General features: G+C 39.7%; 1 protein-coding gene across 1 annotated transcript; it reads left to right on the top strand.

Moving 5' to 3' along the window:
* The first annotated feature begins 12,992 nt into the window (after positions 1-12,992).
* On the top strand, positions 12,993-49,200 carry LOC137282195 (RNA polymerase-associated protein LEO1-like). Its single transcript, XM_067813926.1, has 3 exons — positions 12,993-13,105; positions 14,238-15,108; positions 48,952-49,200. Exons 1-3 carry the CDS (start codon positions 12,993-12,995, stop codon positions 49,198-49,200), a joined length of 1,233 nt encoding a protein of 410 aa, XP_067670027.1.
* The last annotated feature ends 22,889 nt before the right edge of the window (positions 49,201-72,089 follow it).

Here is a 72,089-nt window from a genome sequence, read left to right as displayed (position 1 = left end):
CAGGGCAATCTGGATGTCAGATGATACTGTGGTGAGGTGTTGCGACGTGTAGTGGTAAGTCAGGGCAATGTGGATGTCAGATGATACTGTGGTGAGGTGTTGCGACGTGTAGTGGTAAGTCAGGGCAATGTGGATGTCAGATGATACTGTGGTGAGGTGTTGCGACGTGTAGTGGTAAGTCAGAGCAATGTGGATGTCAGATGATACTGTGGTGAGGTGTTGCGACGTGTAGTGGTAAGTCAGGGCAATGTGGATGTCAGATGATACTGTGGTGAGGTGTTGCGACGTGTAGTGGTAAGTCAGGGCAATCTGGATGTCAGATGATACTGTGGTGAGGTGTTGCGACGTGTAGTGGTAAGTCAGGGCAATCTGGATGTCAGATGATACTGTGGTGAGGTGTTGCGACGTGTAGTGGTAAGTCAGGGCAATCTGGATGTCAGATGATACTGTGGTGAGGTGTTGCGACGTGTAGTAGTGCTTGTCATGGGACAACATCGTGGAACTCTTCTCGAACATGACAACACCAGACCCAACACTGCCAGATCACTTCCAACGTTCTTTCTTCAACGTCATAATGTTGAATCTCGCTCACTCGACCTCAGCCCAGTAGAACATCTATGGGATCATCTCGTAAGTTAACAGTAGTTAATCATCGTTCGACTCCCCATGATCAATGGGCAAGAATTTCAGGAGGAAGTATTTCATAAGGACACGAGTACAAACGTGCATCGATGCACACGGAAGCCATTCAAGATACCAAGCGTTATACCTGTTGTTGTGACTCTCGGCTGTCTGTTTCTGAAAATCGAGATTGAACATCATCGGCAATAAGACGGTGTGTGTGTGACGGGGAGTGGGGTTAGTGGGTAGTGGGAGGAGCAGGAAGGTAGACCAGTAGGTAAAGCGTTCGCCCGCCGTGATACCGCTGGAATATTGCTAAAAGCGACGTAAAACTCACTCACTTAGTTCCTAAAATGCGTTATACATACAATTACCACGCTTGTTTTAGTGTTCGTCACAGCAACAATACTCACATGGCAAAGAGCAAAGTCATGAAGAACTCCTACGAAACACTTTATTACAGGCAAGGCACAGGCTTACGTTGACAAATAATCAGGTCGAACGGGGATTCGAACTACCCAAAAGAGGTTTGTGCTGTGCCCACAGAACGAAACCTTGTGCAACGACTGGGATACATATTGCCATTATATAATTATCATACACAAAAAGTGTGTAAATCATATTCAAATAAATAACCCTTTGGCTATGAGAAAGATCAGATATCAAGCGAGTGTAGTATGGCAGTCAATGTGAGACTGGAAAGCTTTCCTCTTTCACTGAGAGCACACATTCGTGATATCCACGTTATCCGTGTTTCAGAATGAATGTTTCGATCATGCCCAAAGGAAGCTGAAACCTCACTGAAAAAGCGACCTTCGTACAAAGACAGCTAAATGTTGATAAATACATCAGAAACGAAACTTGCTTCAGTCAGTTCATTTCACTGCTGATCAGTGAGCAAAGGCGCATCTGCATGGAAAGGTAAGTCTATCATTTGAACAGCATCAAACAACTGCATGTTTATATAACTTGCAAGTTATTGTTATTTCAAATCACAGTGAGGTTAGACATGATATAATCCCCCATTTATAGGTTGTTTTATTCATTTCAGGACACCAATGGATCTACACGTCACACTTAGTGTTGTTCTTTCGTTGCTGTTGACACAAGGTAATTTTTGTAGTTAGCTTTAATTAAACATACATGCATAAAGAGCACTTCACAGTGTTTACACTTTCCTGTCTGAAGTTACATAATATTTGACCCAGGCTCTAGTAATGTGTAAGAAAGTTGACTTTCGTGAGTGGGGCAACGGTCATCAAGCATTTCCTGACAACAAGCTATCTCTAATCGAGTCATGATTTTTTAACGTATCAAATTTCAAGCCGACGTCATAGTTTGTGCCACACTGTAGTCCGAATACGTATTTCCGTTGTTTGGATGCTAGGGACCTATTATCAAACATAGCATAATATATAGTACTATAATATGCCTATACATAAAACTGCATATCATTTCGAGATTAAGAAGTTGCTCAAAAACGTTACTGAAAAAAAGAGTGAATCAATGTTCAGCTTATTTCTTTGTCCTAAGTTGATACAATATACGAAATGGTATTTGTTGTCATGTTTTCAGCGGAACATTGCTTGGAGGGACAGAATTGTTGGAACTGCTCACGTACATATTGCAGTACAGAGTGCTTTCCTGGGTATTTCGGCCTCAAATGCAGCTTGACTTGCAGTAAGAATTGCCAGCACAGTAAATGTAGTCGAACAAAGATTGGCACCTTTAACTGCTCTGACGGTTGTGTACCTGGGTTCCACGGCTCTCAGTGCAACATTCCCTGCACAGATCCGAAGGGAAACTGCACAAAATGTCCTGGAGGATGTGATGGAACGTTCTGCCATCTGACATCATCTTGTGTTTCTGGATGCCAAGACCAATACTATGGGTCCAACTGCAAGAACTGTTCACCCAGATGTCGACACTGTAACAGGATAACAGGCAGATGTGATAAGTGTCATGATCCATATCATGGTCTGGACTGTGAATACTCATGTGAACATTGTTCAACAACTGACTGAGTACAAACATGTGCACCTGGGTTGTATGGAAGTACGTGTTCCAAAAGATGCAATAAAAACTGTTTAGTTTACCCTGCAAGCAATAACACTTTGACAAATAACAGTTCCTCTTCGTGCATATCTGAATGTGAAAGATATAGTGGTGAGTGTATCAACGGTTGTGTGGATGGCTGGTCCGGTCCAAACCGTCACTCTCGGGTTTACTGTAACACAAATTGTTTGGGTTGTAATGAAACAGGTGTTTGTGTTGGAGGATGCTCACCTGGTTACTTTGGAGAAGACTGCCAGCCTTGTTCTACGACCTGTTACAATAACACATGTCACCCTGAGAGTGGGTTTTGTGTGAGTGGGTGTATCAGGGGACAGCATGGACAATTCTGTAAACTCTCCTGTGCGAACTGTTTGGGTGGTGCCTGTCATGCTGGCAGTGGGAAATGCGCTGAAGGTAATGTTAGATCAATTAGGAGAGTTCGACATGTCTGCTGTTGAATTACATGACACCATAAGATGTCATTGAAGTGGAGGCTCTTCTGTAGAAAATGTTTCCGACTGGACTGACGAAAACACATGAAAGTAATGTAAATAATCAACAATGTGTGACCATATATAATGTCGTAATGTCATAACAGGCACTTTGCTGTCACGACTAGTACTGTAATGAATGTTTCACTATGGCGGCGAAAAACCATAGCTATATATAGCGTATTCTATCTGTTTTTCACAAGAACTGTCAGAAATGGCTTGGAAAACCTCGCAACAGTTAACAAACTTTGCTTGATATGTAAAAGTATTCTACAAGCTTCATGTTGTTTAAACAAGCTTTTCATAAGTCAGAATCGTAAAACTGACAATCGTTTAGCAGTGATTTCTTGCATCCTTGAAATTGGGTTTGTGGTCATTTGCTATTGTACAGTGTGACCACATGGTGACACTTTAGTACCATACCAACAGTAATACTGGCTCGGTGAACACGTTGTTTTCACGGATAAATCTATGTCATACCTCGGCAATAGTAAATTTGGCATGTTTCAGAGATCACTCGGAGCACCATGACTGTGATATCAGCAGTACTGTTCACATCGTGTATACTTCTGATCGCTGATGTAGTTGGTATCTACCTTTTCCGTCGTTGCCGGAAAAGATCCTCAACAAGAAGGTGAGTGTTTTGTTATCTCTATTTTGTTGAAACTCCGTGCTAATTATACTGAACACTATTTGTCACCTGACTATTCGTTGAATATTGATACGATCAATTCCAAGCAGCTTACGTTCAGAGATGTTGAAGTTGTCTGTCAGTCTGAGTCAGGTTGAAGATATCACATGTGGACAAACCGAACAGTTTGTACAACAGGTGAATGCGAATTATGAACGCAAGTTTGCACACCAACAGAATCAATGTAACCCAGTCTTACTGATCATAGATACCATGCAGAAGTAAAGAGATGTAGAACTTTGTTTTTAGAACTCTTGTGTATATTTCCAGGCTCGATCAGGGAGATGTGTCCAGACATACTGAGAGATCAAGGCCAGAGGAAACCTTGGAGTACTGTGCAGTACGTCGATACTGGGAAATAGATTACGATGAAGTATCTCGGCCGCGAGATCAGCAACAAGGGCGGGCAGAGATAGAAGATTACGATGAAGTATCTCAGCCGCCGTATCTCAGTAGTGATCCCGCACTTCCTCCTTTGACGAGCAGCATTCCTGGGGCGTCTAACACCGAAGACCATCCTGGTGATACATCAGTCCGCTCAGCAAGTTCTTCTCAGTCAGACACTCTCTCAGTGAGGGATATTTTTATCGGTGATCCAGAAATCGTTGTCAGATATATTTCACCAACTGAAGATGCCTAGTGTTTGACAATAGAACACACCAACACAATACTTAAAAGTACATTATATAGTCTGGTTCATAATTATTGAGAATTTTTCTTCTTACTTTGAGCTATCCTAACACCTCAACTGATTCACTGATACTTAAAACTAAGTAATGGTATAAGGGAGGTAACTCTTCTTGGCCTACTGAGTATAGTACAATTAGAGTTACCTCCCCTGAATTTGTAGCAGACGTCATTTTCCTCAGCACTGTCAACAATGTTGAAGATAAAAGAAGGTTGAATTTTGAGTTGTGTAATCAAGGAATTGATGATGTAAATACATTGGCAGAGAGAACAGGAACTCCTCTTTCTACTGTGTATAGGATTAGGAAGAATTTTAAAGAGGGAAAGGATTTTGGGCACCAGAAAGGAGCAGGGAGACCCAGAAAATTGGACTTCTCAGATCGCGTCCGGCTGGGAATTTTAGCGTCTAAAAAGCAAAGGGCAAGCATCTCCAACATCAGGTATGAAATGATAGAAAGGGGATCAACAGTTGTATCAAAATCTACAGTTAGAAGAAATTTGATTGATCTTGGATGGGAGAAAAAGACTGGAATTCCTTCTCCTCTCATGAAACAAGAACATAAAGACAGGCGTGTTGAGTCGTGTTTGGCACATGAAAACTTTGACTGGGAAAATGTGATTTTTACTGATGATAGCTCAATATGGGTATATCCCAATAATGTGAAAATATGGACAAAGTCTGCGTCAGCACCGTTGTATCAACGACCTAAATACAGCCCAAAGTTTCATGTATGGGGAGGGATATCCTTATTAGGAACGACCCCGCTGTGTGTGTTTGAGGGAAATCTGACAAGTCAACGCTACACTAACATATTAGATAATTTTCTCCTTCCAAGTGCACATGTGTTTTATGGAAATGACTGGATTTTGCAGCAAGATAATGATCCTAAACACACCGCAAAACATGCCAAGCAGTGGTTTCAGGAGAAAAATGTGACTGCATTACCATTTCCTGCATATAGTCCTGACTTAAATCCCATTGAGAACATTTGGGGGATGATGAAGGAATGTGTGAATCAAAAGGGGTTGACAAAAATTGAAGACATGAAGAGAGAAGTGGTCCGATACTGGGACAGCATAACTCACGAGACACTAACCTCTCTGATAGGAAGTATGCCTACCCGTCTTAGACTGTGCCGTGAAGCTCAAGGAGACTTGATAAAATATTAAATTGTTACCTACCCAACATGAAAAGGTCAGTTCACTTTCACAATACATTCAATTTTATCTGATTTGTTCTCGTTTAATAATATGAAATACTTTAGCTATTCTCAATAATTTTGAACCATACTGTATTGTACCATTCTTCGTGACGCCACAAGTTTCTAATTTAATTTGAATTACTTCAACAAGTTACCAGTTTAAAAGGTTCATTACCAATATGACATCAAATAAATGAATAGAAAACAGACTTTCATGTTTGTGAAAAGCAAATTAATGTGAAAAAATGCGTGAACAGACCACTCAGAAACATTGACTACGCCAGTGTATTCGCGGAAAGGGCAAGCAGGTCCTGTTGTACCTGTAATCCCCACCACTTAATGGTTCCTAGTTTCACCTTTCTGCGAGATAAGCAAAATGAGTTTGGTTCAACAGTAGACGAATTCGGAATAAAGACTGTAGACTCCCGTTTCTATTTGTGTAACATTTACCTTGTTGTGTTGGTTCCACATTGCCGTCTGAAGCAATTTTCTCTATGTGTATGTCGTCTGTGTTTACGTCAGTGATGTCCTTCTAGATGTAAATATTTCGTGTACTTCATTTTAAATAAGGACTATAGTCAAGCGCTTTATCGAACTAACTTTGAGACCTGCAGATCATGGCTTATGTAATGGATACTTTCTTAAAAGTGTAAATATTTGTCCGTTAGTGAGGTTTCTGGTGCTAATAAAATGTCTAGCATTTTTTCTGCTCGATTCATCGATATTTTCAGTGGGAAGCAAACATCTTCAATTTAAAGTGTGACCAAAGCTAACGTCATGGAATGTCTTTAAATGCTATGAAGCCACGGAATAACCATTTAGCACTTGTATCATTTAATAGTCCCCTCAACCATGAGCATGTGAGAATGTTTGAATACAAAAATCATCTCTTCCGCAAACTCTGTACTATAGGACTAACACTATTTCAGTGGAGTTGTAATACGATAATTGTTGCGCAGTGGAATTGTTAAACACATTTTGTAAGTACTGAATATGAAGAAAAAAAGAAATGTTCTCAACTAAACGGTAACCAAACAATGATATTGCCACTCCGACCACCAAACTAAAAAATGACACCTTTTTCCACTCCGTCCACCAAACTAAATATTGACACCTTTTATGACTGTCCACCAAACTAAGTTGACTAGATAAATTATCTGAATTTACACAACTGTTTCGAATTATGAATAATGCCCGAATATGGCAACTATTTGTCTTAATTCACAACAGTGCAGACTCACACTCTATTTTTTCGACCCCATCGCTTGCCGTCCAAAGCGCATCTACACGACCCTGCACATGCAAAAAACTCAAACTGCACGAGACGTGACGGTTGCGTTTTTATGCGATGTTCATGTTTCTTGAAAAGGTGTGTTTTGGCTATTGCTTTTCACATATCAAAATCATGAACTAATGTAACTGACATTCTCTTCAGAACAATAATTATTTATTTGTCTCTCGTGTAATAATTGTACATACCTGACATATTCTTTGTTTAAGATCTTCTTTCAATAATATTGTGACTTCATTTTCATTTGTATATATTGTGTTCCAAGAGAAACGATTTCATAAGAGGTGACCATTCACATCTGCAATCAACGTGGTAATTTCATATAATAATGTATGCTACACATGACTGCTACTGCTACTGTGTAAGTTACTTGCTAAATAAAGACAGATTGAACTGAGTAATGCTAAAAACGCTTAGCTTTGTTCTCTAAGTTCGATTGCACTGATAATTGTAAATATATGATGGAACGTACAAGAACATTCAAGTGACAGTGCACATGTCTCAGTGCAAATATATCCGTCAGCGTCTTTACAGTCTACATGACTTCATTGAGTCCCGCGAAGAAGACAAGGGACATCCTCTGGTGTTCTCTTTCCACACGATGGATTCCGTGGAACGATGTCATCAACACACTCCTGAAGATGGCACGTGATGACACCGATGAGACGATAGATGGTAACTGGCGGTCAGTTCTTTGAAATGATTCAAATCATAAACCTGTATCACCAGGAGATCGATTTCTCCTTGGTACATTTTCCTGTTTTGTATATGCACGTTATGCTGAGATTCTTTAAAATTTGCTGAATTGTTATCAAGTATTAGAAGCCTCGCTGGAGATAAGGAAACATATACTCAGATTCCCATTGGCTACTCATCAAGTTGGGGATGTCCTCTGCCCATGAATCATATGAGTGACTAAGGTCAAATATGACGGCAATGTTTCGGCCACACAGCGATGAGGAACATTTGGTTTATGAGAACCTATCAGAAATATCTGTCACAAAGACAGTAAATCATACGCATGTTATCACAATTTGACCATAAAATTAAACATTCCAAATGATAAAACATTCAACTCAAAGATCAATGTTATATGTAATACCGTTAAAATACGAGCTATAGGCCACCATTCACCAAAGCCAGACCACCTTACTGGGGATTATGATGAGGTACAGTACTTTGGGTTCTTGCATGAATCATGTGCAATGATTCAGAAAAAGAAATAAATTGTTTGCTATGTGTTTCAAATATATCGGTCAATGCCTTTACAGTCTAGTCTGTCAGGAGAGTCTTCGCTTCAGCCTTAAAAATGAGCCATTATATATCATGTATTTTCAAAAGCCTCTATTGGGAATCCATATGTAAATACAGAAGGATGAGAATCATATCTCGCTCTCAACTGATGATATTCATGTTTATAAACTGATTAATGTCTAATCTTAGTAAAGGGTCCTGTTTGGTCTGATTAACAGCCAAGGAGGAGTAGGTAACATTTGAAATGACTTGTGTGGTTTTGAGCTCTATACAGAGTGTCGGAACTAGTTTAGTATTTTTCTGAAATAGTGCCTCATGTTACGAATTATAAACTGACTCCTAAGGGGAGTTTAAAGGATTCGAACATAATCTAATGATATACTGTAGAGATAACTGATACAGAGCAATTGAGAGAAGGTTCATCAACTTCCACGTACAGACTGTCACTTAGGGAGATCCTGAAAGAAGCTCCTATATCAAGTCTCAGTATTGGATGTAATATTTTCAAATTACTTTTCCGTTTTCCACAATACATGGTGAGGCCATAATCCAGTTTCGAATTACTTGTATAAACGAAGGAGGGTAGACTTATCCCCTCTCCACTCAACTTTAAGATGAATCACAGGACTCTAAATGGTTGAACGGGAAGAGGCTGGCGAATGTTAAGCTTGGAATTTACTACTGTTATAGACATGATTACACAATGCCATTTAGAAAATGGTCACATGTAACATACGTTATATTTGGAATTATGCATTCTTAGTAAAGTACAAATTCTAATACCTTTTTGTCTTGTGTCCCATCCGGGATTCGAAGCCACACCCTCAGAGTCAGGCACCTAATCGCCAGCATAAAAGTCAGTTTCAATATCTTTAAATCATCAATATCCCTAGAAAACGTAATGAGTGTCAAGTTCCGCTGACAAAGAACCTTTACTTACAAAACGTGAGAATTTGGACACATCCTTAACCACAGTTCAATGGTTAACTAGTGGATCTATACACTCCTCTAGATCAACATTGGAGACGAAGCGTATATTCCCACGCCGATATGAAATGTGATAACTTCCCAAACATTATCATGGATCAGCTCACAGAGGATGAACTAATCTAAGGTTGTAAAGTTTATAAATAGAAGCAACAAAACCCTTTCTCTGAGTCGATTTGTGGTTCACGATGTTGTTAATGAACACTCGAGTCTAGACCAGACATTCCAGTGATTGTCACCGTGCTATACGATGACAGTACATGTGTTTATGAATCCCGCTGCGTCTTGGTAAAAGACCTCCAAAGTCTAAGGTTCAGGATGGTAAATCAGAAGAAGGGATTTGGCCATTTGATGGTTATCGAACAATATTAGTTCAATACCCGAAGTGCAAGTTAAAAATCCTGCCTTTGTTTTCATTTTGCCAACGCATGCAGACATACCGATTCATATGCATAAAGAAACATACCCACAAGATCAGCAACAAGGAGGAGAGCGGAATTGGTTCCCACTGGAATGCCTACCTCTTGTCGAAATGGTTTAACCTCAAATTGTACTAAGTTGTTATCAATGATAAATTCTAGCGTTTTACCTGCTGTTTCTACATATTTGCTTTGAGTTTTGACAAATTGCTCTGAACCTCTCAGCATAGACATTTATGTGAATCTGTGTTAACCACTTTTATCCATAAATGAATCATAGATCAAGGGGTAAAGTTTGTAAAATAAACTGTAGGTTTAATATCCAGTACAAAGCAGCAATGACAATACCTTCATGTCTTAGATTTAATAACACTGCTGAATGATGTTGGCATCATTCAGTGTGCCTTCACTCTGCGATCTCGACGATGGCTCTGCCTTCATTCTGCCTTTCCCCCACCTCTTGTAATGAATCAACCATGACGGCGACCCCCCTCCGTTTGTTCAATACAGAAGCCACTGCAGTGGCGTTCTGAGCCATTCTCGTTCTGCCTTCTTGCTGCCTTCATGGGTCTGCATTCTCTATGCTTTCGTCGTGCCTCCTTTGAGTGTTCACTGGCATTCTGAAAATTGTTAGAAAGCTGAGGGAAGGCCGAGCGGTCACCGTCCAATGAAAATAGGGTGTTAGGAAATACTGTTTTCATACAGTCATAAAGTTATGTTATTTGAGGCATTGTCTGTGCGATTTACAAACTGTTCATGCAGGACAGCCAGGCTTTGGATATCACCTGGCTGGGAATGAAGTAAAGGAAACAGCAAGAGAGTTATTTCCAAATGTTATCTGGTATTTTGACTAATACATGACAGTTCCAAATGGAAGAAAAATCCGAATGAATGCAGATTTTCTGCTTCAGGAAGACTCATTAGTACAAGTTGACGAATAATCAGGACGAACTCTCATTCGAACGACCCACTGCCAACTGAACGAGATGAATCTGAAATCCAGCATACAGTAGACCGAGTTACACATGACCACCATACAATTATCGTACACGCAAATATTTTAAAACATTTACAGTGAAATTACTTGGCAGTGATAGGATAGGTCAGATATCTATCGATTACGTCATGCGAGGGACGATCAGAAACTCCGTAGAATCACCAAGAAAACGATACAAATGCAGCTATTTTTATGTGTTATTTTTCAACATATTATCTGTCAAGAACAGCGTTTTGTTTGACATTTTAAGTTGGTACCCTGAAAAAACGTAAAATCTATAAAAAAATACATCATAACCTGCAGAAATCAAGATATGCAAGGAACTTTTTGTGTGATTGACATTGATAGAAGTGATCTAGAATCACAGTTAGATGTTAAAGTTCACCAAAGAAGCAATTAGAAATTACGATCGCTCGTTTAAGTGCCATGTTGCCTAAAAGAGCTTTTTTTGGAGACACTACCCATTTGACGTAATTTTAACTTATTGCAATGTGTTCCTACTTTGTGCTAAGACAGACTTAGATACGACTTTGCTAAAGATTTCTCCAAAATAGAATGAAAGCTTTTCAAACACTGGGCATCGAAAATACTGTTAGTCTACGTGTGGAATATGTTTGAACTTCATTGCGAAAACATGTCCGTGATATCAACATCATCATTAAACCAACTTTGCATGTAAAATTCATGTTTCACACAGGAACATTTTGTTTCGATTATGCCCAAAGGAAGTTGAAACCTCACTGAAACAACGACCATCGTTCAGAGGGTGACAGATCGAGGCTGATAAATACAGCAGAAACTTGTTTCCTTTGTCAATTCATCTCAATGGTGATCGGAGAGCAAAGGCATATGTGTGTGGAAAGGTATATATCAACTACATATTTATATCACTAGCGATTTATTGTTATTTTAAATCAAGATGAGGTAAGACAGTATTTAATATTTAGGGTTTCTTCATTTATTACAGGACAACAATGGATCTACACGTCACACTTAGTGTTGTACTTTCGTTGCTTTCGACACAAGGTAATTTTTGTAGTTAGCTTTAATTAAACATACATGCATAAAGAGCATTTCACAGTGTTTACACTTTCCTGTCTGAAGTTACATAAGGTTTGACCCAGGCTCTGGCAATGTGCAAGAAAGTTGACTTTCGTGAGTGGGGTAACGGTCATCAAGCATTTCCTGACAACAAGCTGTCTGTAATCGAGTCATAATTTTCTTACGCATCAAATTTCAAGCCAACGTCATAGTTTGTGCCACACTGCAGTCCGAATACGTATTTCCGTTGTTTGGATGCTAAGGACCTATTATCAAACATAGCATAATATATAGTACTATAATATGTCTACCTGTTTGTATTTGTATTTCTTCGTCTTTCCACTGTAATTTAATACTGAACTTGACATTAGTTTTACCGTATTCATTCAGGGATGTTAAGTTTCGATTCCTACAGTTGTTTTTTGTGTTTGTAAATTATACATAAAACTACATATCATTTCGAGATCAAGAAGTTGCTCAAAAACGTTACTGAAAAAAAGAGTGAATCAATGTTCAGTTTGTTTCTTTGCCCTAAGTTGATACCATATGCTAAATGGTATTTGTCGTCATGTTTTCAGCGGAACATTGCTTGGAGGGACAGAATTGTTGGAACTGCTCACGTACATATTGCAGTACAGAGTGCTTTCCTGGGTATTTCGGCCTCAAATGCAGCTTGGCTTGCAGTAAGAATTGCCAACACAGTAAATGTAGTCGAACAAAGATTGGCACCTATAACTGCTCTGACGGCTGTGTACCTGGGTTCCACGGCTCTCAGTGCAACATTCCCTGCACAGATCCGAAGGGAAACTGCACAAAATGTCCTGGAGGATGTGATGGAATGTTCTGCCATCTGACATCATCTTGTGTTTCTGGATGCCAAGACCAATACTATGGGTCCAACTGTAAGAACTGTTCACCCAGATGTCGACACTGTAACAGGATAACAGGCAGCTGTGATAAGTGTCATGATCCATATCATGGTCTGGACTGTGAATACTCATGTGAACATTGTTCAACAACTGACTGTGTACAAACATGCGCACCTGGATTGTATGGAAGTATGTGTTCCAAAAGATGCAATAAAAACTGTTTAGTTTACCCTGCAAGCAATAACACTTTGACAAATAACAGTTCCACTTCGTGCATATCTGAATGTGAAAGATATAGTGGTGAGTGTATCAACGGTTGTGTAGATGGCTGGTCTGGTCCCAACTGTCACCCTCGGTTTTACTGTAACACAAATTGTTTAGGTTGTAATGAAACAGGTGTTTGTGTTGGAGGATGCTCACATGGTTACTTTGGACAAGACTGCCAGCCTTGTTCTACGACCTGTTACAATAACACCTGTCACCCAGAGAGTGGGTTTTGTGTGAGTGGGTGTATCAGGGGACAGCATGGACAATACTGTGAACTCTCCTGTGCGAACTGTTTGGGTGGTGCCTGTCATGCTGGCAGTGGGAAATGCGCTGAAGGTAATGCTAGATGAATTAAGAGAGTTCGACATGTCTGCTGTTGAATTAGTTTACATGACACCATAAGCTGTCATTGAAATGGAGGCTCTTCTGTAGAAAATGTTTCCGACTGGACTGACGAAAACACATGAAAGTAATGTAAATAATCAACACTACGTGACCATATATAATGTCATAATGTCATAACAGGCACTTTGCTGTCACGACTGTAATGAATGGTTCACTATGGCGGCAAAAAAACCCATAGCTATTGTCAAGCGTATTCTATCTGTTTTTCACAACAACTGTCAGAAATGGCTTTGAAAACCTCGCTTTGAAAACAGATAACAAACTTTGCTTGATATGTAACAGTATTCTACAAGCTTCATGTTGTTTAAACAAGCTCTTCATAAGTCAGAATCGTAAAACTGACTTTAGTTTAGCAGTGATTTCTTGCATCCTTGAAATTGGGTTTGTGGTCATTCGTTATTGTATAGTGTGACCACATGGTGACACTTTAGTACCATACCAACAGTAATACTGGCTCGGTTTTCACGGATAAATCTATGTCATACCTCGGCAATAGTAAATTTGGCATGTTTCAGAGATCACTCGGAGCACCATGACTGTGATATCAGCAGTACTGTTCACATCGTGTATACTTCTGATCGCTGGTGTAGTTGGTATCTACCTTTTTCGCCGCAAAAGATCCTCAACAAGAAGGTGAGTGTTTTGTAATCTCTATTTTGTTAAAGCTCAGTGCTAATTATACTGAACACTATTTGTCACCTGACTATTCGTTGAATATTGATACGATCATTTCCAAGCAGCTTACGTTCAGAGATGTTGAAGTTGTCTGTCAGTCTGAGTCAGGTTGAAGATATCACATGTGGACAAACTGAACAGTTTTTGCAACAGGTGCATGCGAAATATGAACGCAAGTTTGCACACCAACAGAATCAATGTAACCCAGTCTTACTGATCATAGATACCATGCAGAAGTAGAGAGATGTAGAACTTTGTTTTTAGAACTCTTGTGTATATTTCCAGGCTCGATCAAGGAGATGTGTCCAGACATACTGAGAGGTCAAGGTCAGAGGAAACCTCAGAGTACTACGCAGTACGTCGATACTGGGAAATAGATTACGATGAAGTATCTCACCAGCGAGATCAGCAACAAGGGAGGACAGAGATAGAAGATTACGATGAAGTATCTCACTCTCAATATCAGCATCAAGGGCGGGCAGAGATAGAAGATTACGATGAAGTATCTCACTCTCAAGATCAGCAACAAGGGCGGGCAGAGATAGAAGATTACGATGAAGTATCTCACTCTCAAGATCAGCAACAAGGGCGGGCAGAGATAGAAGATTACGATGAAGTATCTCACCAGCGAGATCAGCAACAAAGGAGGACAGAGATAGAAGATTACGATGAAGTATCTCACTCTCAAGATCAGCAACAAGGGAGTGCAGAGATAGAAGATTACGATGAAGTATCTCATTCTCAAGATCAGCAACAAGGGAGGGCAGAGATAGAAGATTACGATGAAGTATCTCACTCTCAAGATCAGCAACAAGGGCGGGCAGAGATAGAAGATTACGATGAAGTATCTCACTCTCAAGATCAGCAACAAGGGCGGGCAGAGATAGAAGATTACGATGAAGTATCTCACTCTCAAGATCAACAACAAGGGCGGGCAGAGATAGAAGATTACGATGAAGTATCTCACTCTCAAGATCAGCAACAAGGGCGGGCAGAGATAGAAGATTACGATGAAGTATCTCAGCCGCCGTATCTCAATAGTGATCCCACACTTCCTCCTTTGTCGAGCAGCATTCCTGGGGCACCTAACACCGAAGACCATCCTGGTGATACATCAGTCCGCTTAGCAAGTTCTTCTCAGTCAGACACTCTCTCAGTGAGGGATATTGTTATCGGTGATCCAGAAATCGTTGTCAGATATATTTCACCAATTGAAGATAAAAACCTAGTGTTTGACAATAGAACACACCAACACAATACTTGAAAGTACATTATATTGTTCCTTTCTTCGTGACGTCACAAGTTTCTAATTTAATTTGAATTACTTCAACAAGTTACAATTTTCCAGTTTAAAAGGTTCATTACCAATATGACATCAAATAAATGAATAGAAAACAGACTTTCATATTTGTGAAAAGCAAATTAATGTGAAAAATTGCGTGAACAGACCACTCAGAAACATTGACTACACCAGTGTATTCGCGGAAAGGGCAAGCAGGTCCTGATGTACCTGTAACCCCCACCACTTATTGGTTCCTAGTTTCACCTTTCTGCGAGATAAGCAAAATGAGTTTGGTTCAACAGTAGACGGATTCGGAATAAAGACTGTAGACTCCCGTTTCTAACATTTGTGTAACATTTACCTTGTTGTGTTGGTTCTACATTGCCGTCTGAAGCAATTTTCTCTATGTGTATGTCGTCTGTGTTTACGTCAGTGATGTCCTTCTGGATGTAAATATTTCATTTACTTCATTTTTAATGACTATAGTCATGCGCTTTATCCAACTAACTTTGAGACCTGCAGATTATAGCTTATGTAATGGATACTTCCTTAAAAGTGTAAACATTTGTCAGTTAGTGAGGTTTCTGGTGCTAATAAAATGTCTAGCATTTTTTTCTGCTCGATTCCTCGATATTTTCAGTGGGAACCAAACATCTTCAATTTAAAGTGTGACCAAAGCTAACGTCATGGAATGTCTTTAAATGCTATGAAGCTGACTGCACACATAAGATCCTCAACGCATCTTTATCACCACGGAATAACCATTTAGCACGTGTATCATTTAATAGTCCCCTCAACCATGAGCATGTGAGAATGTTTGAATACAAAAATCATCTCTTCCGCAAACTCTGTACTATAGGACTAACACTATTTCAGTGGAGTTGTAATACGATAATTGTTGCGCAGTGGAATTGTTAAACAAATTTTGTAAGTACTACATATGAAGAAAAAAAGAAATGTTCTCAACTAAACGGTAACCAAACAATGACATTGCCACTCCGACCACCAAACTAAAAAATGACACCTTTTTCCACTCCGTCCACCAAACTAAATATTGACACCTTTTATGACTGTCCACCAAACTATGTTGACTAGATAAATTATCTGAATTTACACAACTGTTTCGAATTATGAACAATGCCCGAATATGGCAACTATTTGTCTTAATTCACAACAGTGCAGACTCACACTCTATTTTTTCGACCCTATCGCTTGCCGTCCAAAGCGCATCTACACGACCCTGCACATGCAAAAAACTCAAACTGCACGAGACGTGACGGTTGCGTTTTTATGCGCTGTTCATGTTTCTTGAAAAGGTGTGTTTTGGCTATTGCTTTTCACATATCAAAATCATGAACTAATGTAACTGACATTCTCTTCAGAACAATAATTATTTATTTGTCTCTCGTGTAATAATTGTACATACTTGACATATTCTTTGTTTAAAATTTTCTTACAATAATATTGTGACTTCATTTTCATTTGTATATATTGTGTTCCAAGAGAAACGATTTCATAAGAGGTGACCATTCACATCTGCAATCAACGTGGTAATTTCATATAATAATGTATGCTACACATGACTGCTACTGCTACTGTGTAAGTTACTTGCTAAATAAACACAGATTGAATTGAGTAATGCTAAAAAGGCTTAGCTTTGTTCTCTAAGTTCGATTGCACTGATAATTGTAAATATATGATGGAACGTACAAGAACATTCAAGTGAAAGTGCACATGTCTCAGTGCAAATATATCCGTCAGCGTCTTTACAGTCTACATGACTTCATTGAGTCCCGCGAAGAAGACAAGGGACATCCTCTGGTGTTTTCTTTCCACACGATGGATTCCGTGGAACGATGTCATCAACACACTCCTGAAGATGGCACATGATGACACCGATGAGACGATAGATGGTAACTGGCGGTCAGTTCTTTGAAATGATTCAAATCATAAACCTGTATCAACAGGAGATCGATTTCTCCTTGGTACATTTTCCTGTTTTGTACATGCACGTTATGCTGAGATTCTCTAAAATTTGCTGAATTGTTATCAAATAACAGAAGCCTCGCTGGAGATAAGGAAACATATACTCAGATTCCCATTGGCTACTCATCAAGTTGGGGATGTCCTCTGCCCATGAATCATATGAGTGAGTAAGGTCAAACATGACGGCAATGTTTCAGCCACACAGTGATGAGGAACATTTGGTATAACTAAGAGAAATATCTGTCACAAAGACAGTAAATCATAAGCATGTTATCACAATTCTGCCATAAAACTAAACAATTCAAATGATAAAACATTCTACTCAAAGATCAATGTTGCATGTAATACCATTAAAATACGAGCTGTAGACCACGAGTCACCAACGCCAGACCACCTTACTGGGATTTATGGAGAGGTACAATACTTTGGCCTCCTGCATGAACCACAATAGGATTGGCGTCATGAATTTGATCGGTGGCAGTCGTAGGAAAAGTTACCCATAAACTAAAACATGTCACAACATGTGAGCATAAATACTAGTTACCTGCAAAGTACTACAATAACATGTATACTAGCATTCTGTCGCCAGAGGTCAATCTTTTCACCATACTTCAACCCCATTAAATAACACTGCAATCGTAATATTCGTTATAAATTGCACCAACCGCATAGTTACAATACAATCATTTAAAGTGTATTTAACGTGGTATCCCTTGTGAAGGAAAATTCTACACAGTGAAGTAAAGTAGTGCTTGACAGTAACACTCTATGAATACAGAATGGAGGATGCACACCTTACAACAAATATTCATGAGTAAAGCGAGCATGACCCGTTCGACATCGTCAGATTACAACTTCATCATGTCTGGATTGACATCTCAAGATGGTATATCCTAAGGTTTCCTCAATTTCAAGAAGTTTGTTTATACATGTACCTACTTGGGCGTTCCACTTTGTTTATTTCCATTTTGTTTATTTCCATTAAATGTTTAATGTACTCTCTGGTATTAAAAGTATGACATCAAGGAAAAACAGGCTTTTCAAGAGCTAGGTTAGCTGCAGCTTTTGCATAGCCAAATATGTCTGCAGGTTTCGGTAACCAGAAAAAACGATACAGAACTGGGCGTATTACGTAACTCTGAAATAGCAAAACTATGTGAGTGACTATATTATACATTTTTTCCTGAAGGCGGGACAATAAATCATAGAAGAAAATAAATTGTTTACTATTTGTTTCATGTACAATGAATCAAAAAAGAAAATAGTTTGTCTACTGTTTGTTTCAAATATTTCCGTGAATGCCTTTACAGTCTAGGCTGTCAGAAAAGTCTTCGCTTCAGCCTTAAAAATGAGCCATTGTAATGTATTTTCAAAAGGCTTCGTTGTCAATCCATATGTAAATACAGAAGGATAATTATCATATCTCCCTCTCAGTTGATGATATTCCTGTTTATAAACCAACTGATTAATGTCTGATCTTTAAAACTTAGTAAAGGGCCCTGCTTGGCCTGATTAACTGCCAAGGAGGAGTAGGTACCATTTTAAATGACGCAATTATATTAAGTCAAGATTGACAACTGAAATGTGTGGTTTTGAGCTCTATACAGAGTGTAGGAACTAGTTTAGTATTTTTCTGAAATAGTGCCTCATACTGTGAATTATTAACTGACTCATAAGCGAAGTGTGATGGATTCGAACTTAATCTACTAATATACTGTAGAGATAACTGATACAGCACAATATGAGAGAAGGTTCATCAACTTCCAAGTACAGATTGTCACTTGGAGAGGTCCTAAAAGCTCCTATACCAAGCCTCAGTATTGGATGTAATATTTTCAAATTACTTTTACATTTTCCACCATACATGATGAAGCCATAATCCAGTTTCGAGCGAATGAATTACAGGACTCAAAATGGTTGAAAGGGAAGAGCCTGGCGAATATTAAGCTTGGAAATTACTACTATTATGAACATGATCATACAATGTCATTTAGAAAGTCGTCACATGTAACATATGTTATATTTGGGATTAAACATTCTTAATAAAGTACAAATTCTAATACCTTTTTGTCTTCTGTCCCATACGGGATTCTAAGCCACACTCTCAGAGTCAGGCACCTAGTCAGTTTCAATATCTTGAAATCATCAATATCCCTAGAAAAGGTAATGAGTGTCACCTTCCGCTGACAAAGAACCTTTACTTACATAAGGTAAGAAGTTGGACACATCCTTGACCACAGTTCAATGTTTAACTAGTGGATCTATACACTCCTCTAGATCAACATTGGAATAAAAGCATAGATTCTTATGCAGATATAAAATTTGATAACTCCCCAAACATTATCATGGATCAGCTAACAGAGGATGTACTAACCTAAACCCTTTCTCTGTTAAACAGCTGAGTCGATTTGTGGTCATAGCATGAGTATGAATTTGTTGTAGCAGTGTTACAGTTTCACTATGTTGTTAATGAACACTCGAAGTCTAGAGCAGACATTCCAGTGACTGTCACCGTGCTACACGATGGCGGTACATGTGTTTATGAATCACTCTGCGTCTTGGTAAGTCTGACGTTCAGGTTGGTAAATCACAGGAAGGGATTTGGCTATTTGATGGTTATCGAACAATATTAGATCAATACCCGAAGCTCAAGTTAAAGATCCTGTCCTTGTTTTGGTTTTGCCCACCCACGTTGACATTCTGATTCATATGCATAAAGAAACATACCCACAAGGAGGAGAGCAGAAGGAACTAAAGTTGGCTTTAATTACATGCATAAAGAGGATTACACGGTGTTTACAGTTTCATGTCCAAGGTTACGTAAGGTTTGCCCCAGCCCCCGTTAATGTGTAAAAAAGTTGACTTTCGTGAGTGGGGCAACAATTCTCAAATGTTTTCTGACACACTGCTGTCCGCAATCGAGTCATAATTTTCTAACGCATAGCTTGTTCCACACTGCAGTCCGAATTAGTGTTTTCGTCGTTCAGATACTAGGGACCTATTTATTTAATTATCAAATATAATGATTCATATGTCTACCCGTTTGTGTTTGTATTTCTTGTTTACCCAAAGCCATAGTTGTCTCGTAGGAACTGTACTGCCCCCTTCGTCTTTGCACTGTATTTTAATGCTGAACTTGACATTCATTTTACCATTTTCATTCAGGATTTTGAGATTCAATTACTATAGTTGCTTTTGTGTTTGTAAATTATAAAAAAAAACTACATATCATTTCGAGATCAAGATGATGCTTTAAAACCTTTAATCAATATTTTGTTGTTGTTTGTTTCTTTATGCTATATATGTGCCAAATACTAAATGGTATTTCTTGTCATGTTTTCAGCGGAACGTTGCTTAGAGGACCAAAACTGTTCGAACTGCTCACGTACATACTGCAGTACAGAGTGCTTTCCTGGGTATTTCGGCCTCAAATGCAGCTTGTCTTGCAGTAAGAACTGCCAACACAGTAAATTTAGTCGAACAAAGATTGGCACTTATAGATGCTCTGATGCTCATTTGGTACCTTTTGTATCGTTATTTCTTCCAACAGACGAGAAATCTAGGGCAAATCTCACTACTTAAATCACACATAAATACATTTAAGTATTCTGACAATAATTAGGAGAATTGTATGAACTAGATTAAAAACCTGCATTCATTGTTTCAGGGTGAGAAAGCTTGCAACAAGAAGAAATTAGAAGTCAAGAAAAGCGAATGTTGAGAAGAAAAAGTTAATAGCCTGAAGCAAGAAAGTGAGAAATATACTCTTCCAAAGGAGAATTTTGTTTTTCTTTTTTACATGCGGTTTTGGAGTTTATTTACGGAGAGCATAAAACTGATTCAAAAATGACATCAATCTTTAAGTACAGTGAAATTATCATTTTACAAATGTCCAAAGCATGATTATGAGGAAAGTCACTTGGACAGAGAAAATGTCTAGTATAACCATGATGAGTATCGACAACAGCAGCGGTGACGCACAGAATACGGATATGCTGAATGTTGCCTTGAGGAATGGTTTCATGCTCTTGCTGAAGTGCTATGTGCAGTTTTTGTAGTGTCTGATCGAGGTTGCGATTTACGCTGGTGCATGCTTCACTCAAAAATATATAATATATGTTCAATATTGGACAAATGGGGTGATCGAGAAGGACATGTTAAGACCTGAACATTGTTTCGCTGGAGGAGCCTGTCAAATGCGTGCAATGTGCGGTCGAGCATGTTAAGTTTCCTTTTTTAATCAGTATATTATCTATTATTATTTTTATTAACATATTAAAGAGTAGTTAATATGGCGGTAGTTTCTTCTGTTAAAATATTGCAATTGTCTGGTAATTCAGCTTTGTAAATAAAGATGTCTTTGTATTGTAAATATTTCTTAATTGATTAAATTAGTGTCTGTACTGTAATTCATTTGCTTCCTTATTGTGGTTATGGTAAGACCAACTTGGGGCCTTACTAATCGCCAAAGAATGAATGAGCTGAGTTGAGTTTTACGCCGCCCTCAACAATCTTCCAGCTATGATCATGACGGCAACCAGTAAATAATCGAATCTGACCAGACAATCCAGTGATAAAAGAATGAGCATATCTACACATTTGGGAACCGACAGCATGTGTCATCCAAGTTAGCGGGCCTGACCACACGATCCCGTTAATCTCTTACGACATGCACGGATTACTGAAGACCGATTCTAACCCGGATCTTCACGGGTACTCGACAAGGAGGAGGAGGAAGCAGATGGAAAGCAGCTCAGTGCCAGCAGCAGAAATAAATGGTTCGTATCCCAAAAGGTGGAACAAGTGAAGGTTTCGTATCATACAGATCCTCAAGTGGGGATGAGGCCACACGGTGAGAGATGACCTTTTGTGATTTGGGCAGGCTGCTAAGAACTAAACCAAACTAACAAAATGTCAGGGAACACAAGACATGAGGGAAGCTGAAATAAGCAGACAGGTGATACAGCATACGGCACACAACAGAAAGTCTGCAGCAGACAAAACCGGAAGGTTCAACAGACTGCCAGTGAAAGTCTTGTCTTCTTTGTTGACTCACCCGACAACATGACTACCGACATCAAGCAGTTTGTTACGACCTCTGGGGACCTGAAAAGTGTCTTCAAAGAGGTAAAGACAACATTCATGATTGGGACTGAAGTGATTCTACAACAGTTCTTCAAAGAATCACAGCGGCCCCTCTCTTTACATGCTCTACAATTGTTTTCACAGGGCAGCCTTGCAGGAGCAACACCGTACGGATGTGTTCAGAATGTTATTATGTTATTTTATTTCCTTTTATTTGCAAGGTACGTATTGTGTATGAATGGTGTGAATTTGGTGTGTATATGCTTCATTGCATCAGTTAGATATACTATAAATCATGTATGTAATATAGAGTGACAGTGCTAATGTGATATTTGTTCAAGAAACGCGGCACACTAACAGTGTACTGTCAGCATCGAGTGTGGTATACAAAACCTTGACTGACTTAGCTTCCTTGCACCATTCTTAACATGTTGTGACGTGAATGCAGACAGCCTCAAGACAGCTAAAGTAGCAATACGTCAACCTTCCATACATTCGTAACAAGTCATATGTTTTGATGGGATGTGAAGATCATATGGTCTTATAAAATGAGAAGATCATATGGTCTGATAAAATGAGAAGATCACATGGTCTTATAAAATGAGAAGATCATATGATCTTATAAAATGAGAAGATAAAATGAGAAGATGACATGGTCTGATGGGATGTGAAGGTCATATGATATGAGGACGGTGGAATGAGGGATATAACCAAGGTTCCTTTAACACTGCACTAAAAAATGTGCTCGAAACAAAATCTGTTTGAGTAATTAACTACGAAAGCTTCTTACATAACATGCAATAGATCATCCAGTAATAACAGATAGATACAGTGGTTGTTAAATTATAATAATACATGTCAAAGAAGGACAGTATAACGCTTAGTTTATCAAAGGTGTAACTTGTAAAGCTAGTGAAAACCTTTTACGTGTGCAGGATGATATTATTTATACACAGGCGATAGATTGCCAACAACGACACTCAAATGATTGACAAGAAAGAGCTTCTCCGCACTTCCAGTATTGCTTTTGTTGAAACTGAGCACCTTGGTACATGTTACTCCGATCTCACCATTCAGATATGAAGATTTTGTTGAAATTGAAACGTCTATGTCTGAAAGCAGAGATTTTGGTGTTTGCCAATACAAAAGGAACCGTTTGAAAAGTCTACGTTTTCGTTATAGATGCTTGATCATAATTACTCGTTCTAGTCACGATATGGCTGCAATATTGCCGATGTGACGTTAAATATTAACTCACTCGCTCACTCATTATAGATTCTTGAACCGGTATAGATGTTTTTCTTCATTGTCACCTAATTCACACAACGTGTACCCGATTGTAACATTAAACCCTGGCACTAGCTCACTGTGGAAATGACATATTTCAACACCTTTATCAATGATAATTACTGTGTCATTTATTACACACGAGCCTGACTCAGTAACATACAGATTCTATGATCTCTATCGTGATACATTATTTGCCATGTATTTAGTGCCCTGACAGTATATTCCTCGAAAAATACATACAAGTCATTGGAAGAGTGTGAACAGTGTGTGTCTCTGTTCTAACATGACGTTGTACATCTACAATATCTATAGTCATTTGGATAGTGATACATGAATCGCTTCATCTAGATCGTTAGTGTAATATTTGTATGTCATAAATTGTTGGGTTTTTTTTCAACAAAACATCACATAGATCAGATATTAGAATGTTAGATGTACTGAAGGAAATACTACATCCTAGTGATCCTACGGTCAGTGTTAAGAGTGTTCCGAAATATCTGCATGGTTTTCAGATGCTTTAACCACGATGGACCGGTGTTACAACTCGTTGACTATATTTATTCATGTATATTTCCCCATGCTCAATCAGCTATGACTCTAGTGTATTCATTGCTTTTGTAAGTCTCTTGTTACGACCATGCAGTGATGTTACACAGCAGATGTCCACTTTTAAGCCTAAACGTTGAATTGAAATTTTGTATTGAAAGAGCGAACGTGATGCCGCTGTAGTTTCAATGCATCAGCGTCCTGGAGCACTTACGATATGTGAGTGAGCCACCTCGAGAATATTCCTGTCAGTGGAATTTCTAGCACTCGAAAGGAGTTACAGAGGTGGTCCTTGAATGACATTGTAGACATTAATCCAGTTATGAGAAGCTCTGACTTATCTCTTTTCAGTTGTCAGAAGTGAGGTGTCACCCAGGTCTATCTCTCGTTGACACATGTAGTTATTGAGTCACCAAGAGCTGTAACATATAGATCTGAGAGTCGTCAGCATACAAGTGAAATCCAAGGTAGTCCTTCCTGACTATGTCGCCCGCAGATAACGTGTACAAGGTAAAGGGAATGTGCCCAAAACAGAACCTTGCAATACCCCTTACTGTAGGTCCACCTTTTTGTACTTTTACCCTCACTTTTACCCTCAATGACAGCAGGATTGAATGGTTTGTTATGTCGAACGCTGCTGAGAGGTCCAGCACTGCCAGTACTTGTGCTACTGCGCCATCATGGTCCATAGCCATGAGCATAGTCTGCCGTACAGGCCCTGAAGTACATATATCCAAGAAAGTCCACGTATGTCTAGAAAATGTCATGTTGTTCGACTCGTTTGATTCATAGCCAAATTCTTAAATAGCAGACAATTTCAAGTCCGTGTGGGTTCTACCCTGTCTGATCATTACAATCAGGATCAGGGTGTATTTTGTCAGTCACACTTTTTAGTATAAAGATAAACAGTTTATCCAAAGTTTTAAACGATTTAATTGATGGATCGTTATTTGTGGATGATTTTAATATTTCTTGTCGTAGTAAAAATATGCATACCATTGAGTTGTGTTTAAACAAGATTAACAAATGGTGTCTTCAAAACGGCCTTAAAATTTTCTAAATCGAAAACTAACTGCTTACATTTTTGTCGTAAATACAAACCACATAAGGACCCTGAACTATCTCTAGATTGCACGCCAATTAAAGTTGTTAAGGAAGCTAAGTTCTTGTGTATAATAATCGATTCACACATAACGTTTTTACCGCATATTAAATCCCTTAAAACTAAATGCCCGAAAGCACTTGACTTGTTGAAAGTGGTATGAAATTCTAAATGGGGAAGGGATCAAGCTACCCTTCTCCATCTCTATCAATCACTCGTGCGTTCTAAATTTGATTAGACTTGACTTTGTCTTGGGTCTTTTAGATCTTCCCCTATTGACAGTCTCTATGTTGAGGATGATGAACCATCTCTTGAGCAGCGCCGCATAAAGTTAGCTTAACAGTACATTACTAAATTATACTCTAATGAATATAACCCTGCATATAACTGTGTTTTCAATCCCCTTTATGAGGATTTATACAACAAAACGTCTTCTCTTGTCCCGCCTCTAGGACATAGAATTAAACCTTTTCTTTCTTCGGCCGGAATTGAGCTGGAAAACATAGCTCCCTCCCGTCTTCTTTCTTCTCCTCTTTGGCAGTTGGTCAGGCCACAAGAAGACATAACATTGACCACATTTAAGAAATCAGAAACTAATGAATTACAATATTAACAAGAATATAATCAATTAAAACATAACTATAAATCCTTATTTACAGATGTGTTCAAGGATGGTGGTGCAGTGGCTTCTGCCACTGTCATTGGATCCAGAACAATATCTTCTAGATTACCAGACAATAGTTCTATTTTTACAGCTGAAGCTAACGCCATATTAACAGCACCTAAATATATTCAAAGACACCCTAAACGTAAACAATATATAATCTATTCCGACTCTCTTTCTTGTCTTCAGGCTATTAAAAAGTTATCATGTAAACATCCACTTTTAATTGATATTATTGAATTGCATAATAATCTTGCTACTGGCCAATACGACATCGTCTTTTGTTGGTTACCAAACCATGTGCGCATTTCTGGTAACACAATGGCCGATCTTGCCGCCAAGGCAGCACTCAACAAATCTGTGACACCACTTCTTACTCCTCATAGTGATTACAAAGCCACCATTAGATCTTATATCCATGATCTGATGCAGAAGAAGTGGGACACCTAGGTGGGTATCAATAAATTACATGAGATAAAACCTTACATTGGTTATACCCACTTGGGTTGTCAGTCCAGATTTGAAGAGGTTATTTTACGACGATGTCGTATTGGCCACACTAGATATACTCATGTGTACCTGTTAAAAGGTGAGGATCTTCCAATTTGTATCCCTTGTGATAAGAGAGTTGAATTCTCCATCACAAGGGATAAGTATTTTACAGTTAAAACTGTTAAAGTTAAATTTTGAATAGTATGTTTCTGTAAATAGATGTATTTTAATGATTGGTAGTTTGAATTAGTAGCTTGAATTGTTGGTGGCTGTACCCTCAAAGGGGGTTGAAGTATTGTAAAATTATTGTCCTCTTGAGAGTGTACGAAAGTCCTCAAACATTCACAGTAAATTTAAGTCTACCGGGTTTTTAATCGTAGTATTCATGTTCTTTTAATTTCGGCTAACTTTTCGTACAATCGCCAGCAGCTGAGGGGATGGTGTAAATCCAGCTAGGGACCATGCAGGTAGCAGAGGTACTGTAAGTCCCCATGGTCCCTAGTATGGTGATCACCTTCTGTTGTTGGCGATCTATGGCCTGTTTTAATATTGTACTGTTCAAATAGTGATATATTAGGTTTTAAGTTTCCACGCTAGTTTTAAATACTAACTGTGATAGTCTAGTGGTTTGTTCTGTCCTTTGTCGACAGGTTCTTCATGATATGCATATGTATTATTTTTTATGTCACGTATGTTCTCGTCACGATATGGCTGCAATATTGCCGACGTGACGTTAAATATTAACTCACTCACTACTACTGCTACTGCTGCTGCTCCTCCTCCTCCTTCTCCTATTACTACTACTACTACTGCTGCTGCTGCTACTACTACTACTACCATTACTGCTACTGCTACTCCTACTACTACTACTACTGCTGCTACTGCTACTGCTACTACTACTGCTGCTACTACTGCTGCTCCTCCTCCTCATCTCCTCCTCATACTACTACTATTACTATGACTACTACTACTACTGCTGCTGCTACCACCACTACTACTATTAGTACTACTGCTGTTGCTGCTACTGCTGCTGCTGCTACTGCTGCTACTACCACTACTACTATTACTACTACTGCTGCTGCTGCTACTGCTGCTGCTCCTCCTCATACCAGTACTGGTATTAGTACTGCTACTGCTACAACTAATGCTACTACTAACACTTCTGCTACGACTAGAGTTATTTCTGTTTCTACTATTATTGCTGCCACTACTACTACTACTACTGCTACGACGAGTACTACTACTGCTACTGCTGCTGCTACTACTACCATTACTACTTCTGTTATTTCTGCTGCTGCTACTGCTACTGCTGCTGCTACTACCACTACTACTATTAGTACTACTGCTACTGCTGCTACTGCTACTACTACTACTACTACGGCTGTTCCTCCTCCTCATACTACTACTACTGCTACTACCACTACTACTATTACTACAACTACTGCTGCTACTACTACTACTACTATTACTACTACTGCTGCTACTCTTCCTCCTCCTCATACTGCTACTGGTACTAGTGCTGCTACTGCTACAACCAATGCTACTACTAACACTTCTGCTACGACTACAGCTATTTCTGTTTCTATTATTTTTGCTGCCACTACTACTACTACTACTACTGCTACGACGAGTACTACTACTGCTGCTGCTGCTACTATTCCTACTACTCCTACTGCTACTACTGCTGCTGCACCAACTACTACTACTACCACTCCTACTGCTACTACTTGTACTACTGCTACAACTACTACTACTACTACTACCACTCCTACTGCTACTACTATCACTCCTACTGCTACTACTCCTCCTACTACTGCTACTAACACTACTACTGCTACTACAACAACTACTACTACCAGCAGACCATGAAGCATACATGTTAGGCCACAGTATAGAATCCGCCCTTCTGAGAGTGCAAAACCATCTGCTCATTGTAGACTAACGTGGCTAGCATGGAAAAGTAAAGCATTCTAGCAATTAAACCAGATAACACAAAATAAAACACGGGCTACAGATCGCTAACGACTGAAGGTATATCACCATGGGGACTTACGGTACCCTTGCTACCTGCATGGATTTACACCATACCTTCAGCCGCTGGCGAGTGTAAGAAATACTAGCCTAGGACAACATATAGCAATACTCTGCTACATTTCAATACACCGCCTACCAGTGGAGGCAGTTGAGAGTAATATGTGAAATTATGTGACAAATGCGGAGATGGTATGACCGGTCAATATTCATTCTGTCATTTGATTTATGAACAAACACTGGCATGGTGTGTTTTGACGTGTAGAAATGTCCTTGTACATGTATTTGAAGTATACATATTGTAACATTGCATGTGTATACATGGGTACATTAAGAAAATTAAGGCAACAAAGGTAACGTTGATAACGATTACAAAGACGCCTGTTACCATTATCTATAACATATACACTACCCATCAATAGTTTAGACTCACGAGCGTAACTGTAGCCATTTCCAAACGTCAACTGTCCTAAACTAGATTTAGCAAAATATTCCACACTGCTTAAAGGTATTATTTATGCATGAGCTCATCGGTTGTAAGACAAATTCGTAACGATGAGAAATATGAGTTCAGTAAATAATGAAAAGCAGTGGAAATTGACCAGTTCTTTACAAAAGTGACCAGTTCTTTACACCAAAACTCAGCTGTTCTCAAAAACTTTTTTGCACATGCTTTTCAGCAATTTGTTGCATGATCCCCATGCAGTTCATCTACATGGCATTTGCAGTTGGTTGCCCAAGTTAGTGGAGAAATCCATCTCCGATCTAACCACCTATATATACATAACATATAGTGAGGGCTTCACGTGAGTCTAAACTTTTGATGGGTAGTGTATGTGCGTTTATGTATGTGTATCTGTGTACCTGCTGATCTAAGTTTGGTGTAGGTTTGTGTATACTTTATGTCCATGCAGTTAAAGTTCTCTGCCTGGCTATATATAGTTGCTACATAAACGACAGTGTGACGCGCATTAAAATAAAAATATTTGAAATATATGACTTCATGTTGAATTGTTTAATACAACCTCTCTTTCCATTGCGTTTCGGTCATAGAAGAACGGGGTGGTACACACATGCATACACATAGAAACACACGGCATTGTGACTGCACGTGATGACATTTCTACTTCCTCGTTGTTTGATACATGTAGGGATCAAATAGGGTTATATCTGATATGGCTACTACACAGTCTATTAGTGTAAATTCGTTTTCAATGAGTTGATGATGATGGTGATTTCATGTTGAAATGCAAAGGAATGTTCTGTGATAATTAGTCAACGTTGATTCAGGAAATAGTTTTATGCGTCTGAATTGATGATTCAGTATGGCAGGCGGGAGGCCTCGATTTGACACAGTGAAAAACCCTGCCTTTAATCAGCGCTCACATCAGGAAATGTTCCACGCTGTGTGTAAGAGACGACCATCAGTGGTTTAACACTTGTATCAGTATTCCGAGCAGTGCACAAAGGCTACAGGATGGGGTATTACCTCCTGTTCTCAGTTACAACCCCGCAGTTACAGCTATCCCAAACTAGTTCAAATCGCATGTATCCGGGTTGATATTGGTCTTGAGCAAGCCATGCTTGCAGCAAGGGGTGACTATCAGGCTCAGTCTCGCCGACTCTGTTGACACATGTCATCGTATCCCAGCTGCACAGATCGATGCTCATGATGCTGATCACTAGACGGATTATTTACAGATAGCCTCTGGAATATTGCTAAGTGCGTAGTGAAACAAAAAACAAACAAACCAAGTTGTTTCACACCACATCAGGTTCCTCATGGTAAACTCGTGTTGACAGAATTTGTGTTCTCTGACATTACATAACGTCGGGGATCATACGGACTGATACTCTCTTTCAAACTCAGCACGAGAACCCATCAACTGATACATCCATGAACATGTAATCAATTAGAAAGGACATTCACAGAATGGTTCTTCGTATTTTGGCAACTGCACGTTGCCTGTCTGCTCCTGCAACAGAGTGTTTGCGGCATACATTTGTAATCCCCGCTTTACAAGTAGGCTGAATTCATCTCCGAGAGTTGCCATGGGGTGCATAGGGTGTATCTCGGTGAGTCAGGCAAGGCAGGTACTTCTCACCGCCTCCTGTTACGTTCAGCTGTGAACTCAGGTGATCTTGTAGAAAACGCTGTCACTAATACTATAAGCTCTTTCATAATCCAGTTCTAAAACGCAACAGTGTGAGAGAAGCGATAGGAAAAAATCAAATTCTATTGAGGTGAGTGATGTAATAAAAAGGCTTATGTTGTGGTTAAATGGTATAGAACATTACTGCATAGGCGATTCGTGCTCCTAACAACCACGTGCATAAACAACCTTTCAGTCCAAAATTCCATTGTACAAAACTGTATAGTGATCAAACTTCGTATTCCCGGGGAATAGTATGACCTGTGTAGAATGACACACGAATAATGTAAGTTGTTAAAATAGGTCAGTCGCCACTTGTGGCTATTTCACACTATTGATTTTACCAACTATCACACCTCTGCACTTAGAAGTGTCTTTTGTGTAGCAACTGGGCAGATTAAATCCTGTAAGCAAAAGACCTCAAGTTATTTACAGCCTCATATTCATCATATCCAGCCTGCTTTCCATGTCATAATGTTGGACATGAAGGTGTGGCAAACGTCTGAATGTTTGACAAGGAATAAATATATCGACGGACATGAGCTATTTATACATTTGATGTAAGTATACCAACATTTAGGAGTTACGTAACTCAAGGGTCTTGTGGAAGCTATGAGTATAAATCTGTGGACCTTATCATACCTCTTGCTTTACATTTAAAACTGTATAGCTGTTCTGTCCACTACCTAACGTGACATCAATTCAGGTTCTCCGGAAGCACAGCGGTGTTATACAGCAGCACATTTGTTCGATTCTTTGAGTGGCATTTTAGAATTCGGGGAGTACAAGATTGGCAAACTTTATGGATAACAACTTCTGTATTACGATAGTGCGACGTTTCAGTACACATTCTTGTACCGTTGTCAGGCAGGAATGAAACACACAGTAGTGGCAAAGTACATATAATGATGCCAACAAAGATAACAGGATAACAAGGTAATCAACACAACGGGGTGGGGACTGAGGTGGTGAAGCCAGCGGGTAGACAATGGATGAGGGAGTAGAAGCCAGCGATGTACAAATGTAAGGGATGGTTTAACAAGGCAGAGATGTTTATACAGCTGACGGGGCATATACTCTTAGCTTGATAACGATGTAAGAACCTGAATCGAAACGTGGCTCCATGCAATGAATTAGAAGTTGTCATCCATAAAGTTGTACGCGTCGTAGTTTGTCATATGACATATGTAAATTAGATATGTAGATTAGGTTCGAATGTAAATGAAAAGAAGGTGAGAAGACAACTACAGTTGATTTCTAAAATTAACGCGTTGGTGAAGTGGTATGTGCGTAAACACCTCTGAAGAGTTGTATCCTAAACTATGTTAATGTTTGTATATATCATATGCAAAGGTTTGCTACGGTTACAAGGGCGGACCCCTAGTCCGATATTAAATAGTGAGTGAGTTTAGTTTTACGCCGCTTTTTGCACGGTAGTATTCCAGCAATATCGCGGCTCGAAAACCAGAAATGTTTTTCCTAGGCTGTGACCATGTCAGGTATCGAACTCGTTTCTTCGGCGCAACGAGTAAACGCTTTAACCACGGAGCTACTCCACTACACCCGATATGAACATTTGCAAGTGATAATACCATTGCCAATCGTAGATGTCGATTCGCTAATCTCGATTGATTTACTTACATACGAGATGTGTGTGCGCCATGGGTGAGTGTTAGTTCGACCTCACCATACAGTTGTATATAGATTATTAGAGAGACGTCATACCACTCAAATAGACGCCGTCCCGTGCAAGTATTGCTCATGGCCTCATGGTTCGTATATAACTTCATCTGTAGATTTTTTGCCACAAAACCATTCACCAGTTAGAACCAAACACTAGTCATTTCTGTGACATAACATCTTTATGATATCAACTAATAAAATATATCTTGCATATCTCTATTGTAATCACAGTGACGAGATGCATCATGGGTGAAAAGTATATCCGTTACAAACATACATGCACACTCATAACCAAATCAAACAGAGATCTTTCAACACGGGTCTTTGTAAGGTTTTCATGCCTGTGTATTGTCACATTATCGTAATACTAACTGCACGCATTTATGACTGGCTATAAACAGACCCTTAGAACGAGATATCCGTACAGAAGATTCTTTCAGTTTGTTGTAGCACCCTGCGGATCAAAGTTGCGTAGTTGCCCTGAATCTGGTATAGAAAACAGTTCAATAGAGATTACGAGAACTCGAGCACAAAAACCCGGTCTGATATGCACATGTTTAAACACGGAACGTTCCTAAATATTTCAACGCTGCGGCGGCATCAACATTGAAAGACTTTGGTGAAAGATATTGTCACAACGTTTGTGCTCACCAAAGGACAGGCAGATCCGTAAACCATTAATAAATCATTTTTAAACTTCCTGTTGACAAAATCATGCATGCATGTTTCCTCCAGAAAGTAGTATGTCCTGTGTGTCGTGGTGGGGCGGATAGCGACAAAAACGTGCACAGCGCGGTACAATATGCCCTACGACCAAGGACAATATGAACTGTCTAGCGAAACTGTGTTATGTTACAAGCCTTAAAATGTCAGACAAACATCAGTTAATGGAGAATGTCTAGATCACACGATGACTGACTAATGATATATTTGTATAAAGTTCGCACCATGTCGTGAATGGAAAAAGTTCAACACGTTGATAAGACAGACTCGTCCTTGTTTACCTTTGAACCAACATCATATAATTCAATGATAATTAGATGCAACACTATGAGAGATGAAACTGTTTTGGGTTTCAATTTTGCTAATTCATAATGAAATGTAAAATCTATTCTGGAATGTCGAACCCGATTCCATATTTCAGGAAATCAAAAGTGAACGAGGAATGAATTTTGTAACTGAATATTATATTAGGGTTGGTTCGTTGTTTCAGCCCAGCTGTATGAAGGCAGTCTGTAAATATTCTAGCCTGAACCCGAAAATACACGGATCAACAACATTAATTCCATGCAGTTGGGATACGATGACAATCAGGTGATCAACAGCATGAACCTCTATACACTTGAGATACAATGACATGTGCCAACCATGTTCGCGAGCCTGGCCATCCGATACCGTTAATCGCCTCTGACGAAGCGAACTGTTTCTGAAGACCAGTTCTAACCCGGATCTTAGTGTAGTTTCTGAATTGAGTAATGAGAGCATGGTCATTTGATGTTTAAAAACTACTCCAGCGGTAGTGAGTGTGGTTTAGTAATTCGAAATTAGGAGTGATAGGGTTTATCTCTGGTGCGTTAAAACTATCGATATTGTGCCATGGAATATCAACCACGTGGCTCAGTGGAGCACTCGACGGGGAGTCATGGTCATTGACATCGAGTGGATATTGACTCCTACAAACAGAATCTCTACAATACTTGGCAATTATCAATTACTAAAATAAATTTAAGTACAGAAATGCTCTCCGTGATAGGATCACACACACAAACACACGCACACATACACGCACACACACGCACACACACGCGCGCACGCACGCACGCACGCGGCGTGTCTTTTAACCCAATGGATCTTTTGAACGTAGGTAAACACAAAAGAGATCAATATGCCGAATACATTTTTCTGGGCCAACTGATATTCCACACGTTAGATTAAAATTATATATTACTACAAAAGAACTTTCGTAAAGTCTGAACAGCAACGCTGGCATCACTAAAGTCTTGGCAGCTGAGGTGAAAATAAGTATACCAGTACTGGTTACCGACAGAGCAATACTGGTTACCGACATAGCTGTATTGCAGCAATATCACAGGAGGAGACATCAGGAATGGGCTTCACACACTGTACCTTTCAAGGGATTCAAACCAGCGCCTTTGTGTGAGGAGCGAACGCTTTATCCCCTGGACCATCCCCCCTACGCTCAAATATATGGGAAATGCTGGTGCAGAAAAAAAAAATCGGTAACACTTATGACACAATGGACATTAAATCAACTGAGTGTTGTATTCGCTCATGAGCTACAATGCAAATTGAACAGCGAGAACGAGACACCATTCATTTCCGTGAAATGTTGGTGATAGCAACTGGCAAAACAGTTCTAATTTGGCACCTGTGTGTTAAATGTAATCACGTGTGAAAATATTGAGCTATTTTCTTTATATACTTTCATGTGCACTCATAACAACTCCGTCATTGTGGACCCGTGAAGGTCCCGGGGTAGAATAGGCCTTCAGCAACCCATGCTTGCCACAAAAGGCTACTATGCTTGTCGTAAGAGGCGACTAACGGGATCGAGTGGTCAGGCTCTCTGACATGGTTGACACATGTCATCGGTTCCCAATTGCGCAGATCGGTGCTCATGTTGTTGATCACTGGATTGTCTGGTCCAGATTCGATTATTTACAGACCGCCGCCATATAGCTGGAATAGTGCTGAGTGCGGCGTGAAACTAAACTCACTCACTCACTCACCGTCACTGTGAATTATTTGAACACGAGTGCTTGTTGCGGTATTTTCAACTTACATATTGCCGACATCCATGGCACCTTGTAAATATACGCATGTATTTATGCAGGTTTTTTTTCGATTTATTGTAACACCCTTGTGAATAGAAGTTTCGCAATCGTCCTTAATATGTATAGAAACCAGTCAATACAGAGGACAAAACAAGAATGAAGGTTCCAGAATATTTCAACACTGAGTCGTCATCAACATTGAAAGACTGTGGGGAAAGTTATTGTCACAAAGTTTGTGATCACCAAAGAGCAGGCAGGTTTGTAAACGACTGATAAATCATTATTCAATTCCTGTCGACAATATTATGAAAGCAGATTTCCTCGAGAGAAAGAGAGAGAGCAGTTTGTAATAGTCAGGTTTGTTGTGGTGACGCGCGAAACTGCATTATGCCATAGAAATGTTAGATTATATCACTTAGTGGACAATGTTCACACCACATGTGTGACTCATGCTATAGTTGTGTACAAAGCAGTGTTCAATTCATAAACAAAGTTGAACACACTGATAGAACACACAAGTTGCTGTCGTGACATTTACACTTGAACCCGCTTCCCATAATTCCATCGAAATGAAATGCAAGCCATAGACTATGAGAGGGGAAACTGCGTTGCTAATATATATAATCAAATGTAAATGTATTCTGGGGTGTTAAACCTGAGTCACTGTTTCAGGAAAATGAAAATGAGTCCTAGATGATCTGTAACTGAGTAGATCTTAAGGTTGGTCTGTTGTTTAACGCCGCCCTCAGTAAGGTCACAGCTATATGCTGGTAGTCTGTAAATAGTCAGGCCACTGACAATCCACTGATCAACAGCATGAACATCACTACAGCTGGGGTACGATGAAATGTGTCACCCTAGTTCGCGAGCCTTGTACAACATGGATTACTAAATACTAATTCTACCCCGGACCTTCATGCATTTGTATAATACAGTCATGATAATTTGTTAATTGACATTCACTCCTCAATTAGTAGTAGTAGTAGTGATTTAGTAATCCGACATTACGGTTGATCTCGGGTGTCACATAAAATGTGGGTCTCTTGTGTCCAAAATGTATAGAATTAGTTATGTCTGAAAAGTGCATAGGATTATTTCCGTCATAAACTTTCATGTACACTCATAACAGCAGAAATCTTTGAACTCGATTGTTTGTATCGATTTCAGGGTTTGCCGATTGTAGTCACATATCCCAGTACAAAGCTCTCCCCATCTCTTGAATAGGGTCACAGGTCATAAACAAAGTTGATAAAGCACACATGTCCCTGTCGTGAATTTACATTTGTTCTAAACAATTCAACACCATGAGAGATAAAACTGTTTTCAGTTTCAACTTTGCTAATTTATGATAAAATGTAAATGTATTCTGAAATGTCAAACCGGGTCAGGGCCATGTCGAACTAGTTCAGGAAATGAAAATGAACATGCAATGTTTCGTAACTGCATACATCTTATGGAAAAGGCAAGGCAGGTGTGAAAGTCACGTTTCTGTGTTCTTTCTTCTCCACACGTAATGAACGGAAGTATGTGTCTGCCTTGGGTCGTCAATACGTGAAAATAGAATTATTTGCTCAAACCCGTCCTCGACTGTGTAAACCTAGGCTCAAATGTGTCGAATATTGCGAGGAAGACATGTATACCCATATACTTTTATAATTGCTTATTTAAATCAGCCACATTTGAAATGTGAAAACTAGCCATCTGTAATGCAAACCTTGATTTGATCAGGAGTGATTTAATTAATATACAGTTTATCTCCTTGACAACGTGCACGAATCTGTATGGAAACTCCGCACTCACGACACACAGAAGTTGGTATCCATAACAAATTGCTCTATATAGGTTTATAACTGGAAGCATCGGAACTGGTAGTATCTGCCACATGTCATTTAGCGAAAATTCAAACTTCACTTTCATATGGAATACTGTAAGGGACATTCTCGCGAGAACGCGAGAATGCGAGATCGCGAGAATGTCCCTTACAGTATTCCATACTTTCAAGACTTCACACCAGTGACTATTTGTCACAAACCAAACAGAAACAATGCATGCAGCTAGTGGGTAATTTTTGTTTATGAACGTAATGAGCGTGCAGCAAAACAGGACCAGACATTAATATGTGCTTGGTGAACCCTCAACAGTCAGCGGTGGGGCCACATGTGTATTTTACAGGGACAATCCGTATGTACTGGAGTTTGTTCAGGACCGCGTAACTAGGGTGCATGCAGGCAGCAAAAGTGGCCTGAGTCCCCATGATACCTATTGTGGTGATCTACCGTAAATTATTGCCGGTTACAGGTAAGGGAGGACCAATTTCCATTCCCCGAAATCGTCGTAAATATAATTTCCACACATCTTTCAAATGTGACAATGAATCATTTGTAATGACTAAACCTGATAGCTTAGACACAAACGCCTTATCACTAATTAAACCTTTTGATAATAATTTAAAGCAAGAGTTTGTAATTTAAAAGGTTTCTGTGATACAACGATCGCAATCAGTATGCATTTAAAACTGAATGTTAAATATGCAACTCCATGTTTGCGTAATACCTGAACATATATTGTGCCGGAATGTATACCGTACAAATATATGAAGGTACACTCTTACACTCCACACCAAGGAGTTAGGCGCTTCTCACGCCCTCGCAGTGTCAGATATTTTCACCTTTATTTCGACGCTGGATGTACATACATGAAAACGACCCTCGCACATTTGAATTGATGTTGTGATTGCCTAAGCAATGCAATGTGAGAGCAGAAGTCACTTTATTGTTACCAAAGTCAAACAAATTTCAGAGGGGCGAACGTATTTGTGTTGCACCTTGATCCAAACATGCAAGACAGCTCACAGCAGTAGATTGTCTGTTACCAACTTTTTTAGCACAGAACATGTCTAAACAACACAACTGCACTGTGTACAGACTGTGTTGAATTATGCCAGCACAACAAAGCAGGGTATCGGTGGACAAGACGTGTGTCCTTATTGCATAAGACCAATAAATCATCATTAAAATCACATCGGCGCTGACGAGAATTGTGAATCGAAGCACGTATGCAGATAGCAGTTTAAGATATCGTGTGACTCATACAGTTACTTCGTGTAAATGCTGTTAAGCTGAAAGCTACCACATAAGGAAATGTATCTCGTTAATCAGATGACATGGGCTGATAAGTACGCACTGCTGCATGCACACTGCACCATGCACGCCACTACATAGAGTATATACTGATCTCATTCGGTTCAAATACCAGTCACATATATGACTAAAACTAAAAAAAAACTTGATTGTAAAATTTAAACAGTAATTTGAAACCAAATGTAAATGTACTAAGAAGTAGTAGGACGGGTGTACTTGTTTCATGGAAATGAAAGATGACTTTATAATCACCACCAACACGTCTACAGTGTGTAGTGAGGTTTATACTGGACAGATGAACTCGTTCAATAATCCTAAATTTGAAATACGTATAATGTAATCTAAAACATTTATCAAGAGAAAGTCAAATAAGTTCCTTAGGAATGCTTTGAAACAAAGCTTATTGTATTATAACCACACAATATTGACCTGTCACGTCCTGATAATAATAACCTGTCACGTACACTAAGTCACAGTGTAAATGTTCCCTATGTCTATGACCTACATGTTAATAGAACCAGTTAGTTTATCATCTATTGTAATGGAGTTACGGATGGAGTGAATTTGTTTTACGACCCTTTTAGCAACATTCAGGCAATGCCACACCAGCATGCGGCTTCACAAGTTGTACCCATGTGGGGAATCGAACATGGCTCTGCAGCGTGGTGAGTGAACGCCTTATCCATTTGCCTGCCCCACATGTAGAAAACGATCTTAGCGCTACACTGATTGTAACTCCCATTCTCCAACATAGGATTTGACAGTAGTAGCGCTAAGATCGCTTTGTGCAAGTGACTACTGGCAATACCCAGGAGTGACAAAGTAGGCCATGTAGTTAAACGTTACTTGTCATTTCATTTCGAGAAATATGTAAAATGTATTTTCTAATGTCGAAAGCGTGTCCTTCTTTCGTGGAAATGAAAACGAATTTACATCCGCCAACAACCCAGCACATGTGGTGAAGGTCATTCTGAAGGATGAACACTACTCGTTTAAAAATCTGCCATTTGAAATATGTATAAGAGGAAGAATAAGTCGTTTTCTTCGGAATTAACGGGTCGCAACAAAACTGTTTGCATGATAATAACAATAACCTGACAAGGGTCAGTAGTGACTGGACAACTTGCCCGGCACTCCAAGACACCAACTCTGATAGTTTGTTAGGCATGTATTGCTATACAGGAATAGGCGACGAGGCCTATTCCAGTTTTTTATCATGAACCATGCAGATCTTACGTACATGAATCTGTCGTGTTACATATTCGGGTCACACGTTGAGCGTCACAGTTAGATGTACACTGCAACAGTTACTGAATCCATGTATCGCTGCTCAATGTTCCTCGACCGGCATCATCCGAGATCCTGAAATGTGATGTGAATGTTTGTAAGCCTTCGTAGTACATGTGAAATACCCTTCCAAATCATGCACCGTTACTCAATGTTTGGCTCCTGGACCGACATCATCCAAGACCCTGCAGTCTTCGTAGTACATATGCACACCAAGCACACCTAATCTGGTCGCACTCCAAAGGAAAGGGTGGCCTTTCTCTACATAGCAAGTTATCTCGAACGCATCTTTATGCAATATCTTTAGCTGAAAGGACGTCTTATGTTCCCATAATTCCCCCAGACGACTGTATAGATAATAAATACCACAAGTTTGATTTACTCTTTCATCAAATATGCTTGTACATTCTCCTACCGATGTAATGTGCGATAAGTGGTAATAGATCACTTACTACACGCAGAAATAAGTATCTAAAGAAAATCTGAAATATTCTGTAGATCTGAGATTTCTAGTTCTGTACATTCCAATATGGTGTCTAAATATAGTACAAGTATAACATATCACACCACTTTATATCTGTATATAATGTATAACAGGCGAAGTATAATTACACAACGTGTACATCTGCCGCATAAGAAAACCGCTCATGTACCTCACTTCAAATGTTATATATATATTTATATGTTGTATAGATCGTTACGTGTTTCTTGGGAGACACTTAAGGAGTACATTGGTGTGAACGATGTAGTTGAGTGTCCTATTGATGTTAATGACAAATAAATGGTGGCGTTTTCACATTCAATATGGAACCGATGTCATTTCATTTCCCAGACATTACACATTTCTATATATAGTCTAGCTAAACTCCCATGGTCGAGAGAAACGACTAACATCAGACCTGGCACAATGGCATGTAAACACATTTAAGTTACTCATTTGAATACGTTTGTAAACATCATACGGGATTCAGGATAACTGCACGTGTAATGTCACAAACACACAGAACGTGCAAACACTGCATAGAGACGATCAAACGTGTTCAAAAGAACACTATACATGTGTACACTCTGTCACAAGCAGTATGTCATCACTAAAATTAGAAAGTGAAAGGGCTATTCACTTCAACAAAAATGGAAAGGTGTTTTTTATTTTGTTTTTAACCAGCATATGCTGGAAGTGTTATGTTTGTCACAACAAGTATGCTCTGTTATATTCGTCGAATTGTAGATTATAGAGACGACTTTTCTTGTGTAGGGTGTCGCCACCCTCAATAGTATTTATGCCCCTAGATGTATATGCATGTGAGTGAGAGTGAGAGTGAGAATGAGAGAGAGAGAGAGAGAGAGAGAGAGAGAGAGAGAGAGTGTGTGTGTGTGTGTGTGTGTGTGTGTCCTGGGACTTGTTGGTGGTTCTTATACTCCTTAACACTTTTACACACACGCCAAGCCATTGACTGACACATTGTTCACAGTTGTGTCGTAGTTCACCACATTATGGAGGTGAAGTACAGACACCAAAACAAGGTTCAACAGGTCATAGAATACTGATATGACTGATATGGCTTTGTACACTGAGTCGGTTTGAAACTGTCCGTGTTGCATGAACTCCGAAAGAAATGTAAATCAGATAGTCTTGATGATAAGGGGTTGTTGCATCATGCAATCAATATTTCGGGAAAGTGAAACAGAAAATAACTAACTGTCTAGCTTTTTCTTCCTACTCGTGCTAAGAATGGTTTGCATACTCTCCCTCATAAGAAACGCATAGGTGATAGTGATATGTGACATTTCAAAGATTTTCACATTTAGTGTTTAGCTGTTTTGACCGTTTGACGGAACGAAAAAGTGTATCATCGGAAAAGTTAATGTACGTTTATGTTCGAAAGGAATTGTCATGGAGCAAAATGGTTCGCAGTGTGCACGTGCAGTTTGAGGAATCGTGAGATGGGACAACGTCTAATTAAGGTCGTTATTCGTTTATACGGTTATTAGGTGGGGACTCTCAATTTGTCATTGCGGGTAACCTCCGTAATACTATCAGTCGTTTATGAAACCATATCAACAATCCAAATCCATACAAGATCGACCAGACATAGGATTACATCAGTGCAGCGCAGGATAGGTACATCCGGGGACTGCAATTGTGGTATTGAACTGCAACATCAACTGCAACTGCAGGTGTAGTGCCAGGTTAGAGGAGGATGTCGTATTTGTAACGAGAATCTACACTTCAAACCAGACGTTGCTACATCGACATCGACAGGTCCAGTGGTCCGATGATGTCCCATTCTGGAATCTACAAAACTGGCGAAGTGGATCGTGTAGTGGCAAATTTTGCTTTCTGCTTCAGTGTCGTGACGGAAGAGGACGTGTCTATCGACGTCTAAATGAACATTTTGTCCAGAGTTGTGTCGCCCAGGCTGACCGATATAACTGTAGATAGATCTCAAAGTTAGCGATCATACGGACCCAAGAGGGATTTACGTCAGCCCCTAGAGTTTAGTCGTGTTGGCAAGAGTATATGTTTACCACCCTCAATAGCATATTATAGCATGTCCATGTGGAAAGTATATCGGGTAAAGGGGGTTATTTTTACCGCTGCATATAGCTGGGCTGATTCATCAGTGCTGAACCGTCAAGGCAGTTAAACATTTGATCACATGGATTCAGTGTGTACTAGTTAATGTTTTGTCAAAGTGCACCAGATCTGTTGTTAAGGACAACATACACCAACAACGTTTCCACATGTATTTTGCCCCCTTTAACATTAAGCTAATGTTACAAGAGTTCAAGCAACAATTTTCAATATGACTTCTACTTTCGCAAACTAATAGATCATTCAGATGTTAGGACTTTTTGACGTTTTTCTGTACTTCAAATATCGGTGGTAAACAGTTTTCTGCAGTTAGTTTATGTTTAAAGCCTAACGTTGTATAAAACTGGATGGTCAAGATGTGCAAACCGTGATCATGGTTGAGCAGAAATTGATCGCAGGGAATGGACAAAATATAATTCAAAAACGTTTTCCTCTAGATATAAAGTGATCATCTGTTTTCACGTTCGCGGACATTGTAGTCTTGGACGTTCTATTTGTTTCTGGAGTGAACAGATTCTACAGGGCTGGTTGTACAAATTTAAAAGCCATAAGAGGGTAATTCGTGTCCTTTAGGGTTTGATTTGTTTCTTATCTACATACAACGAGTACTTCAGATAGTGATATTTGGGACTGACTACTCTCTGATATAAATGTATCTTCGTAACGATGTCCATTTAAAATGTTGTTTATTTGAAGATCGCTGATATGCCTCCTTTAGATAAATAAAACATTCCTCACTGTGATGAGGAGGGGGGCGTCATGTTGCATACATCACATACCTTGAACTGGAGACGCAAAACGAGGATCCAGTAACCCCTACACCTGTAAGACGAAAATAAAAAACTGGTAATGGTAACCCCAGTTGTTGAATCACACGTTTATGCGCCGTCTATAAACATCACACTTCTGTACAGGATAAGGTTAATAGCTATTAGAATTAATGCCATATATGTCCATTAATGCCAATTTACTCAAACCTCATACTCGATTATGCATTGACCCGTAGTAACCCTTAAGTTGGTTAATCTACCTTTCCCAAAACAGGAAAATATAATTACGTGTAAAATGAATTACCGGGGTGCTTAACGTTTTTTCCATGTGTGGATTTAATTGTTTATGTTAAGAGTTCATGTAAAATCACAATACTCTGTTTTCATAATGGTCAATTGTCGCCAACGCTATTACACTGTTTGCGTAATGTTAAATTGTTAGGAATGTATTATTATCTGATGTAAGCAGGTAAGCAGGTGAGGGAAACCAGGCAAGGCCATTATACATACCAATACATTGACTGAAGTCTTCATTTCATGACAGTTTTATTACTGAGGTATAAACAACTGCTGATTCTCTGAGTCAAAGGTGTTTGTGAATCTTCTATGACAATTGCGATATAGCTAGCACAATGCAAACAAACAGGCCGAAGGGAATTTGATAATTTCGTCTCGAACTCAACTTTTATAGGTAGTTATGAACATATGACAATAGTCACAACTCTTCTCGTCGAAAAGTGTTGTGGTTTGGCGAACTGTATCACTACAAAAGATCGGGAAGCACGAAATCTCGTGAACGGATTGCATGAAGCGCGTGTATCTTTGGGGTATGAGAGTGCACACAAACCTACCTCGACATCTGACCTTAAAGTCAACTTCAGCGACCATGTACTGATTATAGCATGAATCCATGCAGTGATCAAGACCACTGGAATGGTACAGATGGGTGTCACTCATGCACATGTTGCAGCGACCTTCAGCTATAAACGGCTAACCATCACGAGGCTGATGACCGCTACAGGTAGGGAGGGCGGACAGCAGACATGACCAGAAGTGGAAGACCTCGCGTCACCACCCCCAAGGAAGAAGCTGCCTACGTATGATGCACCTGAGAAACCGTGTCCTTCCTGTGAGGTTATCAGTAGTGACTGGGCGTGGCCATTTTATCAGTCTATAGCAGACTCAGACAGTACGGTATCCGCACAAACCCTACAGCTGTGTAACCATGGTTTTGGGAGCCATATGTTACGATATGAAGACATACCTTGTGGTGGATTGTAACCTCACTGCTCAGTGACACATTGATCAAATTCCTACGCCAACGCCATAATCATGTTCCAACTGAACAACGCCCTTTCTCATCCAGTCCATACCGTCATGGGTTCTCTACAGAAACAATGTCAAGCTTAGTCCATGGTCCTCCAGGTCACCTGACATGGTACCAACTGGACAACTGTGGGACCATTTGGATTGTCAGATTCGTACTAGAGCCCTTGTTCCTGCAAGCCGACGTCAGCTTGTCCTGGAGGAATAACAAAGGATCCATGCCCAGGGTATACCGCGTCTGGCGTTCTCACCACGTCGTGCTGAGAGTTGGGGCTGGCATTGATGCCACGGTGGATATAACAAATTCTGACAATGCATTGTTTTGGGGGCTTGCGCGAGTACACGATGACGAATCGGGTTTAACTGGACTCGAGGACTCGAAAGGAAGAGATAACTCAATTTGAGTTTCGTTGACAGTCATGAGCGGCTATTGACATCTTATATTAAGATAAGATATGATTGTATTATACAGGAGAAACTTCTTATAGATTCAGACTGCTCAAAATGAATACACACACAATTCACAAAAATATATCCAATAACTACATGCACAAAACGGGTGCTATTTACACAACTGTCATTAAGGTTGTGTCAGTTTGTCAGTGCATTGACAATAATAGTGCTCAGAATCAGAAATTAGGCCAGTAGCAGTGGCGTCATATGCGAATTTCACAGCAAACAAGTCATTCAGTGACAAGTAACAGTCACTGATATACAAAATGAAGAGTAAGGGTGAAGGAACACAGCCACGTGTAGCCCCAGAGGAGGTTGAGAGAAAAGAAGATTGTTAGCCATTGACACTGACATTCTGAGTTCTAGGTACTGTGAATTCACTTCTTAAAATGATTAGGTAACGATCGTGACAATTGATAGGCACGGCGAAAAATAAAAAGAAATCAACTGTATGGGCGTATCTTGATCTGGATAGAGAAAAGAACGAAATAACCACATACCGTCTATGCGGTATATGAGTTCTGCAAGCTGTACAAACAGTACGATGAACAAAAAACAACATTTGTCAAGTAAACATTCACTTGACCAGTAGGAAATGTTAATCACATGACGATATGAAGTCTGAATAAAGTACGGGTTCACTTGTGTGATCGGAACACACGTCATGCTATCGTTAGCTTGAAAGGTATGAGTTTATGAGTTTCGAGACCTCGTGATCAAATACCGACCACTTCATTCCATCGTTTATATAATGGTTCACTGGACTTTTTGTACCAACTATGTCTAAGTGCATATTCCTCATCCGCCAGTTATTAGAATTCTCTGTCCTTTTCCAAAATGGAGGTTTGTCGTTTTGTAATATCTGGGATTTCGACTTGGTATTGTTTCTTTTGTCCGTTAAGTATAGAACATTCTGGAAGACTATACATATAGTGAAAGTGCATGTCTTCGTCACCCCCCACTGCACCTCCACTGTACCTGTCGATTTCCATGTACATATCGATTTCCAAACAGAAACAAAAAGTTATTCCAAAACGGAACACGCATGCAATTTCAGAAACACAGATCATGGATCAAAGAAACCACGAAGAATTAACAGAGTACTTTAAAATAGCAAGGTTTGCAAATGTGCATTATTTCAAAGCTATCTCAATAGCACTATAGAAGTGCAAATTAACATATCAACCAGAGCTGCAGTCACCTACATGGGTTGATCAAAAACCTTGTGTGACTCTTCACGGATCTCCAGAGGAGAGAGGATCTGCTAGGCTACAATGTGTTTCCTCCAATAGTCAAGTGACATTGTTACAGTGATTACCTCTTGAAGTGTCTGAGTCGCCACAAATTGTCACACGTTCCTTTTGGTGCAAAGTTTAATTAATTCAATAATCACTGCGAGGTTTTGGTCATGCCCACTCAACGTCCATCTAGAGGTCCAGACGACGGGGCGATAGTAGCCATAAAATAATTATTATACACAAAATCAGTTTTACAGAAAACATTTTTGGCACTGATAAGATAGGTCAGATATTTAACGATTGCATTACACTGTGTCACACGAGTTTTGAAACCTCCCCAGTTTCATCGAGAACACATGTCCGTGATATCAAGAACATAATTACACCAACGTTGCATATACAATCCATGTTTCACACGCGGTATGAATGCTTAGATCATGCCCAAAGGAAGTTGAAACCTCAGTGAAACAGCAACCATCGTTCAGAGTGACAGCTCAGTGCTGATAAATGCGTCAGAAACGTGTTAGTCAGTTCATCTCGCGGTTGATCTGAGAGAATCGTAGAAAGGTAGAAAGGTAAGTTTTATAGTTGAACCACATATTAATGTCACTCGCAATTTATTGCTTTTTGAAATCACAATGAGGTTAGACTTGTTTTTATATTCATTTCAGGACAGCGATGGACATTCACGTCCTGCTAAGTGTTATACTTACGTTGTTGGCAACACAAGGTAATTTTGTCATTGACATCATAAAAGTAATACGCTTCTTCTGAATGTAGCAACGCTAGATCCTATTAGCTTGTGAAGTGTTTTGTGTTTCATATGTCTAACCGTTTTTGTTTGTATTCCTTGTTTACTGAATAGTCATCAATGTCATTGTTGTCTCACGTCAACTGTACTGCCGTCATTGTATGTCCACTGTTTACTGTACTGCCGTCATTGTATGTCCACTGTTTACTGTACTGCCGTCATTGTATGTCCACTGTTTACTGTACTTTACTGCTTATGATTAACATAGTTATTTTTACCACTTTTCTTGAGAGATTCAAATACTGTAGTTACTTTTGTGTTAGTAAATTATAAATAACAACTGCATACAACAAAGATGCTGCTTAAAACCGTTACTAGACGAAAAGGGGTGATGCTATATTCAATTTGTATTTTCTTTACCCTATGTTATTACGTTATGTTTTGCAGCTGAATATTGCTCAGAGGACCAGCAATGTTCGAACTGCTCACCTACAACAACATACTGCAGTACAGAGTGCTTTCCTGGGTATTACGGCCTCAAATGCAACTTACCTTGCAGCGAGAATTGCAAACACAGTAAATGTAATCAGACACATATCACTTATAGTTGCTCTGACGGGTGTGTACCTGGTTTCTATGGTACTCGATGCAACATCCCGTGCACACTTCCGAAGGAAAACTGCACAAAATGTCTTGGAGGATGTGATGGAACGTTCTGCCATCTGACATCGTCTTGTGTTTCTGGATGTCATGACTCATACTATGGGTCCAACTGTAAGAACTGTTCACCAAGATGTCGACATTGTAACAGGATAACAGGCAGATGTGATGAGTGTCATGATCCATATCATGGTCTGAACTGTGAATACTCATGTGAACATTGTTCAACGACTGACTGTGTACAACGATGCGCACCTGGATTGTATGGACGTACGTGTTCCAAAAGATGCAGCAAAAACTGCCTAGTTTACTGTGCAAGCAATACCACAAATATCACTTCCAACTCGTGCATTTCTGAATGTCAAAGATATAGTGGTGAGTGCATCAACGGTTGTGTAGGTAGCTGGTCTGGTCCAAACTGTTCCTCCCAGCTCCAGTGTAGCTCAAACTGCTTGGGTTGTAATGAAACAGGTGTATGTGTTGAAGGGTGCTTACCCGGTTACTTTGGAGAAGACTGCAAACCTTGTTCTAAGACTTGTTACAATCACACATGTCACCCAAAGAGCGGATTTTGTGACAATGGGTGTATTCGGGGACAGTATGGACAATTCTGTAAACACTCCTGTACAGACTGTCCGAGACGTACATGTGATGCTAGTACTGGGATATGCGCTGAAGGTAAATGTTCACTAAGATGAATTAAGACAGAGTTGGACATTTGTACGCTGGCATTAATGAACATGACGTCAACATGCCGTCACAAGACGTCATTTGAACGCAAGTGTTGCCAGCTGCAAACCGTATGCTAAAAACACATGAAATGATCCATAATTTAATTTCAACAATGTGATTATTTCATAACTCTAGACAGCTGACATCACTTATGGATAAATTATAATGAATGCCGTACTATATTCACTATGTAATCCAAGTATCGTAATGACCTCGACTTCAGTACCCGTTATTACAGGTATGCTATAACCCATACGTTTCAGAGACCACTTGGAGCGCCATGACTGTTTTATCAACCGGACTGTTTGCATCGTGTATACTTTTGATCGGTGCGATCGTGGGTGTCTTCGTTTGCCACCGTTGCAGCGAAAGATTCTCAACAGAAAGGCTGGTGTTTTGTAATCTCTATATTGCTATATAATGCTAAGTATATTGAACACTATTTGTCACCTGACTAATTCGTTGAATGTTGCTTTTTAGGTTATTAACATTCTTCTGTACACCCGGTACAAATAGAACTAATCTGTCATGGCAACTGCTAAGATAGCTTACATATCAGTCCATCAAGGTTATCAATATGATCAATTCTAAACAGTTTCCATTCAGATGTTTTTAAAACATCAGCCAACCTTATTCAGGATGAAGTTTTCACTTGAGGAATCACAGAGGTTTTTGCAATAGACGAAAGTAGATAATGAACCAAATTTTGCACACCAACAGAATGAATGTAACACACGGGCTTACTGATCACAGATGCCATGTAGAAGTAGACAGACGCTGGGCTTTGCTACTAGCACTCTTGTGTACATTTCCAGGGATAATCAAGTAGATGAGTCGACACATACTGAGAGACCAAGGCCAGAAGAAACCTCAGAGTACTACGCAGTACGTCGATACTGGGAAATAGAAGATTACGACGAAGTATCCCACCCGCAAGATCAGCAACAAGGGCAGGCAGAAGCAGATGATTACGATGAAGTATGTCACCAACAAGGACCGCAACATGGACCAGCAGTGGAAGCAAGTTCTGATGAAGTGTCGCAGCACCAAGGACCGACAGTGGAAGGGGATTACGAAGACGTATCGCAGCGGCAAGAGCAGCAACAAGGACCTGTTGGGGCGGAGTCTTTTTCTAGGCCACTTGACGCCGAAGTCAACAATAGAGATAACTCACTTCCTCTTTTGACGAACAGCATTTGTGTTGCACGTAACACCGAAGACCATCGCGGCGATACATCAAGCAGCTTAGGACGTACTTCCCAGTCATACACTCCCCTTATTGATGATTCAGAAACCGTAGTCAGATATATTTCCGCAACTGAAGATAAAACCTAGAGTTTGGAAGTAGAACGCACCAAGACAAAACGTGAAAGTAAATTTTAAATCATGTCGTATCTTACTTTGTGACCTCACTACTGTCTAATTTCGCTTTGAATGACTTCAACAAGTTACATATATTCAATACATTAAGGTCGTTACTATATGTGTAACGATTACCTTGTGTTAGTTTTATACTGTTGTCTGAAACATTTTCCTTCGTGTGTATATCGTCTTTGTTCACGTCGGTGATGTCTTTCTGGATGACTTCATAGCTTTAGCACTGTATGCTTTCTTACAAATATGTTTGTAATAAATTCGTTTGCACATTTGTCACAAACAGTAAGGTGTCTTTTGCTAAAACTCAAGTCCTATATTTGCTTTGTTTCACTGCGTTTTTAAAGACTTTTACTATCAATAATTCGCTGAACAATCACAGCAACTTTCAAACTCATCTTGGATCAAAGCACGTGTCCTTATTTGTCATGACGCTGCCAGCACACATGAAGATTCAGCGCAACTACATCACCACATAATAACCATTTCGCACTTGTATCATTTAGTAGCCACCATCAAACATAAACATCTGAGAATGTTTGACGAAAACAAACTCATCACTTCCGCAAACTCTGACCCTTTAGGACTAATACCATTTTAATAGAGTTAGTTTTGGTAATACGACAATTCTTTGTTTGTATCGTTTGGCATAATTGTATATACCTGAAATATTGCTTGTATTAAGATTTTCTTACAATAATATTGTGACTTCATTTTAATCTGTACATATTTTGTTCCAAGAGAAATGATTTGAAAAGGGGTGATCAATAACATCTGAAATCAATGTGTTAATCTCGTATCAGAATGTATGCATCACGTGACTCCTACTGCTACTGGTATTATCAGAAAGCTACTTTCTAAATAAAGACAGATTGAACTGAATAATGCTAAAACATTTATACAAAGGCATTTTGAACTTTTAACCTTCTGTGTTGGTTTAGTAATCTGTCTGTTCAAAATTTAGCTAAATGCAACCACATTGTTAACAAAGGACGTAAATCATGGACACTGAGTCCATAACATCCATCGACTAATTTTACGAGCAGCTAGTGATCAAAAGAGTGCAGAAAATTGTAAACGAGAGCTCCCACATTCGTTTCTACGACTGCGAATTTCGTCCATCAGATCGTCGCTTGCGCATGCCGATAGCTGGAACAAACAGGTTCCGTCACTCTTTTGTGCCAACCGGTATCCATTCTTTTAACAACAGTTAATACTCAGTATTTATATTCATCATCTTAACATCAGATATGCCTTTTTACACTACGGCTTTTCCACCTCATCAGAGCAGCTCATCACATCCTATCCATCGCCGGTTATAGTGTTCTTATCTGTTTATTCGTCTACGAGCTCAGTGCTTACTGAAATATGTCATCTTGTTGTTTTTTTGTCTCATGTGTTTATGATGTAACCAAATCTTCTTGTCTTAAAAGGGCTTAACTTTGTTTTCTACGTTCTAGTGCACTGATAACTGTAAATGTACAAGAGCAATCAAGTAAAATTGTACATGTCTCAGTGAAAATAAAACTGTGAATACATTTACAGAGTACATGGCTTTATTGAGTCCCACGAAGAAGACACAGGACATCTTCTGGTGTTCTTTTTTCCACTTCATGGATTCCTTGGAACGCATTATGTCGTCATCAACACACTCCTGAAGATTGTTAGTGATGATATCGATGAGAAGACTAATGGGGAATTGAACTGATTGAAAACGTAAAACTGTATGACAAGGAGATCGATTTCTCCTTGGGACATTTTCCCATTTTGTACATTTACGGTATGCTGAGATTCTTTAAAAGTTGCAGAATTATTCTAAAGTTTAAAAGCCTCGGTGGAGATGAGAAAACATACTCAATAACCAGTTTCCCATTGGTTACTCATCAGCAGTGTCTGCCCATGAATCACATGAGTGACTAACTTTCAGGTCATATCGGCATTTCTTCCGTCATGTACTAGGAGTAACGAGAAACATCTGGTTTAAAAAAAATGAAAAAATGACTCCACTAGTTTAGTATTTTTCTGAAATAGTGCCTCAAACTGTGAGTTATAAACTGACTCTTAAGCGGAGTTTGGGGGATTCGAACTTAATTTAGCAATATACTGTGGAGATAATTTCATAAGGCGCAATTTGAGAGAAGATTCACCAGTTTCCACATATGTCACTGGGAGAAATCATAAAGGCTCCTATACAGAGTGTCAGTACAGGAGCTAATATTTTCCAATTATATTTACATGCGCCACCATATATGGTGGAGCCATAATCCAGTTTCGAGCGAAAGAAAGACCTGTGTATGTGAAGGAGGGTAGACCGATCCCCTCCCCACTTGGAATTAGACACTTAACTTTGAGATGACTCACGGCACTCTAACAACTATGGTTGAGTGACAAGAACTTGGTGGAGTTAGTGTTAACCTTGGAATGTTCTACTAAACATGTGCCATAGTAAATGTTTTACAACCCTCTCTCTGGTTATGATGAAGAGTGAGAGAGGTACAAATATTACACAGGTAACGGTAAATATACACCAAAGTTTACTGACAACATCTGAGTGAGAGAGGTACAAATATTACTCAGGTAACGGTAAATATACACCAATATGTACTGACAACTTGTGAGTGAGAACCAATTTCACTTTTAGGTACCTGACTCTGAGGATACGGGTTCGAATGACAAATGATGCATTTGACCACTTTCTAAAATTAATGGCATCGTTTAATCACAGACAGACTTTGGATGTCAGCTGGCTGAGAGAGGTGTACAGAAAAATCATCAGACAATGAGGTTTTTTTCAGTATGTGACAGAGAGATAACAGTTATTTGTGGAGGGAAATCCGAATTAGTCCAATTAACCCAATTATGTCATGTATGTTGACAACAAAAAGGCAGATAAATAATCACAGCAAAACGTGATTCGACCTACATGCCTACTGGAAGAAAACCACAACTTATTGAACGTCTCCACTGGGCTATACATAGGCGTCATAATATTATAATTATGGTACACAAAAACGTATTCAATATTGAAGGAAACAGCTCTTTGGTAATAATGGGATAAATACAAAAATCATATTTTGGTAATAATAAGATAGATCAGATATGAAGCGATTGCATTACACTGTGACTTTGGAAACATCTCCAGTTTCATCAAAAACATGTCCGTGATATCAACATCAGCATTAAACTTTGCATATACAATTCATGTTTCACACAGAGATTGTATGTTTCGATCATGCACAAAGGAAGTTGAAACCTCAGTGAAACAGCGACCATCGTTCAGAGTGACAGCTCAATGCTAATAAACACATCAGAAACTTGTAAGTCAGTTCGTCTCGCTGCTGATCAGACCACACACGAGTATCTCCGTGGAAAGGTAAGTTTCTCTTTACTTGAACAACACCATTAGACCACATAGTTATGTCACTCTATCGCTACAGTGAGGTGAGACCCTATTTCTTTTATTCATTTCAGGACAGTGATGGACGTTCTCGTCATACTAAGCGTTGTACTCACGTTGTTGTCGACACAAGGTAATCTTTGTCGTTGGCTTAATAAACATTATTGTCATTAATAAATACAACGTTGCACAGTGTGTTTCTTTTGAACAGCATTTATTGCTGCAGCAACGATAGAGGCAATTGGCTTGTGAAGTTGCATAACGTCTGTCTCAACCCGCGTTAATCTGTAAGAACTTTGACTTTCGTGAGTGTGCAAATGTTCTCAAGCGTTTTCTGACACCAAGCGTCTGCCAATCAAATCACGATCTTCTAACGCATTCCATTTCAAACCGACGTCATAGTTTATGCCACACTGCAGTCAGAGTACGTAGTTTCGTTGGTTGGATATATTATCCACCTTCATTTTGCATATGTGTACTCGTTGTGTTTCTATTTCTTGTTTACTGAATAGTCATCAATGTCATTGTTGTCTCACAGGAACTGCCCGTCCACTGTTCACTGTTCTTTACTGCTGAACTTAACATTGCTTTTACCATTTTCATTGAGGGATTTTAAGATTACAGCTACTTTCGTGCTAGTAAATTTTACACAATAACTGCATATAACTGAAGATGTTAAAAAACGTTACTCAACACAAAAGGTGATGCTATATTGAATTTGTGTTTTCCTTACCCTATGTTATTACGAAATACTACATGATACTTGTTGTTATGTTTTGCAGCTGAATATTGCTCAGAGGACCAACAATGTTCGACCTGCTCACCTACAACAACATACTGCAGTACAGAGTGCTTTCCTGGGTATTACGGCCTCAAATGCAACTTACCTTGCAGCGAGAATTGCAAACACAGTAAATGTAATCAGACACATAGCACTTATAGTTGCTCTGACGGGTGTGTACCTGGTTTCTATGGTACTCGATGCAACATCCCGTGCACACTTCCGAAGGAAAACTGCACAAAATGTCTTGGAGGATGTGATGGAACGTTCTGCCATCTGACATCGTCTTGTGTTTCTGGATGTCATGGCTCATACTATGGGTCCAACTGCAAGAACTGTTCATCGAGATGTCGACATTGTAACAGGATAACAGGCAGATGTGATGAGTGTCATGATCCATATCGTAGTCTGAACTGTAAATACTCATGTGAACATTGTTCAACAACTGACTGTGTGCAAACATGCGCACCTGGATTGTATGGACGTACGTGTTCCAAAAGATGCAGCAAAAACTGCCTAGTTTACCGTGCAAACAATACCACAAATAACACTTCCAACGCGTGCATTTCTAAATGTCAAAGATATAGTGGCCAGTGTATCAACGGGTGTGTAGGTAGCTGGTCTGGTCCAAACTGTTCCTCCCAGCTTCAGTGTAGCTCAAACTGTTTGGGTTGTAATGAAACAGGTGCATGTGTTGAAGGGTGCTTACCCGGTTACTTTGGAGAAGACTGCGAACCTTGTTCTAAGACCTGTTACAATCACAGATGTCACCCAAAGAGCGGATTTTGTGACAATGGGTGTATGTGGGGACAGTATGGACAATTCTGTAAACACTCCTGTACAGACTGTCCGAGAGGTACATGTGATGCTAGTACTGGGATATGCGCTGAAGGTAAATGTTCACTGAGATGAATTAAGACAGAGTTGGATATGTCTACTCTGGCATTAATGAACATGCCGTCACAAGACGAATGAACGAAAGTGTTGCCAGCTGCAAACCGTATGCTAAAAACACATGAAATGATCAATAATTTAATTTCAACAATGTGATTATTTCATAACAGTAGACAGCTGACATCACTTATGGATAAATTATAATCAATGTCGTAGTATATTCACCAGTAATCCAAGTATCGCAATGACCTCGACTTCAGTACCCGTTATTACAGGTATGCTATATCCCATACGTTTCAGAGACCACTTGGAGCACCATGACTGTTCTATCAACCGGACTGTTCGCATCGTGTATACTTTTGATCGGTGCGATCGTGGGTGTCTTCGTTTTCCGCCGTTGCCGCACAGGATTCTCAACAGAAAGGCTGGTGTTTTGTAATCTCAATATTACTAAACAATGCTAAGTATATTGAACACTATTTGTCACCTGACTAATTCGTTGAATGTTGCTTTTTAGGTTAATAACATTCTTCTGTACACCCGGTACAAATACAACTAGTCTCTCATGGCAACTGCTAAGATAGCTTAGATATCAGTCCATCAAGGTTATCAATATGATCAATTCAAAACAGTTTCCATTCAGATGTTTATAAAGTATCAGCCAATCTGATTCAGGATGAAGTTATCACTTGTGGAATCACGGAGTGTTTTGCAATAGACGAAAGTAGATAATGAACGCAATTCTGCACACCAACAGAATGAATGTAACACACGGGCTTACTGATCACAGATACCATGTAGAAGTAGACAGACGCTGGGCTTTGCTATTAGCATTCTTGTGTACATTTCCAGGGATAATCAAGTAGATGAGTCGACACATACTGAGAGGTCAAGGCCAGAAGAAACCTCAGAGTACTACGCAGTACGTCGATACTGGGAAATAGAAGATTACGTCGAAGTATCTCACCCGCAAGATCAGCAACAAGGGCAGGCAGAAGCAGATGATTACGATGAAGTATGTCACCAACAAGGAACGCAACATGGACCAGCAGTGGAAGCAGGTTCTGATGAAGTGTCGCAGCACCAAGGACCGGCAGTGGAAGGGGATTACGAAGAAGTATCGCAGCGGCAAGGGCAGCAACAAGGATCTGTTGGGGCGGAGTCTTTTTCTAGGCCACTTGACGCCGAAGTCAACAATAGAGATAACTCACTTCCTCTTTTGACGAACAGCATTTGTGTTGCACGTAACACCGAAGACCATCGCGGCGATACATCAAGCAGCTTAGGACGTACTTCCCAGACATACACTCCCGTTGTGGGGAACATTTTTATTGATGATTCAGAAACCGTAGTCAGATATATTTCCGCAACTGAAGATAAATCCTAGAGTTTGGAAGTAGAACGCACCGAGACAAACCTTGAAGGTACATCATGTCGTATCTTACTTGGTGACCTCACTACTGTCTAATTTCGCTTTGAATGGCTTCAACAAGTTACCTTTATTCAATACATAAAGGTCGTTACTATATGTGTAACGATTACCTTGTGTTAGTTTTATATTGCTGTCTGAAGCATTTTCCTTCATGTGTATATCGTCTTTGTTCACGTCGGTGAAATATTCCCTTGCTTCAAATACTCAATAACACCCGGAAATTGGCCAACACATGATGTTTATCGACATTGTAAACAAAAAAGTAAACCAAAGGGGTTTTACTGTCCGCACTCGTTCACATCGAGTATGAGTACAGCAGTAAAGTGTCATCAGCTGGCCGTTTCAACTGGTTCCCATGGTAGCATCTAGAGTTGCTCATTTGTGACGTCATTCTAACTTTACGTCACAATATGATTTGAATGACGTCACCACTGTTGATGACACAACAAAACAATTGTTTACGTGTAAATACGCAGTGAATAGTCTTGCAGTTTCCGGGAATCTAATACCATTTGATCATGTTTTTCAACCAATCAGATTACAGAACACAGTAAATTTTGGTTTACAGTTAGGACTAATACCATTTTAATAGAGTTAGTTTTGGTAATACGACAATTCTTTGTTTGTATCGTTTGTCATAATTGTATATACCTGAGATATTCCTTGTATTAAGATTTTCTTACGGTAATATTGTGACTTCATTTTAATCTGTACATATTTTGTTCCAAAAGAAATGATTTGGAAAGGGGTGATCAATAACATCTGAAATCAATGTGTTAATCTCGTATCAGAATGTATCACGTGACTGCTACTGCTACTGGTATTATCAGAAAGCTACTTTCTAAATAAAGACAGATTGAACTGAATAATGCTAAAACATTTATACAAAGCATTTTGAACTTTTAACCTTCTGTGTTGGTTTAGTAATCTGTCTGTTGTTCAAAAAATAGCTAAATTCAACCACATTGTTAACAAAGGGCGTAAATCATGGACACTGAGTCCATAACATCCATCGGTTAACTTTACGAGCAGCAAGTCATCAAACAAGTGCAGAAAATTGTAAACGAGAGCTCCCACATTCGTTTCTACGACTGCGAATTTTGTCCATCAGATCGTCGCTTGCGCATGCCGATAGCTGGAACAAACAGGTTCCGTCACTCCCTTGTGCCAGCCGGTATCTATTAGTTTAACAACAGTTAGTACTCAGTATTTATATTCATCATCTTAACATCAGGTACGCTTTTGTACACTACGGCTTTTCCACCTCATCAGAGCAGCTCATCACATCCTATCCATCGCCGGTTATAGTGTTCTTATCTGTTTATTCGTCTACGAGCTCAGTGCTTACTGAAATATGTCATCTTGTTGTTTTTTTTGTCTCATGTGTTTATGATGTAACCAAAACTTCTTGTCTTAAAAGGGCTAAACTTTGTTTTCTACGTTCGAGTGCACTGATAACTATAAATGTACAAGAGCAATCAAGTAAAATTGTACATGTCTCAGTGAAAATAAAACTGTCAATACATTTACAGAGTACATGGCTTTATTGAGTCCCACGAAGAAGACACAGGACATCTTCTGGTGTTCTTTTTTCCACTTCATGGATTCCTTGGAACGCATTATGTCGTCATCAACACACTCCTGAAGATTGTAAGTGATAATATCGATGAGACGATAGACGGGGAATTGAACTGATTGAAAACGTAAAGCTGTATGACAAGGAGGTCGATTTCTCCTTGGGACATTTTCCCATTTTGTACATTTACGTTATGCTGACATTCTTTAAAATTTGCAGAATTATTCTAAAGTTTAAAAGCCTCGGTGGAGATGAGGAAACACACTCAATAACCAGTTTCCCATTGGTTACTCATTAGCAGTGTCTGCCCATGAATCACATGAGTGACTAACTTTCAGGTCATATCGGCAATTTTTTGGTCATATACTAGGAGTAACGAGAAACATCTGGTTTTAATTTTTAAAAAATAGTCCACTATTTTAGTATTTTTCTGAAACAGTGCCTCAAACTGTGAGTTATAAACTGACTCTTAAGCGGAATTTGAGGGATTCGAACTTAATTTAGCAATATACTGTGAAGATAATTTCATAAGGCGCAATTTGAGAGAAGGTTCTTCAGCTTCCACATACAGACTGTCACTGGGACAAGTCGTGAAAGCTCCTATATAGAGTGTCAGTACAGGAGCTAATATTGTCCAATTATGTTTACATGCTCCACCGTATATGGTGGAGCCATAATTCAGTTTCGAGCGAAAGAAAGACCTGTGTAAGTGAAGGAGGGTAGACTGATCCCCTCCCCACTTGGAATTAGACACTTAGCATTGAGATGAATCACTGGACTCTAACGACTATGGTTGAATGACAAGAACTTGGTGGCGTCAGTGTTAACCTTGGAATGTACTACTAAACATGTGCCATAGTAAATGTTTTACAAAACTCTCTCTGCTTATGGTGATGACAAAAAGACCCATCTGAAATACATATGCGAAATTTCAAATTTTAATTTTTTTCATGTATAGCCATATTTACTGAAAACTTCTGAGTGAGAGAGGTACAAATATTACTCAGGCAACGGTAAATAAACATCAATATTTCTGACAACTTCTAAGTGGGAGAGGTACACAGATTACACAGGTAACGGTAAATAAACACCAATATTTACTGACAACTTCTGAGTGAGAACCAATTTCACATTTAGGTACCTGACTCTAAGGATGCGAGTTCGAATCCTGGATGGGACTCAACCCAAAAAGTACTAGAATTTGTACTTAACCAAGAAAGTGAAATCCCAAATATGGCATATGTTGCACTTGACCACTTTCTAAATGGCATTTGTGATCACCGCTTTCAGGCGTGGGCGCCGTGCCAGTTTACACTTATCAGAGGAGTACACCAAGTACGCAGTCTAGACTACTAATTGTAAGACTTTCATTTTTGTGGAAGTCGCGGTGGCTGAGGAGGCTAGGCGACTGACTTTGTGTGCTGGCGATTAGGTGCCTGACTCTGAGGATGCGGGTTCGAATGACATATGTTGCATATGACCACTAATCACAGACAGACTTTGGATGTCAACTGGCTGAGAGAGGCGTAAAGGAAAAGTCAACAGACAATGCGTTTTTTTTTCAGAATGTGACAGAGAGATAACGGTTAGTTGTGGAGGGAAAATCCGAATTCGTCCGATTAACCCAATTATGTCATGTGTGGTGAAAAAGGCAGATAAATAATCACAGCAAAACGTGATTCGATATACATGCCTAATGGAAGAAAACCACAACTTTTTGAACGTCTCCACTGAGCTATACATAGGCGTCATAATATTATAATTATGGTACACAAAAACGTATTCAATATTGAAGGAAACAGCTCTTTGGTAATAATGGGATGAATACAAAAATCATGTTTTGGTAATAGTAAGATAGATCAGATATGAAGCGATTGCATTACACTCTGCCATATGACTTTGGAAACCTCTCCAGTTTCATCGAAAAACATGTCCGTGATATCAACATCATTATTAAACTTTGCATATACAATTTATGTTTCACACAGAGATTTAATGTTTCGATCATGCACAAAGGAAGTTGAAAGCTCAGTGAAACAGCGACCATCGTTCAGAGTGACAGCTCAATGCTAAACACATCAGAAACTTGTAAGTCAGTTCGTCTCGCTGCTGATCAGACAGCACACGAGTATCTCCGTGGAAAGGTAAGTTTCTTTTTACTTGAACAACACCATTAGACCACATAGTTATGTCACTCTATCGTTACAATGAGGTGAGACCCTATTTGTTTTATTCATTTCAGGACAGTGATGGACGTTCTCGTCATACTAAGCGGTGTATACGTACTCACATTGTTGTCGACACAAGGTAATCTTTGTCGTTGGCTTAATAAACACTAATGTCATGCACAGTGTGTTTCTTTTGAACATCATTTATTGCTGTAGCAACGATAGATGCAATTGGCTTGTGATGTTGCATAACGTTTGCCCCAGCCCGCGTTAATCTGTAAGAACTTTGACTTTCGTGAGTGTGCAAATGTTCTCAAGCGTTTTCTGACACCAAGCGTCTGCCAATCAAATCACGATTTTCTAACGCATCCCACTTCAAACCGACGTCATAGTTTATGCCACACTGCAGTCAGAGTACGTGGTTTCGTTGGTTGGATATATTATCCACCTTTGTGTTTCATATGTGTACTCGTTTGTGTTTCTATTTCTTGTTTACTGAATAGTCATCAAAGTCATTGTTGTCTCACAGGAACTGCCCGGCCCACTGTTTACTGTACTTTACTGCAGAACTTAACATAACTTTTACCATTTTCATTGAGGGATTTTAAGATTACAGTCATTTTATGTATGTACATTATACATAATAACTGCATATCATTTTCAGAAGATGTTAAAAAAATGTTCATAAATAAAACATTTGCTGCTATATTTAATTTGTGTTTTCCTTACCCTATGTTATTACGAAATACTACATGATATTTGTTGTTATGTTTTGCAGCTGAATATTGCTCAGAGGACCAACAATGTTCGACCTGCTCACCTACAACAACATACTGCAGTACAGAGTGCTTTCCTGGGTATTACGGCCTCAAATGCAATTTACCTTGCAGCGAGAATTGCAAAAACAGTAAATGTAATCAGACACATAGCACTTATAGTTGCTCTGACGGGTGTGTACCTGGTTTCTATGGTACTCGATGCAACATCCCGTGCACACTTCCGAAGGAAAACTGCACAAAATGTCTTGGAGGATGTGATGGAACGTTCTGCCATCTGACATCGTCTTGTGTTTCTGGATGTCATGACTCATACTATGGGTCCAACTGTAAGAACTGTTCACACAGATGTCGACATTGTAACAGGATAACAGGCAGATGTGATCAGTGTCATGATCCATATCGTGGTCTGAACTGTAAATACTCATGTGAACATTGTTCAACAACTGACTGTGTGCAAACATGCGCACCTGGATTGTATGGACGTACGTGTTCCAAAAGATGCAGCAAAAACTGCCTAGTTTACCGTGCAAACAATACCACAAATAACACTTCCAACGCGTGCATTTCTGAATGTCAAAGATATAGTGGCCAGTGTATCAACGGTTGTGTAGGTAGCTGGTCTGGTCCAAACTGTTCCTCCCAGCTTCAGTGTAGCTCAAACTGTTTGGGTTGTAATGAAACAGGTGCATGTGTTGAAGGGTGCTTACCCGGTTACTTTGGAGAAGACTGCGAACCTTGTTCTAAGACCTGTTACAATCACACATGTCACCCAAAGAGCGGATTTTGTGACAATGGGTGTATGTGGGGACAGTATGGACAATTCTGTAAACACTCCTGTACAGACTGTCCGAGAGGTACATGTGATGCTAGTACTGGGATATGCGCTGAAGGTAAATTTTCACTAAGATGAATTAAGACAGAGTTGGACATATCTACTCTGGCATTAATAACCTGTACTGATGAGAACATTTAGGTTGTTAGGGCCGAAAGCTCTTAAGGAAATATGGTGAGGCGGGGATGTAAATTCAAATAGAGCAAATTTCATGTTTCACTCTGTATCACTCGATTCTTTGTCTATAGATCCTATCGGGATTAGCGTTATATATGTTTTATGAGAACATTTACTTATAGTGAGGCGGGGATGTAAATTCAAAAATAGGAATTTCAGGTTTCAACTCTGTGTCGATTCCTGGTCTATCTATCATATCGGGAGTGGCATTAAGCAATATATATCTGTTTTATGCAAAGTATATCATTGAGAGTGCAAGCTCAATCGTGGCCACATTGTGTTAATACTGATTTTCAGTGATCAATTCATGTACTCTTCATCGCCCTGTTAACATTTAGTAATAATGGATCTGTTTTATATGGCATCGATGTGGCATACAACATTAATGACCATCATTTATGAAAGCAGTTGAAGGATTCGATTTACCAGGACTGATTTGCGAATTCATTTCTATCAGCTGAACCAATGTGTAACCTAGAATACCCATACCTATATTTTCTTTACAGTTTACAGTTTCCTATGTTATACTCTCGTGATTTCTGTACTTTGATGATGCGCGAAAATTAAACCGCGCGAATTAGTCAATTTTTCTGTTTCCGCGAAAATTAAGCCGTGCGAAAATAAATGATTTTACAGTATCCTGTTTTACATTGTATATCTACGCATTCCTCTTAGGATCCAATTGAACACGTGTATTTGACTTTTCATTTCCATCCACCCAAGGACCCAAATAAGTGGATGGATTCTAGTATTATATTTTATACTTGATATTTGTTTTGTTTCAATCCTCTTTTTTCAGATCAGATAGGTGGTGCTACTATTGGAACGTCAACTGCGTTGGTGGTTTTGGTCTTTGGAATCATTGTAACAGTTGCGTATTTTCACTGGAAAAGAGTCGTAGCTAACAGGTTTGTATATCATGTATATCCAGTGTATTTCCCGGGCAAACGACAAGCACAATATCACCTTACATGGAATTGTTCTAGATTATATGTAACATATATCGTTTTTATCATAGGAAATCGAGGTATGGTGCCTGAAGAATGCAATACTGGGTTAGTAAATCCGGCTCTAAAATAACTTTTGGATATGAATTAAAGTATAACCTGTTGTCTCGAATCCCATATCCGGAATGTTTTGTTGAATCAAGTATAGTTGGATTTACACCAATGCTTCAACAAATTATGTACGTACTATGCCAGCGCCATGAGCATGCACTAGTGCATGGATATGTGTGTTATATAAACATCCTCAGATGATGACGAGGACGACGACAATGATGATGATGATGATGATGATGATGATGACGACGACGACGACAATGATGATGATGATGATGATCTTTGAATACGATTTGCCACAATAGTTATTAAGCAGTGGATGAGTAACAGCGCTATGTATTAGGGCGTTTATGCCTCATTGCACTGTACACTGAGTCCGGATATCTCGAATTTACAACGAAATAACACCGAGTTCCCAAAGTTCTAGATAGCTGAGCCCTAACATTATTGTAGTGCAAACTGACGCTTATGTGAAGTACGAGACGTACTTAATTCAAAGGCACATTTCAGGTTTGTTTAAAATTCTAACGATTACCTGGATTAGAGAAGAAACCTTTTATTATTTATTGTTATTTTTGCGCATATGTTTGCAAGGTTGTGATTAAATACTATTTGGAATGTGTTAGTGTGTGTTGTTGGGCTGAGATTGTCCCATTCACATGTTTCAGAGAGGAAGGGCACCAGGTGGCAGCAATGCGTCCAAGGTGTTATACAAGCAGACGGGGCGACTCATCTTCGAGGTTCCGACAGTCGGAACACATCTACAGTGAAGTCAAGGAAGACGAGATGGGACCAGCCATAGTTTTCCTCTAAAGTTATTGACATATCCAACATCACACACAGTGTGATATGTGAGTCAAATACTCGGACTTGTAATCAACACTTGTTTTCAGCTTTCAGACATTGGACTGTGCTACAAGGAACTTTAAGACATAGTGTTTTTAATAATTTCACTATCTTGTTTTGGGTTTTTTGTTGTTGTTTTTTTCTTTTGTACATTTTGCAAGATTGTTTAATCTTCTTCCTCATTGTGTTTGAATATGTCCATTATACTGTAATAAATGGAAAGAGACAAGTGTGAGGAAGTTCCACTTTTCAAACCTGTGTACACTATTCAGTTGATGAGGTCTTCTACCACTACTGTACACCATGCGTTCTCTGGAATCATTATCCTTCCTGAGAAATAGCTGCATGCTTGGCGTGCTCAAAGTATCACGAAATGTAATGCTTCAGTGCTGAAACCTTTTGAGGAACCTTACTGACCATAGGCGGATTGAGGAATTTTACAAATGGGTAGTGGTAGGGATCCGAACCCCATGAAACACATCCCCATAACCCACCATCCTGTCGCCGCCAAAGCAACTCACAGTTTGCTTCAAACGGGGTTGCGAAACCATGTTGTGGTTACAATTACACGTTGTAAGTAATATGTGTTAAAAACTCTAAATTTGAGTGCAAGCATCCATAGGTACAAACACCTCAAAATCCACACAAACTCGCATCCTTCCACATGTTCAGCCATCGAACCATTCTTTTCCATAATCTTCATACCAGCACAACTTCACATTCACTTCACATCCACCTATCCCAGCACAAATACACGTACATCCAACCACACACAAACACAGTCCACGAATTTACATCCATCCACACACAAACACAATCCACGAGTCCACATCCATCCACACACAAACATAATCCATGAGTGAACATCCATCCACACACAAACACAATCCATAAGTGAACATTCATCCACACACAAACATAATCCACGAGTCCACATCCATCCACACAAACATAACCCACGAGTATACATCCATCCACACACAAAAAGAATCCACAAGTCCACATCCATCCACACAAACACAGTCCACGAGTGTACATCCATCCACACACAAACACAATCCTTGAGTCCACATCCATCCACACAAACACAGTCCACGAGTCCACATCCATCCACACACAAACACAATCCACAAGTCCACATCCATCCACACAAACACAGTCCACGAGTGTACATCCATCCACACACAAACACAATCCTTGAGTCCACATCCATCCACACAAACACAGTCCACGAGTCCACATCAATCCACACACAAACACAATCCACAAGTCCACATCCATCCACACACAAACACAATTCACGAGTCCACATCCATCCACACACAAACACAATTCACGAGCCCACATCCATCCACACATACAAACACAATTCACGAGTCCACCCGCACGCCTATGCATAAAAACAATCCACGAGTGCACAACCATCCACTTGTCAATACAGTCCACAAGTACATACCCATACACACGTCTATATACAAATACAATCCTCAGTCCACATCCATCCACAAGCTTATACCCCAATGCAATCCTCAGTGCACATCCATTCGCAGGTCTATACGACAATATAATCCACGAGCACACAGCCATCCACGCGCCTGTACACCAATACAATCCACAGTCAACATCCAGTCACACGCCTATACGCCAATACAGTTCACGAGTCCACATCCATCCACACGCGCAAATATAGTCATCCAGACTCTTATGCTGACACTTATAAACCTGTAGGTGGTAAACATATTCATGTACGAAAGGCGCCATTTCTCATCAACATAAAAATAATGGAGACAGTTACACAAGTGCGTTGTACTAACCTATATTTGTCGGTATGAATCCATTGACAAACAAGAAAATACAATAACACCGACAATATTCCGACAGAATATGCACACATTGTATTGACGTCTTATCTGCGAGTATTGAAGTGTTTAAGTGCAAAACGTCCCTGAGTCGCAGGGCAGGTTACATTCAAATTACTAGCACACATTCATTTGTATGGAGTGTGTGCGAATGTAAGCAGGGAGAATGAAAGGAGAAGCACACATCGTTTGACGGCCATCAACTCGGAACGTTATTTGGCGTGAAAGGCTAATAATCTGAAACAACGTTGACATATTGGTAAGCAAACATATAGTGCTTTTTCACCCTTATCAGGCAGTTGTAATACCGTAAATATTTTGACTTTCCTCGCGTAAATGTTTAGGCTTATTTAACTGCAAACACATTCCAGGCCAGCCGCCATGCATTTATAAATTGTAATACCATACGTTTGTCTTGAAGCTGACTGACTGAGTTTACGCCGCTTTTAGCAATATTCCAGCAATATCACGGCGTGGTTGTGTTGAAGCTGATGTCAGAAGGTAATATTATATTTTGTGAGAAACAGTTCCCATATGTAACGTAACATCCCTAGTGTCACCACTAGTCCATGGTAAATCATGAATATAGGTTTTTGATTGTGTCTGGGTTACACGATGAACGGCGGGCGTACACATATTACAGTATATCTTTTGTCAGTAGTACTGAACTGTATCAATGCGTGTATTTCATTGTGAAGGGTATACATGTCACACAAGAAGGCGTTTCTGTTTCTAGCAACTGAATTTTGACTTGGCGGTCGTTAAGTATAGCACATAGCACAAAATATATTAACTGTATCAATGCGTGTATTTCATTGTGAAGGGTATACATGTCACACAAGAAGTCGTTTCTGTTTCTAGCAACTGAATTTTGACTTGGCGGTCGTTAAGTATAGCACATAGTTATCAGTATGGTACAGAAATGCATTAGAATCCATTTGATTCGGATATACATAGTTCATTTTAAAGTCAAGTTTAGTTCATTACGCATGCAAAGAAGCGAACGCACACACATTTAACTGTTAAATGTCTTTTCTTCAACAATTCGGAATGAAAATATATTCCTGAAGTTTGCACATCATATGTCAACTGCTTGATTAAGCTAACCAGGAGTTCTGAAGCTGAAAGGCCTGTAGTCAGGCGTCCCGAGGTAGCAGCATGTGAGTCAGAAAGTTAAATGGAACTTACCGAAATGATACTGACGAAACAATTGATGAACTGAGAGACGAACGTTTAAAAAGACAATACATATTCAGAAGGCATTCATTTCACCATATTACAAATAACGAACACAGTTTATATATTTACAGATGATCAGGAAAGGAAACGTTCCCTACTGCAACATGTGGGTGACTGGCATAATTGTGTTTGTATGCAGTAAGTAATCCTGTCACAGATGTGGCTGTATGCAGTATGACTGTACATGACAAACGATTTATCAGAAAATTCAATGACAGACGTGAAATTATTGTTTCATGCAATATCTGCTGAAAGACATAAACGAGTAGGCAAGTCTTACAAACTTATATTGTGGCCTCTGAAGAACGCTTCTAAGCTTGATAGCCAAGGGGTACCATGATACATTCCTAAAGAGATTCTTTAACAATAAAACATTAGAATGTATCCTACTTCAAATCACATGCTCAATCAAGGACAATCAGTATTTTCGTAACAGAACAGTACATACATCTTTACAATGACAGAACAAAATTTTTAAAAAATTTAAAAATGCAAAAAACATTTTGATATATTTCAGGCTTCACAGTAAATGGTAACGAGGAATGTACTTCAGGGACATATGGGGCTGATTGCAGTAAAAACTGTTCGCAAAACTGCTATATTACTTCACATACCGTATTGCCTTGCAACAAAGAAGACGGGGCCTGTTATGACGGGTGCAAACTAGGTTTCTATGGAGATCGGTGTGATCAACGGTGCAGCAAGAGCTGCAAAAGACACGCCTGTTACCTGATCAACGGGCACTGCAGTGAAGGTTGTATAGACAATCGCATTGGAGACTTCTGTGAGACCCGCCAAGGTGAAAGGATGATTAGTCAATTGATAGACTACAGCTTTGTACATGTTTAAATGATAGCAAAAGTGAAAAGTTCAGGTTTACAAGTCTTTTGGTTTATTGCATTCACATTTTTATGAATTATGCTATGACTCTAAATGCTATACTTAAGTGTGCAGTAATGTGATTATAAATGAATTAATTTTCGATAACTCGAATACAATACTTATTAGATAAATAAAATGCGTGGATAAGGTTAATGGTTGACTGCCATGGTGTCTTCTCTTCATTATAAAGCCTTTAGTGCGTTTTGCTAAAGGAGTGTGCAAGACATCATTCATAATCATAATCATAAACATCCTATAATTTCACACTGAAATCTGTTTTTCTTTTGTGTTGAGAGATCCATCTCCAGGCCTGACAGGAAACAATTATACAATCCTCCGGCTATCATGTATATACCCCTATTAAACATAATGTAAACATACATTTTTATATTAGCTGTTGGTTGGTTTTCTGTGAACACACCATTAGGTTCTGTATACTTTGTCTCATTACTGCAGATACAACCACTGATGTTCCTACAACAACAGCCACAACTCGAATACCGCCACGCAGAACCAGCTCACAGACTGGCACTGTCGCTGTCATCGTTCCAGTTGTTGTGGTACTTGTCTTGGTGGTAACCGTCTGCATCATCTTAACAAGGTAGGTTGTTCTTTCAAGCAGATGTCTTCTTCAGTTTGAGACATGCTTCGAACAAACATCCCTCTGAGCATCGATTCACCTTCAGATGCAAACAGAGCAGTCAGGTCGTGGCCTTATGGAGACCCATCAAAATGGCAAAACTTGAATTGTATAAGTACCTATTTCAAAATGTGTTAATTGCCCAAAACATACTCGGGGATCATTTAACTTAAATTTAATGACATTTTTTTGTGACATGTTTTGAGTGGAGAAGACCCGTGAAGATTCCGGGGTAGAACAGGCTTTCAGCAACCCATGCTTGCGACTATGCTTGTCGTAAGAGGCGACTAACAGGATCTGATGGTCAGACTCGCTGACTTGGTTGACACATGTCATCGGTTCCCAATTGCGCAGATCGATGCCCATGTTGTTGATCACTGGATTGTCTGGTCCAGACTCGATTATTTACAGACCGCGGCCACATAAGTGGAATATTGCCGAGTGCGGTGTAAAGCTAAACTCACTCACTCACTCACTTTGAGGGGAGAGTTCATGACAAGAATAGGTCATGTTGAGCGTGAGTCTCCAGCACACTCAAACGGGCCTATTCAAGTATTGGGCATAATTTTCTTTGATATCATTGACATGTTAAGGGTCACAACAAAAAGGCGAACACAGTAACAATACCATAAATTGATGTGCTGTTGAACAGTCTAAGCGAATTCACATAACCACTGTTCTCTAGCAATCACATTGTTGCGATTGCCAGTGAGAAGTGACCGGTCCTAGTCACGATATACATCCGTCTTTACGTTTCACTTTGAATACCAGGCGTCTTCACACAGCCGAAGGCGTTTTCCTCCACACACTGCATAAACGAGGCAAAGATTTCTCAGAAAGTCTCTTTTAAGTAACGGAGTCTAGGCATACTTGGTGACTTCACCTGGTGTAAGTCTATCGCTGTATCGTCCAACAATACATTACCCTCAAGAAAATCAGAAAATCAGATATTAAGTAAGACTTAGTATCTCCTACGTAGGACTTAGTATCTCCTACGTAGGACTTAGTATCTCCTACGTAGGACTTAATATCTCCTACGTAGGCCTTAGTATCTCCTACGTAGGACTTAATATAAACTACGTAGGACTTAGCATCTCCTACGTAGGCCTTAGTATCTCCTACGTAGGCCTTAGTATCTCCTACGTAGGCCTTAGTATCTCCTACGTAGGACTTAATATCTCCTACGTAGGACTTAGCATCTCCTACGTAGGACTTAATATCTCCTACGTAGGACTTAGCATCTCCTACGTAGGATTTAGTATCTCCTACGTAGGACTTAATATCTCCTACGTAGGACTTACTATCACCTACGTAGAACTTAGTATCTCCTACGCAGGACTTAGTATCTCCTACGCAGGACTTAATATCTCCTACGTAGGACTTACTATCACCTACGTAGGACTTAGTATCTCCTACGCAGGCCTTAGTATCTCCTACGTAGGACTTAATATCCCCTACGTAAGACTTAGTATCTCCTACGTAAGCCTTAGTATCTCCTACGTAGGCCTTAGTATCTCCTACGTAGGACTTAGTATCTCCTACGTAGGATTTACTATCTCCTGCGTAGGCCTTAGTATCTCCTACGTAGGACTTAACATCTCCTACGTAGGCCTTAGTATCTCCTACGTAGGACTTAATATCCCCTACGTAGGACTTAGTATCTCCTACGTAGGAGATATTAAGTAGGACTTAGTATCTCCTACGTAGGACTTAGTATCACCTACGGAGGCTTTAGTATCTCCTACGTAGGACTTACTATCACCTACGTAGGACTTAGTATCTCCTACGTAGGACTTAGTATCTCCTACGTAGGACTTAATATCTCCTACGTAGGCCTTAGTATCTCCTACGTAGGACTTAGTATCTCCTACGTAGGACTTAATATCTCCTACGTAGGCCTTAGTATCTCCCACGTAGGCCTTAGTATCTCCTACGTAGGCCTGAGTATCTCCTACGTAGGACTTAGTATCTCCTACGTAGGACTTAACATCCCCTACGTAGGACTTAGTATCTCCTACGTAGGGGATATTAACTAGGACTTAGTATCTCCTACGTAGGACTTAGTATCTCCTACGTAGGACTTAGTATCTCCTACGTAGGACTTACTATCTCCTACGTAGGACTTAGTATCTCCTACGTAGGACTCAATATCTCCTACGTAGGCCTTAGTATCTCCTACGTAGGACTTAATATCTCCTACGTAGGACTTAGTATCTCCTACGTAGGAGATATTAAGCAAGACTTAGTATCTCCTACGTAGGACTTAGCATCTCCTACGTAGGACTTACTATCTCCTACGTAGGAGATATTAAGTAGGACTTAGTATCTCCTACGTAGGACTTAGTATCACCTACGGAGGCCTTAGTATCTCCTACGTAGGACTTAGTATCTCCTACGTAGGACTTAACATCTCCTACGTAGGCCTTAGTATCTCCTACGCAGGACTTAATATCCCCTACGTAGGACTTAGTATCTCCTACGTAGGAGATATTAAGTAGGACTTAGTATCTCCTACGTAGGACTGAGTATCACCTACGTAGGACTTAGTATCTCCTACGTAAGACTTAGTATCTCCTACGCAGGACTTAGTATCTCCTACGTAGGCCTTGCTATCTCCTACGTAGGACTGAGTATCACCTACGTAGGACTTAGTATCTCCTACGTAGGACTTAACATCTCCTACGTAGGCCTTAGTATCTCCTACGTAGGACTTAATATCCCCTACGTAGGACTTAGTATCTCCTACGTAGGAGATATTAAGTAGGACTTAGTATCTCCTACGTAGGACTTAGTATCTCCTACGTAGGACTTAATATCTCCTACGTAGGCCTTAGTATCTCCTACGTAGGACTTAGTATCTCCTACGTAGGACTTAACATCCCCTACGTAGGACTTAATATCTCCTACGTAGGCCTTAGTATCTCCTACGTAGGACTTAACATCCCCTACGTAGGCCTTAGTATCTCCTACGTAGGACTTAGTATCTCCTACGTAGGACTTAACATCCCCTACGTAGGACTTACTATCTCCTACGTAGGGGATATTAACTAGGACTTAGTATCTCCTACGTAGGACTTAGTATCTCCTACGTAGGACTTAGTATCTCCTACGTAGGACTTACTATCTCCTACGTAGGACTTAGCATCTACTACGTAGGACTTAATATCTCCTACGTAGGACTTAGTATCTCCTACGTAGGACTGAGTATCACCTACGTAGGACTTAGTATCTCCTACGTAAGACTTAGTATCTCCTACGCAGGACTTAGTATCTCCTACGTAGGCCTTGCTATCTCCTACGTAGGACTGAGTATCACCTACGTAGGACTTAGTATCTCCTACGTAAGACTTAGTATCTCCTACGCAGGACTTAGTATCTCCTACGTAGGCCTTGCTATCTCCTACGTAGGACTTAACATCCCCTACTTAGGACTTAGCATCTCCTACGTAGGACTTAATATCTCCTACGTAGGCCTTAGTATCTCCTACGTAGGACTTAGCATCTCCTACGTAGGACTTAGTATCTCCTACGTAGGACTTAGTATCTCCTACGTAGGACTTACTATCACCTACGTAGGACTTAGTATCTCCTACGCAGGACTTAATATCTCCTACGTAGGCCTTAGTATCTCCTACGTAGGCCTTAGTATCTCCTACGTAGGCCTTAGTATCTCCTACGTAGGACTTAATATCTCCTACGTAGGCCTTAGTATCTCCTACGTAGGACTTAACATCCCCTACTTAGGACTTAGTATCTCCTACGTAGGACTTAGCATCTCCTACGTAGGACTTAGTATCTCCTACGTAGGACTTAGTGTCTCCTACGTAGGACTTACTATCACCTACGTAGGACTTAGTATCTCCTACGCAGGACTTAATATCTCCTACGTAGGCCTTAGTATCTCCTACGTAGGCCTTAGTATCTCCTACGTAGGACTTAGTATCTCCTACGTAGGACTTAATATCCCCTACGTAGGCCTTAATATCTCCTACGTAGGCCTTAGTATCTCCTACGTAGGACTTAATATCCCCTACGTAGGACTTAGTATCTCCTACGTAGGAGATATTAAGTAGGACTTAGTATCTCCTACGTAGGAATTAGTATCTCCTACGGAGGCCTTAGTTTCTCCTACGTAGGA

The sequence above is a fragment of the Haliotis asinina genome, chromosome 4, assembly GCF_037392515.1.
Source record: "Haliotis asinina isolate JCU_RB_2024 chromosome 4, JCU_Hal_asi_v2, whole genome shotgun sequence".
Lineage (NCBI taxonomy): Eukaryota > Metazoa > Mollusca > Gastropoda > Lepetellida > Haliotidae > Haliotis > Haliotis asinina.
This window is presented reverse-complemented; position numbering and strand designations above follow the sequence as displayed.

Coding starts and splice junctions, on each gene's coding strand:
- LOC137282195 (XM_067813926.1), top strand. CDS start 12,993: ATGAAACAGGTGTTTGTGTTGGAGGATGCTCACATGGTTACTTTGGAC. Junction 13,106..14,237: donor ACCCAGAGAGTGGGTTTTGT/GTGAGTGGGTGT, acceptor GTATATTTCCAG/GCTCGATCAAGGAGATGTGT. Junction 15,109..48,951: donor CTCAGTCAGACACTCTCTCA/GTGAGGGATATT, acceptor CCCACCCGCAAG/ATCAGCAACAAGGGCAGGCA.